A 72,089-nucleotide genomic window follows, 5' to 3' on the forward strand; every position below is an offset into this window, starting at 1 on the left:
AAACGCGCTGCAATTACAGAAACGCGCTGCAAAAGTTCACAACAAAACCAAATACAGAAACGCGCTGCAAATAGAACAGAACACAACGGAAATGTTTCCGGGGAACCCAATAAGTGACGGACGGACGGCTAGGACATGCTTACAGCTGTCTACTTTTATTTATTTATTTTTATTATTTTTTTGCAAAACATACAAAGATGACACGTTTATGACATACAACTTTGTAACGTTATACAATATACAAAATGTATTTGCGATATGTTCAATGTCATAAGAATACTAAAAAGAACAATGAGCTGAAGACTAAAATAAATAAATAAATAAAAAAGATAGAGAAAAAGAACGAGGAAAAGACATTAATCTATACATCAGTTACATTGAACACATTTTGAAATTTTTCATAAGTTTCATGAGAAATGTTAGAATGTAGCTATAGGTCCAAATATGAGACGGCAAGTTTTAAAGTTGAGACACTCACACAAAGATATAACACATATTTTAAAAACTTTGTTGTATAAAATGTATATTTATTTGCAACAGTTATGTTAACAGCATTAATACTATATTTCCGGTAAGAACAGCTATTCAGCTGATGGACACGCGCTGCGTTGTCATGGGAACATCCCAGGTGAAAATAATGAGGAAATTACGTTGTCTTTCGTTGCTCCCTTCATCAACATAATGGCACACAAGTGCCCCGCTCACTCCAAAGTGCCCAATTCAAGGGCTCTGCCCTTTTAAGAGAGTAACGTTAGAGCATAGGTAAAGCCAGAGCCCGCGTCTCTCTGGTAAAGCTTGCGAGCCGTCCGTCCGTCACTTATTAGGTTCCCCGGAAACATTTCCGTTGTGTTCTGTTCTATTTGCAGCGCGTTTCTATATTTGGTTTTGTTGTGAACTTTTGCAGCGCGTTTCTGTAATTGCAGCGCGTTGTGTTGTGAGTATTGGGACGCACGTGAGTTGTAAAACTGATGAAGATGTTTTCTTATTCGCTGGTGTTTTTTTTCTATTTGCATGTGTTTTTTTCTGTTTGCATGCGTTTTTTTCTGTTTGCATGTGTTTTATTCATTTGCAGCGCGTTGAGCTCTCTCGGCCACCGTACAAAATAGATGTAATTACAAAGGAGCCAAGAGAGTTGATTTGATCAGATGGTGAGGGCTTATAAACACTGCAGGATTTGCGTACTAATCAAGTCTCGAGCATGCCAGGATTTGTTGAAATGTTTCTCCCAATTTCACCCTCTAAGGACAATGAATTAAACACACAATACCTTTCAAAAGTTTGGTGTCTGTATGTTTTTTAAATGTTTTTGAAAGAAGTAGCTTATGCTCACCAAGGCTGCATTTATTAATCAAAATACTGTAAAAAAAAGAAAAGAAAATATAACTATTTAGGGAAAAAAAATCTATTTGAATTTACTGTATGTTAAAATGTAACTTATTCCTGTGATGGCAAAGCTGAATTTTCAGCAGTGATTACTCCAGTCCAATCATGCTGAAAACAGACATGCTGCTCAATATTTTTGTGGAAACTGTAATTTTGTTATATTTGTTATTTTTGAATCTTTAAATATAAATTTCTAAAGCATTTATTTGAAAAAGAAATCTCTTGTGACATTATAAATGTCTTTACTGTCACTTTTGATCAATTCAATGCATCCTTGCTGATTAAAAGTATGATTTTTTTTATTTATCTTAAAGGTGCATTGCGCAACATTTCATGTTAAAAATTCCCGTTTTTCTAACCCATACATGCTTAAACAATTGCCTGATGGGCTGAATGAGCCCTTCTCTGATCACTGCGATTGCCTCTATAATCCTGTACAGTAAAATAAATAAGAGGGATTCGGGTCGGAATTTGAGACTGGGCGTGACGTCATGCGGTTTCGCTTGTCGCCAGAGGGGGCATAGTTCTGCAAAAACTCAGAGACTTGTGCAATGCACCTTTAAAGGAGAACTCCGGTCAATTTTAACATTGAGCTCATTTTATTGTACATTTAGAGTGCTGTCAATACAGAGAACAACTACAAAAATCAGTGTTGCCTACACCGAGTTATTCTATTTTTTAAATTTGCACCCTGTTGACTTCAATAGGGCAAGTACTAAACCTGCATGTATAAAAATTATGTTATTTAAGCCAGCGCAAATACCTGTTTACATCCTGTTTTTCGGTTGAAGTCCAAAGTAGTCGATTGCCGAGTTCACGCGCATAGGTTTAGTTACCTATGATCACGCGCGTGAACTCGGCAATCGACTACTTTGGACTTCAACCGAAAAACAGGATGTAAACAGGTATTTGCGCTGGCTTAAATAACATAATTTTTATACATATCTTTCACTTCTACTGCAGTCAGATCCACTCGTGTTCACTCAGAAGGAATCACTCACATTTTCTGTGCACTTGTAATGACACATCAAGGATGTTAAGAGCCTAAAAGCAGGTTTAGTACTTGCCCTATTGAAGTCAACAGGGTGCAAATTTTAAAAATAGAATAACTCGGTGTAGGCAACACCGATTTTTGTAGTTGTTCTCTGTATTGACAGCACTCTAAATGTACAATAAAATGAGCTCAATGTTAAAATTGACCGGAGTTCTCCTTTAAAGCAACACTAAAGAACTTTTTTTACCTTACAATAATGTTTCCAAAATCGTTTCAGTGGTTAATCAAGTCGTAACAGGGTGAAAGGCACTTCTGCATTCGCTTTGCGGCTCTATATCTGCTATAACCGCACTATGCAAGTTTGCCAGATCGGGTCGCGGTAATGGACAATTCCGCTTCCAACCTGTAGGGCGACCGAAGAGGAAAAGATATTAGTGTTGCTTTAATGACCACAAATTTTTGAACCACACTATAGAAAAAGCGACCTGACATTTCAATAATGAAACCATGCACCTGTTTCACTGCATTTTGCAATAGTCGTGGGTGCGAAGAGAAATATGACTGTAAGACTCCTGAGTTTTACTCGGTAGCATAACTGAACGTTCACACCCTGAGGCAATCAGGAAACAATGAGATGTGTGGAGAATTTCCTTATTGTATTCATCAGTGCCAATTAGTTATCTCAATTCCGCAGCATTGCTTTGCAAATTTACATTTAATCAAAATGTGTTCCGTAATCCCGTCTAATTTACAAAGTACCATGTTACGACAAAGCCCGCAATTAAAAGATGCTAAGAACAATCATGCCCTCGTTTTAATGTGTTTTGGGACACACTGTTTTTGTGATGAAAGAATGTGTCACCATTTGAATGAAGACTTCACACTCCAAACATAAGGGTTTTGAAGTGTGACTTTAAAGTTGCATAGAGCTGAGAGACCCATAAAAGTAAATATGATGAAACAGGCAGTTCCCTTGGCCGTTCTGTGGTCCTAACTAAAACACAGCATACACCCCACTTAGATCAATTCATACCACATAGTCGCTTTCAGCAGTCATCTGGCCTCTCATCTCGCCGCAGACATCTAAGTATATGCATGAAACTGGAAAAAAAGTATGTCTCCGCTGAAATGCTAGTCAGATCTAGCACAAAGAGACTGGAATGACAGGAAGATGCTTTTAGCCTCAGAGTAACCTGAGTGTAGAGTTTGAGCTGTCAGCTTCAGTCAAGGGATTCGTAAGAGTTCAAGACATCTTTATTTCATTCTTATTTCACATCTCTCGTAACTAGCTTCTTCAGCGGAAAACGTGCGCCGTCCCAATTTTAAACATCTCCTTTGATCTTTTCTCTGCAGACTGTTCCAAGCCCAGTGTCTCCAAGGGCTCCTCAGCTATGAACATGCCCCAGTCATTTGGCACTGCGATGGGTTTCTCTCTGTCAGAGACCCTGCCTGCAGCCAGCCTGCCTAACGTGCCCCAGAACGGTTCTGATCGAGGATCTCTTTTGAACGCTGAAGACAGCATCACTTACTTAGCACCCATAGCCGACACAAATAAATGCTGGCCCATCCGGCCAACGCTGCGAAATGAACTGGACACATTTTCAGTTCATTTTTACATCTTCTTTGGACCCAACATCTCCATTCCTCCAGACCGGGCAGCGATATTTGCCATCAACCTAATGCCAGTGCTGGATAGTGGAGGTGTCCTCAACATGGAGCTCAAACTCAATGTGGTAAGTTGAAATGGTTTAAATCTTCCCAAAGGAGTTGATGCTATCTAGTAAAAAAATGTAAATGATAAAAATGATAAACAAATATATATATATATATATATATATATATATATATATATATATATATATTCAGATTTGTTTATCATTTACACTTTTAGATAGCATATATATATATATATATATATATATATATATATATATATTTTTTTTTTTTTTTTTTTTTGTAAATGTATGACACAAATTTTAATTGTAAAATATCATCCAATAGATATTCTTTAAAACTGGAAACAAAAAGCGGTGTAAGACTCTTACGTGATGTTAGATAGTATTAGCTAGTAATTTTACATTTATGCATCTGGAAGATGATTTTATCCAACATTAATTAGTTCATGCATTTCCTCGGAATCGAACCAATTACCTTGGCGTTGTTAGCGCCATTTGAGCAACAGGAATACTGTGCATTTCACTCTTTTACATTCTTACTCTGTTTTTTTTTTTTTTTTTTTTTTTACCTGGATATAAAAATTCAAAGCATTCAGAGCATTATTATTATTACTATTCTTTTTTATTTTACCTTCTGAAATGTTTACTTCATGTTATAATGGATTACCTTGTACCAGCCACCATGATTCTTGGCAGAGCGAATGCATTCGTAAATCTGTAATATCCTTTAATCTGTGAGCGTATTACACATGCTAGCCTTAAATCCATCAAAAAAGCATGATAAGTCTACTCAAATTGGCAGAATAGCAGAGCTTTTGCTTTATTTATTATTTATTGTCCTGAATCTATCTTTTTTATAAACATAAATTTCTACAACTATCACTAGCATCCTACCAAAACATCTTTGGTACTTTCAGCTTCAGCAATTTCAGTGCCATTAATAATACTATGGAACCCAGTCTACATTCTGTATGTGTGTATATATATATATATATATATATATATATATATATATATATATATATATATGTGTGTGTGTATATATATATATATATACACATATTGATTTTGCTGTTGAAATGAATATCTTTAATATTATGTTCTTCCATCTGCTGGAAAGATCAGACGGTCGGTGCCCAAATACCCATTGGGACTCTGGTGCCCAATACCTTTGATGGAGTCACTCAGGAACTTCTAAGGTGTTTGAAGGATTATGAATAATTCAGATCTTTACATTTCTTCTAAAACTCAGAGCCCATATGGCATTTAACTGACTTGGGGTTACGACTCAGAAGCTCTTCAGCTAAATTCTTATGGGTGGCAGAGACTCATTTCACCATAGCCTGATTAATATCAAATGTTAGCAAGTGTCAGCCTGTTCTCACAGCATGAGAAGTTTAAAACTAAAAGGGGGTTGGTTGCAAATGTCACCATGCTTTTTCGTCTCAGGTGCCTGGTGTAAAGTGTTGGCTTCTAGTGGTTGATATTGTGCATTTGCCTTCATTTGTGTATCATTAAAAACTCCTTGTAAGTTTATATGCCAAGTCCACACTTCTATACAAACAGACGACGAACATGGACCTATTCATTAGTTGATATGTCATGCCTCCAGTGAAACATTACAGTGTGTTGAAGGCCACATATCTCTCAACAGCCTCCATCTCTCTTAGATTTTATTGCTGCATTTAATGGATGTTTACTTGAATGGCACCGAGCAGGAAAAGGAGAAAAGAATGAGCTCTCGTGGCAAAGGTTACTTTAAAAAGCCACATATGAGGCTTTCAGTAGCTGAAAGGTGTGATGTTTGGCAGTGAGAGTGAATGCTGTGAGATGGCTGAGCGGTTATATGACTGTATTGCTGAGGAGGGAGGGGATGATCGCTGGTGATGAAGCTTGGAAACAGGTTTCTTGACAGCTTAAATGCCTGCGAATGCATTGGTGTGAAGAGTCGTCACATAATGGCCCTATTTCTGTTTCCTAGAGTAGGTGATTCTTATAAAAAAATCAGTGTCTGAGAGCATTATACGACTTTGACTTAAACCAAAGTATGATATTGTATATCTTTACTGTCTTGAAGTAATATTCTGGATTCAATACAAGGTAAGCTCTGTTGACAGAATTTGTTCATTACCACAAAAACATTTTCTTCTTTTTTTATATATACTGCCCCCATTTACTTCCATTGTAAGTGCCGCTCATAACCTCCATTTTTACTTTTTTAGAGGATTTAAAAGCCGAAATGTGAAGCTTATAATTTTATAAAAGCATTAATTCTCTCTTAATAATTTTTGCTGTTGGTTTAGGTTTCATGACATTACGTTGTCATAATAACGAAGTTGTAAAATTGGACCAGGGCGTGCTGTTCATCTAAGCTACAAATGCTCTCCATAGCGAATGAGTTTGTGGACTCTCTAATTAATATTAATACTATAAATTACTATAAATTCCCTTGTCATTTGATGTGTAATATAAAGCTTGTGTTATAAAATGTTGGTAAAACTTATGTAACTGTCCGTCATTTATTTATTTATTTGCCAAACGACTGTAATTTTCTTCAAATCTGTGCCAGTTACGGAGGGCTAACTGAATCCAAAACAGCTTTGGCGCCTACGCTCTGTTGTTATGCATCGTCATCATTGTTCTGCGTTCTCGTTGGTTTGTTGACATATAGGGGATTCCATGTGCAAAGAAATTTCATGCGCGAATTGCTTGTGTAACAATGTAAAAGTCTTTAGTGTCACTTAGATCAATTTAATGGATCCTTGCTGAATACAAGTTTTAATTTCTTTAAAAAAAAAATCACATTGAAATCATTTTGACATACATATTGTTTATGTCTTATGGCTAACATTATTTGCCGTAAAGTAAACATTTTACAAACAGTAATGTAGCGAATACGACTTTGGGTAAATTTGAATTAGCTCAAGAATATAGGGAATTTTGGAAATATTAATAATTATGACTCATGGTCATAATTCATAAGTCGCATGTACATTTATTTTATCAATTATAGAGATTAACTGGTTCTGTAACTGATCTAATCGTTATTCGTCCAGCGAGTAAAGGTGAGATTATCACAGTTAAGAAGGGTTATCTCTTTACAAACTCCAAGAAAGTTTGATCTCCTGGCCACGGACATCAAACCTTCTGAGTTTATTAATTAAAACTACTGAATGTAGTCTAATATCGAGCTTGTAGCTTAAGATCTTTCGTTTCATTGACTTTAGAATGGTGGGTTTTCAAACACAGAGACAGTGAAAAGTATAAATGGATTTTAATAAATGTGACTAAAGATTATATGAGCTACGAATAGAAACGTACGTAAAAATGCAAACAATAAACACAAACAAACATTTAAACAATAATAACATACGTGATAAGAATAAAATGAAATGAAAGAAAGAAAGAGAGAAAAAGAGAGAAGGGAAAAGCTAGTAATTGTTACATACAGAAACCTAAACAGTTGGACCCCAGAAAAGCAGCTTTTATCAGATAAATATACTTGCAAGTCTGTTCTCTGTTTGGTTGATGCTGAAAGCGCGGACGAGGTCCTGTTTCGACTGCGACTTCCGGTGTCGCGGGAAGCTTGAAAAGGCTCACTGAAATGTAACGTTACCGAGAAAGTTCGTCTTCATCTTCCGTGAAGGAAGAGGCAAATATAACTTAGTTGCAAAGGAACGGCTGCTACGACTCGAACATGTGTTTGTCCGAGGCCTTCCGGGATGTTCCTCGGGGAAGCGTCGCGCCGGTAGAAGAGGAGGAAGGATGAGAGCGAGGTGAGAGAGAGAGGTGAGAGAGCCCGCTGTGTTTTGAAGGAGCTAAAGTCACGCCCCCTTGCGTGCGTGACCCAATCGCCTGGGAGGACGTATTGTGGTCATGTCCTTTCATTTGGAAAGGTACACGCCTCTTCTAACTAATGCTGGCGGAATAAACTTCGTTCATAAACATTTATAAAACTGGTATTAATCAAATAATGCATCCTCTAATATTCTGTGCTAAATATTCAACACCGTTGTGTTCTTCTGAACAAAACAATACCGCGAATGACAATTCTGTTAGTCAACAACACAAAGAAACAGGATTTCTCGTGATTACATGCATATTAAACTGATTACATATCAATAAAGCTTATAGATATCGGATTTCGGGTATAAGGATCATAAGCACAGCAAGAAATACATTTTAAACATTTTAAAAAGGTAATTTTGACCACAAGTGGTCGGGCATGATAAGGAGTCTGTGTTTTGTGTGTGTGTATGCAGAGTCGTGCACACGTGGAACCGCGTGGCGAACTTTGTCCTTCCTTTTCAGTGTGAATATCTTCTTGAGTTGATGAGATTAACTCAGGGGACCTGACCGAGCATCTGCTAACACTGTTGTTTTGTTTTGAGGGGTTAATCAGTACCTTTTGTTTGTTGATTAGATTTGATTAATCAACAAAAAGGCAGACCTGATCATCTGCTTTCCGTTACAGTATATTTTAACATTTACTGTATGTATTGGACCCATCCACTTCCATTTATAAGCCACAAATGCTGTCGACTGATCTTAACTGAATCCAGAAAATTCCTTTAACTCTCAGGTCAGGAACTTAACATCAGAAAGTTCCCTCTATTTTTGATTGTTAAGATCCAGTTACGTGCTTTAAATGCTCCACCATTTCAACTAAAATGATCTGGGTTATGGAGGAGAAGATTCAATTTCTCCAACCAGCGCTTTGGAAGGTAGATGAAGATGGTGGTATTTTTGTCTTTTACTGGCCGGCCAGGGTATGTTAAAGGTTATTATTTTTTTTATTTTTTTTCAAAGGTAGACTACAGACTAGCCCCATGAGTGGGTGCCATGGTCGTAAAGTAAATGATTTCCGTTTTCTAGCCATATGCTGTCATCAGGGAAATATCTTGGTAAGACAGCTAGATGATGGATGTCTGCTCCATTGCTGTAACTCAGTTTTATGAGCACCAGGCTTAATAGGAGCCATTCCTGTTTCTACCGGCAGGCACCTGGCCTCTCCAGGACTCAGGGCAAGTCATCAGAAAGTTGGACTGAGCAGACAATTTGAAACTGAATTCTAGCATAAAGTATATTATGGAGGAATAGTTCCCGGCTGAGTTTTCCAAGAATCTTCTAAAGCAGAACGCAGTAGGGGGGAAATAACATGACTGCACTGTCAGAAAGGCACACAACGGGCAAATGTCCTCAGGTTTGCATTATTTATCTTGGTTTGTTAGAAAGGGTCCATCTGATCAGTCCTCGATTCACCTTGATGCCCTACACATTCCTGAGTTTCCACTCCCGACTGCATCATTAAGAAAAAACATGCACTCACCACGACACATAACTGAAAGGGAAGAACGAAACAAGACTGCTTCAAGAGTCACCACATGTGGGATTTCAACTAACAGCCTCCTGACCTCCAGCACAGATCTTTAACAACCTCATCACACTGCCCAAAGAGACATAGAACATCGAGTCAGCACAGCCCAGTATAGCTGTTGCTGTGACAGCATGGTTTTGAATTAAAAATAAAGATTCCATTATATTTCATTATAGTGGTCTTAATTTCATGAGCCAAATTTGAGAATTTCTAGAAGGAGTAGCTCCTAGACTATGGAGCGTAGGATCTCTGCAACACTTCATTTTAGTAGGAATTGCCGCAATGCATTGGCTGAAAATTATAAATGAGGTATTGTAGGAATTCTCATAACCCAAAACACATAAAATGGCTTTTGAATAGTTAAACCTGGGTTAACAATGAATCATGGGTATTCATTAGTTGGCATTTCACACTGAACACTCTTATCCTAAATTAAAAGCAGAATTGAAAGCGGAATTTAGAATGCAGATAACCCAAGGTTAAGTGCAGTGTGAAAGCCCTGAAGAGACCAAAAGAATGAATTTTTAATGAAAAATGATTAAATCAATAAAAGCATATATCTATCATTTATTAAAATTTCTTTTTACCACTAGACACAAAATTGCACAGGTCAGATACCTTCTGGACATGGGAGACCATGATAGCGCAAGGACAGACCAAATCATGCTGAGATACATGTGCAGCATGGTCTAAATTCTGATCTTTATGAGTTTCAGTTAAAATTGGACAGTTTATGTGAAGAATTATACTTTTTTATTACTTTAAGGAGTTCATTAAAATCAGCATGGAAAGAGAAAAAAATGGGTTTGAATGATAAATAAAAATAGAAAAAAAATAGTGGCACTACAGAGTAACAGTGGAAGACCCTAAATTTGCTTTGGAGATTATTCTAGAGCACTCCAGTGAGCCAAATATCACAACAGCTCTCTAAACAGTTCTAGTGGCTCCCATTGGGCAGGAGAACAATAATAAGAGTACTAGCGAATACAAGAAATGTCATAGCAGCTTTGGTGCTCGACCCCTAATGATGAAGTAATGGTTTGTCCTCATGTCAGGATCCACCAGCTTTGAAAAAAATCTCAAAAATAGGAATGGCCTTTTAATGAAATGAGAGTGACAATTACTCAGAGGGCCAAAGAAATCTGCAGCAGCACAAGTTGCATTACAGGCTTGTTTGATGAAATGTCTCAATTTAAAAAAACTGATATAATAGCACCGATGCCCTGTACTACCGAGATAATGATTTTAGATATGATGTGCCTGAAGGCACTGCATGGAGATTTCCCAAGTCACAGTGTGTCTGCTGATAGTATGGAAAGCCTCTAGTCAATAAGATGTTGAATATATGGTCATTCAAATGCTATATGAATCACATACCACATTCAGACTTTCATTTCATTTACTCAGAACAGCAAGATCTGCTAGAACTGTTATTACATTTCCACATGATAAACAGGAATATGATGGAACAAGGCCGTGTTGTTATTAGGTGGTATTTAATATATGTGATAAATGACATAACATATAACTTAGAATTTTTACATTTGATCACATTGCTAGAGAGGGAGTTTTCTAGCCTACCTTTTCTTTTCACAACATGTTGGAGTCGGTATGAAGTATCTTATGCTCACAAAGGCTGCAGTTATTTGATTAAAAATACATATTATGAAATATTATTACAATTTAAAATAACTATTTTCTATTTGCGTATATATTAAAATAGAATGTGGTGGCAAAGCTGAATTTTCAGCGTCATTACTCCAGTCTTCAGCGTCACATGACCCTTTAGAAATTGAAAACAGTTGTGCTGCTTAATATGTTTATGGAAACCATGATACATTTTTTAGTATTCTTTGATAAGTAGAAAGTAAAAAAAACAAAAAACAGATTTTATTTAAAATAGAATTCTTTTGTAACAATGTGAAATGTGAATTTTTAGACCTGCTTAATTGTAAATGGTTGAACCCGCTGCTTTGGCAGATTCTCTGACATACACATGCACACAGAGTCCCTTCATCTCATGAGTTTGTCCTCAAGCAGACATGTACTCCTGACAGAAAGCCAAGAGAGGAGAGTTGAGCCAGGCTGTTGAGCTAATGAGCTGCAGTACAGGCCAGAGGAAGGGTGTGTGTGTGTGTGTGTGTGCGTGCGTGCGTGTGTGTGTGCTGAATTGTTCCCCTCTCCGGCTGCTCTGAGTGGCTCTCCTGGACAGTTTGAGGTCAAGTCAGACTCAGGCCTGCCGTCAGGTCTTAAGTGATTTCTGCTGGAACCAAGTGCTTGTTGCTCATGAGGTAATTATGCCCTTCAAGTCTGAAGGCAGCTAGTGAATGTACCGGGTCCCTCGGAAGACATTTTAAAAACAAAGGTTTAATAACAAAAAATGTCAGCCTCAGGAGGACAAACAAAATAACATATTTGTAATTAGTTGGCAGGGTTAAAAATATTTCAAATAGAATTTAAGTATTCACTACAGGAAATATTGATTGCTGCTAGACATGCATATAATGTTGCAAATCACATTTTGAATGTTATTTCAGCTTGTGTCGTTTGTTATTGTACAATGGAATGGCAACCAATATGTAAACACGTTGAAGGGTTAGTTTACCCCAAAATGAAAATTCTGTCATTAATTACTCACGCTCATGTCGTTCCAAACCCATCCTTCGTTCATCTTCAGAACACAAATGAAGATATTTTTGATGAAATCCAAGAGCTTTCTGACCCCCAATAGACTGCAACGTTATTACCACTTTCAATGTCCAGAAAGATAGTAAAGACACCTTTAAAGTAGTCCATGTGACTACAGTGGTTCAACCTTAATGTTATGAAGCGATGAAAATAGGGCTGCACAATATATCGAAATTAACGAAATATCGCAAATGTATATATCGTGATATGCATATCGCAACGGCTTGCAATAATTAGGGTCATGATCAAAAGACAGAGAGAAAATCACTCACTGCTCTTGTCTGATTGACTTTTGTAGCTTTAATAAGAATCAGTATATATATTTAATTCACACAGTGAAAACTAAGCAGTGTTTTATTTTTACATTTGATTATTCAGTTTCTGTTGTTAAATAACCCTAATGTAGGATAACCTGAACCCCGTGGTTTACACTGATGTTAAAATAACACTTCTTACGCTACAGTAAAACACTGCAGCAAAAAGAATGTGAATCAAGTATGTAGGTTATATAATTTTAAATATATTTTAAAGATAATTTAAGTTTATTTTACACACTTTTAGCAGTATCGTATCGCATATCGAATATCGCATTATTTAATGAGTTATCGTATATAGCAAGTTTCTTCAATATCGTGCAGCCCTAGATGAAAATACTTTTTGTATTTTTTTGTTTGTCACTAACTTTGCCAGGGACTGACACAGAAGAGAAGAAATTGTTAAATAAAGTTGTAAAAGTATTCTCGTCACTGTTGTCACGTGTAGTCCCTATTTTAACAATGTCTTTACCTTTCTGGGCCTTGATAGTGATAGTAACGTTGAAGTCTATGTGGGGTCAGTCAGTAAGCTCTCAGATTTCATCAAAAATATCTTAATTTGTGTTCCGAAGATGAACGAAGGTCTTATGGGTTTGGAACGACATGAGGGTGAGTAATTAATGACAGAATTTTCATTGTTGGGTGAACTAACCCTTTAAGTAGAAGTTATTGTATGTTGTGTAATTATACAAAGTATGACTGTTCTTTTGAAGGTTTACTGTACGTGTTCTCATTTAGGAGACACTCACTCAAATGTCATTGTTATTTATTTATGTATGCATGAGAACTGTTGCAGGGTTTCATATTCCTTGTATAATAATAATAGTAATAATGATAAATAAGAAGAATATTAATAACAATAAAATGAATATTAATAGTATTATTGTTATTATAGATCATTTATCATCCCTCTATTTTGAATAGGTTAGTTATGCTTATCAGATTAGGCTTTTACAAAGTTATACCCTGTTACCTTTATGCAAATTGATACCTCTTGTGTTATATGCGTATGACTGTAAAATATTGTTTTTAAATTTTAATTTTTTTACTCTTGAATATAGTATACAGTAACTTTGCAATAATAAAGATGCATTTCTGTCCCTTTTCCCCAATAAACTGCTAAAGTAAGTGGAAAGTTCTCAACTTCAAGTAATAGTTACGAGTGGTCAGAGGCTCTTTTTCACTCTTTTTCAAAGATTTTCACTAACTGCTTAGGAAACAACGCTTTTGGGATACTTGCCGTAGATATTAAGCACTTATGTGCGACTAATGTCTTATAGTGCTTTGGGAACCTAGCCTGATTCTAATGGCACTGCAGTTGAAAGACTTTGCAGTTAAATTACGTTTTTTTTCTTTTTATACTCCATTGACTGAAGATGAAAAGCTGAAAAAAGTTCAGAGTACTGTCACATGAAAAGAGCTGAAACAGATCTAAATAACTGGACCCCATCAGCTTTGGAGAGCAGAGACAGAATGAATTTTTAAATCTGATTTTCCTCAATTTTCCTCCCATCTGGGTGTCATTCTTCCTTCCTTGTTCTTCAGCTTATTAAGCTCTCTGTGCTTCCCTTAATTAGATGTAATTCAGCCATTTTACTCTGACAGCATATAATGCTTTCAGTTTGGCTAACATTTAAACACAGTCAGTAGAATAAAAGGTCCTACTTAATTTAGTTGTGTTGTTGTACTAGTTTAATTGATATTTAAGCATTATCACAAGGAAAGCAACATGATTGCATGTGTCATACTTTCTTTATACAGCAGTTCAATAAATAAGAATTGAAATTTTGAGTCATTTTAGATACAATATTGCTAGTTATTTTGTCTGTGTTTTCTCTGCCAGCAAAAATAGTCCCAAACAAAGTCTGCACATTTACAAGCAAAAAGCAGTAGTGGCGTTTCATTGCTCAATGGATCAGCATTTTTGAACGAATCAGTGTGTATGATTCACTCAAGAGTCAAATGTTCCATTTCTAATTAGCATTTTTGAACAAATCTGTTGAGTGAATGACTCGCTCATACAGAAAATCACTTTTTTTACCTCGTAATTTGTAATCAAAATGTCGTAACTTGATCTTCTGATAAAACTGTTTCTCTGGTGACGTATGCCGGACTTCTTCAATCATTATGTCAGCTTAAAACCCCATCCTTTCTTACAATCGACTGCAAGCTCGCATTCAGATCTGCCTCCATCTAATCAACAACCAATGAACTGAAACAAGTTTCCATCCTACTGTTCTTTTCTTTTTCGGTAATCTGTTTCACTATGTGTAACAGAAGGAACGATCTGTCGCTACTTCCATTTCATCACAAATGTAATAGTAGTCCGGTAGCATTCTGGGTAAAAATAAAGAGGCATTGAAGTTGTCTTTCATTGCTCCCTTTGCCAAGTATGTTTCAAAACATCCACAAACATTATACTGAACAAAACTAGTCCATTTTATCCTAGTTATTGGCGGAATATTCATTCTTAACAGCAAATGCTGCTCATCATTGCTTCTTCTACAATCAATTCTTTCCACTCATCAGGTGTTGCCCTGTCTAATGAATGCCAATACTGCGGTAGATGTAACATTTGACGGCAGATCTGTCAACCATCTTGTGGTCAGGACAGTTTTGAAATGCATGAAGGAAACTTTTTTTGTGGGCTGTTAATTTTTAAACCGTCTTGAATGACAGCCAAGAGCTAGCCTGAGTGAACTCAGCTGGTCATCCGTCATTGTTAAAAACGTACATCCCTGATTGGGGTCTGGTCTGAGGCCAGCTCGACACAGGTGCTTGGCACAGCATTGACATTAAAGCACTCCACGCTGAATATCGAGCAAAAGAGAAGCCAGGAAATTCCAGTTGCTGTTGTACTGATTATTAAAAACACTGGCTCGAAAAAAGCCTGTGTTTGAGACACTCTTGGTTCATTCAGATTACATGGTTGCAGATATTTATATGTCACAGACAACGGCTCTTGTTTTTCATTGTCTATTGTGTAAAGCTGTCAGGCCTTATACAGGAAGAGACAATGCCATAGATTTGCTGTTATGGATGACTAAAGCTTGCAAAATATTAATAGTATAGAATATCTCAGCACGTGGTTATTTTTATATTATAATATCTATGCATTTATTTTTTATACATTTTATATAGACATGATTATAAATTTAACCAGTAGAAAAACATTTAAAGAATAAATATAAAACAAATATAACTAAGCCTTATATATATATATATATATATATATATATATATATATATATATATATATATATATATATATATATATATATTATATATTATATATATATTACTAGTGCTGTCAAATCGATTAATCACATCTAACATAAACGTTTTTGTTTATATAATATATGTGTGTATATTACGTGTATATTATATATATGTGTGTGTGTATATTACGTGTATATTATATATGTGTGTGTGTGTGTGTGTGTATATATATAATATACACAGGTGGTTTTTTAGGTCCAGATGATTTACTTTTTGGAGCCCTCCCAGAGGACATACAATATATGCCTTCTTTGGCATTGAAATGGCACCAAGAACAAGACATGCCATTGAATTATTAACCAATAACATAGGCTGTCTGACTGATTTCTATCGTAAAATGTAATGAACAACTCTGATTAGTCAGGGAACATGATACTTTGCTTCAGAGTGTTATTTTTCCTCTCTCTCCTCCAAAGTTTGTGTAAGAGTGATCACTAATTTGCCTCATGTCCTGGATTCGCTTATTCATCAAGCCATTCATCATGTATTATTTATGAACAGGGTGAAAGGCAAGGGCGAACGTCTTTATTTTCAGACGTCTGTGGATAGGAGGCTCGCGGTGGGAGATGATTGGCCTTTCGTTCAGCTACAAAGAATCTTTTTCCCTTTGATATTCCTATGAAATTATCACATCTCGAACGATTATATCACAGCCTTCTCCTTTACCCGCCAAACCCTCCTTTGACCTGCTTTGTGTCACCGGCTTGTTAATTAACCATGATGTTCACTTATCTTCAACAGGATTCAAACTGGATTACTTTATCTCTTTTTTCCCCCTCCAGTCTTCAGTAAGAGGAGAGAATATTACGATCTTTGGCTGCCTGAATCATGGGATGCCGCTGTCTCTTCATGACAACACGTCAGTCTCATGTGAATCTGGTAAGACAGTCTATGATCATATCTGAGACTTTTTAAGCAATGTTGTAGTCATCCTCACCCTCCCATTCTGTGAAAAAGTTTGGAATATGAATAAAAAGAGTGCTAAAATATTATGGTAAAATCTTGTTAACTGTAAATTACCTTACAGTAGGCTTTACAGTTGAAAAAAATCAATTGGTAAATTTACTGGAAAGATTTACTGTAAAATATATATTATTATTTATGATTATTTATGAAGAGCCAAACAAGCCAAAATTCATTCTTCTACTCTCATACTCATACATTCTCCTTTCACATACATACATTTCAACTCTCACACACATACATTCTCATTTTATACATTTTACTCTTATGCAAATGCTTTCAAAGTATGCATTTAATATTATAAATAATAAATGTATGTAAGAAGAAAATGTATGTATGTCTGAAAAAAATATGTGTATGTAAGAGAATAATGCATATGTGTGAAAGAGAGTATAGTGGAAACGGAAGGCGTATAATGAAAATGGAGGGCAGGTCTGGCGCGATCGGGGTCACTGGACTGCGGTCAAGCCAGCCGGGGTTTGAAAATACACGGTCAAGTCAGCCGCCAAAAAAATGGGTGTGCATCTGCGCCTATTACTGTGATTACGATAAATTCAGGAACAGCAGCGAGATAACTTTTTTCATCCGACTAGCTACTTAGCCATATATCCGCTTGCCGCGCTGTCGGATGTCGTGTGGGAGATCACTTCTTGACAATGTTTAAAGTCCGCGTGAACCGGAAGTTGCAAACGACTTTTCTTCAGTGTTGTGATGTATTTCCAAGTGAAACGGAATATTGAACAGAGGGCAGGGTTTTACTTTAGCACTCCTCCTCTCCATCTCTCGCTCTTAGCAGACTGACTATGAGGTTTGAGGGGAGTGGTTAAGCGTTTTCACCCCAAGCCGTCAAACTGACGTCATCAAAGAAGGAACGCCATTCCAGACCGGAAGAAACTTTTCAGATTTTGATCAAAGATTACCACGGCAAACAATTTTATTCTGTGTATTAACTTGCACGGATTAATTGTTCACCACAAGACTAGTAATATGCGCTAACCAAGTAAATAGGGTCAATTTTGATTTCAGGTGGACTTTAAAAGAGATTCATTTTCAGTGCACTCAATGTGTTTGTAAAGAGAGTTTACAGTTATAAAGTTAAATAGCTACGTAGAGTGCTTGTATAGAGTTGGTGTATGTTAATTGAGCTTTATCTGATTATTGAAATGTTAATGTCAGTATTGTTTTATTTGGTGGAATACACTGTTTGACTTTCTATGACCATATACAGTATCAGATAAATGTGTAATGTGAGTTTATTGAAAGAGCGTTTCACTTTTTGACACGAAGAAGTCACACTGCCAGCTATTTCAACACTGTGAAACACAAACTAATTTATTGTTGTCTTTGTTGAATTTGCAGATTGTAGCCTACAGTGTGTGACAGAAATAAAAATTAGATGTGCCACCAGAAAAACAGCCTCTTCTGTGTGTGCAACATGATATAACTGTACTCAGACCTGATTCTTTGTCTGGATTCATAAGCAGTCCACACTACATTTAGACGTCCATATAAGGACTCCAATGTATTTAGTGCTGCTCTATTTCTTGAATCCTCAACAAATCTTGAGACTGACCGAAATCCACATAGGGTTTGAATGTGATCACAGAGTTCTCAATGCAGCCTATCATGCACAAAATAATCTGTTTCTCTTTGCATTTGGTCAGTACATTCTAGCATATTATTTTTGTCTAATTTCGGGCCCTATTTTAACGATCTGAAACGCAAGTATCAAACGCGAAACGCAAGTAACTTTGCGGGCGGATCTCGGGTGCTGTTGCTATTATACCGGCGGGATAAATGACTCTTGCGCCCGACGCAAATCTAAAATGGGTTGGTCTGAAGTAGCTTCATAGGTATGGTTTGGGCGTAACGTGAAATAAACCAATCAAAACATCATCTCACATTCCCTTTAAGAGCAGACGCGCTTGTTCCATGGCGGATTGCTATTATAACGGTGGATTTGCCAGGTGCACACCAGGAGCGGTTCACAGCCGAGTTCTCGTCAGGGCCGTAAAAGACAGAGAAGTGACATTGTAGGGGGATGGGAGAAACCCACCCAAATTAGCTTCGGTTAAACAGGTGTATAATAATTTTGGTAAATGTGTAAGCTAGATTTATGCCTATTTTTTCCCACCTTCAAGGACACCACAATGATTTCCCTCATGTGGAATATTTTTCCTTGTAATTATGTATGGTTTGCAAAAATGGCAATTGCTGCGTCTGTGTGTAGATGAGAGAAGCAAAGTGTATGTGCATTGTGCGCACGCTGCATTATGGCCAAGAATGCTTCCTTAAAATAACAACTGAATGCACCACTGAAAACGCGCCACTGACTTTAGACTAGGTTTTTCCTGGTCTGTGGCGGAATTGTTTTCTGGAACTGCAAAATAGCACCATGGAACGTTTGCGCTGGAACGCGCCTCCTCTTTGCGCTGAACCGCCCCGGGGAGCGCAAGTTCATTCCCTAATTTACCGACGTGCGTCTGTCGAGGGAAAAGTCCGCTGTGCGTCGGGTGCAAAATAGGAATGATACATGCGTCGGTGTACAAAGTCAATTGCGCTGGGTGCAAGATAGGGCCCTTCATGTTCATTGCTACTTAGGCCTACTCCAAAAAGTAAAAACTGTACTTGAAAAGAAAACAGGATTACTATGTGAAAGGAGAATGTATGTGTGTGTGAGAGCAGAAATGTATGAATTTGAAAGGAGAATGTATGTGTGTGTGCGTATAAATGTATGTATGTGAAAGGAGAACGTAAGTGTGTGTGAGAGAAATGTATGTACAGTATGTGAAAGGAGAATGAATGTGAATGTGAGAGTAGAAATGTATGAATGTGAAAGGAGTATGTACGTATGTGAAAGGAGAATGTATGAGTGTGACAGAAGAAGAATGGATTTTGGCTTGTACGGCCCCTCACACACGCACACACACACACGCACACGCACACACACACACACACACACACACACACACACACACACACACACACACACACACACACACACACACACACACACACACACACACACACACACACACACACACACACACACACACACACACACACACATATATATACAGTATATATACATACATACATATATATATATATACACTAATAATAATTGATGGCATTATTTTAGTGTCATTTATTTTTGATTTACACTAATTGATGTGGCCTTTCTTTTGTACCATATTATGGTGGTTGTCAGCATGATTTAAGGTAAAAGCAGATTTTAGTAGTTTAAATATGTATTAGCATGTATTAATATGTATTCATATAAATTAGCAATATGCTAGTTGAATGAATATGAATTGAATATACATTATAGTTATGAACTGTAAAACATCTCATAATGCCTAAAAAACTGTTGGTGCATTTTTTGCTGTGAACGTTTTGGTAGCCACAGGCTGCCAGTTTGATGTATTTATTATCTATTTATTCATGTACTTTTAACTGAATTTTGGGAAGAAAAAAGTGTAGGGAATGTTTAAATTTATTTCTGGTTGTCTTTTAAATTACTTTGGGCCAATGCCCTTTGCTTTAATGTTCATGAAGACATCTGTCAATGTATACCATTGCATGAAGTTCCCTATTGGCTTTGATCCAAAATCACGGCACTAAAAATAATGTAGTGCCTTTTTAGGAAACAATTTAGGTGAAACAAAGGAAGATGTCGCCATTTATATGCAAATGCCACATAAATGGCATCTCATAGTTGCAGGCGGGATGTGGTAAACTTGCTTCTACCACGTTAATTTTATTTTATGGTACATAACCAAGTTTTAAGCACATCACTCATCTGTGCAGTTTTCTTTAGAACTCTCACAATAATAACTGTGAGTTCAGTCATAACCAATGGTGGAATTTGATAGCATTTGTCTTGTCCTTTACCTGTTTGTGCTCTTTCCTCTTCAGAATCAGTTTCAGGATTTCATCTCTCCATTAACACCACCACAAATATCACCAAGCTGAGGATACCCTACCCACAGACGGGAACGTGGTATCTGAGCCTGCGCTCTCTGTGTGCCACTGAACACGGGTGAGGACATTTGAATCTCATCAAATCTAGAATCAGTGTTTTTACACTAAATTATCAGACCTCAGTTTAGCAGTCTACATTTTTTCGAAGCTGAGAAAAGGATGTAGAATATTCATATCACTCCATGGGCCCTATTTTAACGATCTAAGCACATGATCTAAAGCGCACGGCACAAGTTCACTTAGGGCGTGTCCGAATACACTTTTGCTAGTTTAACGACAGGAAAAATGGTCGGCGCGCCAGGCGCACAGTCTAAAAGGGTTGTCCCTATTCTCTTAATGAGTAATGGTTGTGTTTTGGGATTTATGTGCGTTAAACCAATCAGAGTCTCATCTCCCATTCCCTTTAAATGCCAGTTGCGCCATGGCAGATTCGCTATTTTCATGACGGAATTTGATAGTGGAAAGACCGAACACGTCTCCAGAGCGCAAACGGAACTGCTCGTGCGCAAGGTAAAAGTGCGCAAGCAGACCATCTATGGGACAAGCCAAATTCCACCATATCTTTATGTACACAATAATAATCTTTTACATTTTAATCCTTTTATTTGAATTATTTGGCATGTTTGTGTGCTGATGTACGTGCGTCCCTGTGTGTTTAATAAGCAGAGTGTATGTGCATTGTGGACCCGCCTATAGGCGCACATTTTTCAAGCGCTCTTTAAATCAAATATTCTGCCATTGACTTTAGACCAGGTTTCAGTTGGTCAATGGCGCAGTCTATTTCTGTTGCCTCAAAATAGCAACGTGCCAACAATACGCCAGAACACACCTCATTTTCACACCAGCACGCCCATGGGCGCACAAATTGGCGCAAATGCATTTGCTATTTAAACAACGTGGCGCAGGACGTGAAAATGATAACTGAGTCGGGCTGAAACTAGCAAAAAAACACTTGCATTGCGCTTGGCGCTGCATTGCGCCGGGTGTAAAATAGGGCCCCACATATTTCCCCTCATCCACATTTAGCACATTCAGTAGTAGCAGCATGTGAACTGAGGGGTGTATCCTTTGCTTTGAAATACTTAAAACAATTCATATATTCTCTTTTATGTTGACATAGCTTCTCATAACCATACTTTATCTCATTCAAAATGAAAATTAGCTCTGACAGGGAGAGTTCAGGTAAAGTTTGACATCTTCATTTGAAATTGCACGCAGAGGCTACTACCTTCCCACTAGAGATTATAGCATGTCTCCTCACCTTTGAATGTGAGGTAATTTTGAATTAGTTTTAACTTCCATCCCAGGGACTGTTCACCTTACAAATGAAGGTTCTATCATCATTTACTTACCCTCAAGTTGATCCAAACCTGTGTGACTTTTTTTTTCCATCCATGGAACACAAAATAATTTATTTATAAGGCTGTGCTGCTCTCTATTTTCTAAGAAAGTACAATGAATGTGACTGAGTTCAACCTAAAAAAAAACTCTTCTGTAGGTTTGAGCTGTGTACTAATGTAACAGCTGAGGTGTACCTTCGCTCTTACCTGACCCCCTGCATCAATGACTGCGGCACCTATGGCCAGTGCAAACTCCTGCGCACCAACAACTACCTGTATGCTGCATGCGAGTGTAAAGCAGGTGAGCACTCATAGACTTGCTTATGTGTTCTCTTATATCAAATGAGTGGGGTAAATTAGTCATAACATTGAGAAAAACAATTAAATGCATTGTCTTTGAATTTCTTGGTGTGTGTCCTAAATTGAAGTTTCAGGTAAGAAAATGTTTATGGCTTGGAATCAGCAAAGACCTGGTGATATCTTTGTCAAGAAATATATTGGATTTTATTTTCATTTGTTTCTCTTTGTCTGCATTGCATACTTACACAAATGCTCAAAAGTGTGGGGTCGTTAAGGTTTTTTTTAATGATTTTTTAAGTCTCTAAATGCTCACCAAGGCTGATATTTACATTGTGAACTATTACAATTTAAAATAAATTGTATATTTTTTTTATGAATTCCTGTGATGGCACAGCTGAATTTTCAGCATAATTACTCCAGTCATGATCCTTCAGAAATAATTATAATATGCTGATTTAGTGTTCAAAAAGATACATTTCTTATTATTATCAATGTTGAAAACAGTTGTGCTGAATATTTTTGTTAGCCTGGGTAAAACCAGACCATTCTCAGTAGTAACTGAGTTATGGTCTGGCAAAGCTTCATTAATAACTAATTTCCAAAGGGGCGTCACCACGGACGTCGCTCAAATGCCTCTGGACGCAATTGGATAGACCTAAAAGCAATCAGAGCGATCGTCATCGTGTAAAGCCATATGCTGCGTCCCAATTCGCCTAAGTTACACTACGCCATAAAAGTATGTACTCTTTTTGTGAAGAAAAGGTATTTACTTTTGAATGTGTAGCAAAAAAGTAGGCAAGCTTTGGGACATACTACTTCGTCATCTTTATCGGATGGATCTGTCGCTTTCATCCTGTCACGTAAACTGTCCTGTCAATCATCTTGTTACAGTTAAAATCCTCTATTAAATCTAATTTAATTTCCTACCGTTTCGGAGAGAAATGTAGTAGCACGTTCATCTGCCAGTGGGTCTTTCATGGAGACTGTCCTCATGTGTTTGCAATTTGAATATAATAATGCATTTAAAAGTTGAACGGACGACCCTCAAATGCCTCTGGGCGCAATTGGATAGACCTAAAACCAATCAGAGCGACCGTCATTGTGTAAAGCCCGCCCCAACGTTTCTGATTGGTGCCGCGATTTCGACGAATTTGAAATGGGCTTGAATGAGCTCTTTGCCAGACTACTTGCAGAGCAAATCTAAATTTGCCGGAAGTTGTCTGGGTTTTACCAGGCTATATTTTTGTGGAAACCTTGATACATTTTTTTTTTTCAGGATTATTTGTTGAATAGAAAGTTTAAAAGAACAGCATTTATTTGAAATAAAAAAAAAATCTTTAAAGAAAGTAGAAAGTGTGTTTACTGTCACTTTTGTCAATCTACTGTGTCCTTGCTGAATAAAATGATCAATTTCGTTCATCAGCAACAACAGCAACACAAATCTTACAGGCCATAAACTTTTGAAACTGTAGTGTACATTATGGTCACACTTTAGATTAGGGTCCAATTCTCACTATTAACAAACAATTAACTACGACTTTTGCCTCAATAAACTCCTAATTACTGCTTATTAATAGTTAGTAAGGTAGTTGTTAAATTTAGATTGGGCAGGATTAGGGATGTAGAATATGGTCATCCAGAATAAGGCATTAATATGTGCTTTATACGTACTAATAAACAGTTAATATCCTAGTAATATGCATGCTAATAAGCAAAGTTAGTGATAACTGGACCCTACACTAATGTGTTGCCTATGGGTACGTTTACACGACAATGCTGTACTAAAAACTAAAAGGTTTTTTCTTTGTACAGATGACAGCGTTATCAAAACGATCCTCGTTCTCATGGATCCGCGACATCGACTAATAACGCTGTATTATGCATGCCAGACAAGTAGTTGGCGATGTCATTTTGTAAAGAAAGACTACGTGCCTGCACACATACTCATTCACATGCCTATAGACATTTTGCCCGATTTTCATTCTAAGGATGTTAATCTTGATAATACTATATTATTACTTTGTCTTCTGGCTAAATTTCATCTTTACAAAGCTTACATTCACTGTAATCCCAATTTTAGAATGTTCTCCTCTGATATAATGTCAAATCCTTTGAACACAAAGGCTTTAAAACGTATCATCCTTGAGTCTGTTGTAAGGAATATAATTTTTTTCATGATGACAATATGTTACAATTTGTGTTGATTTGTGTAATTCTTATAACCACTTGTGATGATGTCCATATTCCCATACGCATAACAATTCTTCCGTTTCTTTGTTGAAAACAGTGTCGTGTAAACGGCCCCTATTTTATTAACTTATTCTGGATTTTGGTTGTATTTTGGTTGAAATAATTTAGTGCACATTTAGCTAATGCCACAGTATGTTTGACCTTCTCATAGATTTTTTCAGTCTGGCTTGGTTGTATAGCTTTTTGTTCTTTACAAAGATAGATTTGCATTTTTTTGTAGTAGTAGTAGTAGAAACCGGCAATAAAATAAAACAACAAACAACTCATACAAGCCATCATAAACATAGGAATTGTTTCACAAATTAAAAGAAAATCCCCTAGTAATCTCTAGAGGTGACTTGCAGGGCAATTTTAGGTTGTTACACATGTAATGTGACACATGTGCTTGAAAACTCCTTGACACTTCAGCTTTTAGGAAAATAAAGGAGTAGAAATTCTGTGTCATTTAACAAAGTGAACAAGTCTACCCCTTTCCCCAGGGAAAGATCACCCGAGCAGTTAATATGATGATAATCACTGTAATATTTTATAATTCCATTTAATATCTTTCTCCTCTACTGTCAGATGCCAATCAGAGTTAATTGGCATGTTAAATGGTTCAATTACACATGTGCCAATCATGTCGCTCTACAACGATGAGATCACAAATCAAGTGTTTTTTTTTAATTAGAGGACATTTGATGATCCTGAGAAATTTGCTAATCACAACCTCTCAATTACAGCGCCATTATGAAGCTCTGGTGCCTCGTTTTTCCTTTCCCTCTGGATTCCTACACATAGTTTCTTTTGTCATTAGCATAGACAAATTTACCCTTTTAATTAATGTTTTCTGGCAAACAGCTTAGTGCTGTGATACAGCACGCACGCAAAGTCTCATCTGTTCTCGAGTGTCTGGTAAAGCTCAATTGACCGTCTTTGTCGACACTCAGTGAGACTTCAATCACTACATGCCTTTGAGGATTTTTGTTTGTGGTATGTCTAATTAAGGCTTCGTAATCAGAGAGATTTGTGATATGTTTTCTGGCATTTTCTATGAGAGGTTAGAGGTGCAGTGCATCTATTTCCTTCATGGTGTTTATATAACAGTAGGCTGCCCGAATCCAATCTATATTTATGAAGCTGTTTACAACAGCTGACAGATGAGGAACAGAATGTGTGTGCGAACCAGGGAGAAAGTACATGTGTATTTCTGTGATGTTTTTCTCCCTTCCTTTGTTAGTTTTACATGCGTTGCCTATGTGTGTTGTTTTGTTTGTTTATTTATTTATAATTTTTTTGTACCTTAGTTTGCTTTGAAGACATGGACAATAGTATATTTTACACACAGTACCGTTCAAAAGTTTTTTAATGTTCAGGAAAGAAGTCTTTTATGCTCACCAAGGCTGCATTTATTTGATCATGAATATAGTAATCTTGTGAAATATTATTACATTTTAAAATGACTGTTTTCTATTTGAATATATTGTAAAATGTAATTTATTTCTGTGATGCAAAGAATTTTCAGCATCATTACTGCAGTCTTCAGTGTCACATGATCCTTCAGAAAAAAACATTTCTTATTATTAATGTTGAAAACAAAATTCAAATGCTTGATATTTAAAGTGCATTACATTCATTACATTCTTTGATGAATAGAAAGAACAGTATTTATTTGAATAAAAATAGTTTGTAACAGATTTAATGAATCTTTGCTGAATAAAAGTATTCATTTCTTCCTTTAATTAAAAAAAAAGTCTTACTAACCCCAAACTTTTAAACAGTATTGTACTTAATTTTAAAGGGATAGCACATCCATTAATGAAAATGATGTCTTCATTTACTCACTTTCATGTCATTCCAAACCTGTATGACTTTCTTTCTTCTGCTGAACATAAAATAATATTTGAGGATGAATGTTTTCCACATTTTTTCCAGTTAGAGTGAGCAGGGACTGAAGCTTTCAAGATTTACGCTTAAAACTGTCACTTTTGCTGTATCTTGCAGTGTGAAGGACCATGTTAAGTCCAGTTTCGAGTGGTCTGTAACACATGTGTGCTTCTCTAGGTTGGGATGGCTGGGGTTGCACAGACAACACTGAGGCGTACTCGTATGGGTTCCAGCTGCTCTCCACTCTCCTTCTGTGCCTCAGCAACCTGATGTTCGTCCCACCTGTGACCATCGCCATCCGCAGCCATTACCTGCTGGAGGCATCTGTCTATATTTTCACCATGTTCTTTTCCACTGTGAGTTTGAAGATCTGCTTTAAACCAATCAAAAATGCCCATTTCAATTGTTATCTTCATGTTGTGACATGAATTATCTAAAATAAAACAAAGATATACAGCTTCAAGAATATTTTTTATAAAAGGATTAATCCCAACTCTTAATTCTGAGTGGATGGCTTATGGTTGAAATCATTGTAACTTGTAAATGAACTTAACTGACCAGTCATGATTACAGAACTGGAACTAACTGTTGTATAATTTACATTTTATGCTAGATTTGCATTCTGTTTTGCTCAGGCTTTGGACAAACATGCCTAAATAATGTAATAAGTGCTTGAAGAAGTGCTGTATTATTTACAGACCCATCATGAGTCTTAGTTCAGCATATCAGTGGCAGCTGAAGTATGGAGATTATAGTTAAGAACCAGTGACATGTCAGAGTGTCATATTTTATTCATGGTTCCTCTGACCTTTTGTTTTCATCTTTCACCCCTGAACAGTTTTATCATGCCTGTGACCAGCCAGGCATTGTGGTCTTCTGCATCATGGAGTATGACGTGCTTCAGTTCTGTGACTTCCTCGGCTCGCTCATGTCTGTATGGGTCACTGTCATCGCCATGGCCAGACTCAAATCCATTATCAAACAGGTACACATCATATTCAATTACCATAAACCTTGTGGTCTGTAACTCTGTGCTCATAAACGTTTTTTAGTTGTTGCTAAAATTCAGTTAGATCAAATATTTTTGTGTGTACAGTTTCTGCATTAAATATAACAGACACTTTAAAAGTTTGCCCTCAGTATTTTTTTTTTTAAAGAAATATTTTTTTTAATTAAATTAATACTTTTATTCAGCAAGGATGCATTAAATAGATTTAATGCATCCTTTCTATTCAACTTTGATAAAAACAAGAAATGTTTCTTGAGCAGCAAATCAGCATATTATAATGATTTCTGAAGGATCATGTGACACTGAAGACTGGAGTAATGATGCTGAAAATTCAGCTTTGACATCACAGATATAAATTACATTTTAAAATAGAAAACAATTATTTTAATTTGTAATAGTAGTTCATTGTATTACTGTTTTTGTTGTAATTGTGATCAAATAAATTCAAAAACATTAAAAATCTTACTAGCCTCAAACTTTTAAAAGATAGTCTAAGTATTCAAAACGGGCCACTGTATAATAACCACAATCTGATGGTTAAAATTACATATGAAGACCCTGGGGCCCAGAAATGCTGGTTATTTCTTGTGTCATCAATTTCTATAAATTCATTTTGTGTGATTCACAGAGGCCAGTAGTTTTTCATGGACTTTATTGCCAGGAAAAGAGCTTTCCAAGATGTGCAAGAGAGCAGAATTTTCGTCCACCTCAGTAAACAGCGTACACAGAGTGTAAATATACGAATGTCAGCAGTCTGTCATGTGCTGTCATAATGATGGTGACATTTCGCTGTGGAGCAGAGTAAATATAGGTGGACACTTTTCAGGTTCACTTTCTCTTTAGTTCAGTCTTCAGCTGCTCAACTGCAGAGGGAAAGAGTAAGGATTAAGGAAAGAGAGCACAGGGAGAAAAACAGTAAGAATGTGATTAACAGTGTGTTTGAGTTATTTAGAATAAGAGATATGAAGTGAGGGAGCTTCTGCTTGTGAAGGAAGTATCTAATGGAAAGAATAAGAAAAAATAGCTCCCCTCCAGGGATAATGGTTCTATATATGTTGGGTGATTGTGTGTGCTCGCCTGTGAATGTGTTTTGCTGAGTGCTGAAGTTTGCAGACACTAATCAAATCACCCTTGTCACAACAGTTCTGAACTTCAAGGACATTTTTAGCAGCACCTCTCTTTACTTACAGTCTGCCTGACAGAGGGCTGACTGGGAATTCACTATCGCCTCTATGCATGATGAGTTGTTGATGTTGATGTTCTCCCTCTTTGTCGCTCTCCTACCAGGTGCTGTACTTGCTGGGGGCGATGGCTCTGTCCATGGCCTTACAGCTGGACCGTCATGGTCTGTGGAACCTGCTGGGGCCCAGCCTTTTCGCTTTAGGCATCATGGCCATCGCCTGGGTAAGTAGTATTGTGCACATGCATAGATTCCGTGTGTTTAGGACTGTAAAGCGTCTTATGTATAATACATTAATAAAACGTGCTAGAAAGCATGTCCGTTTTACTAGACCTGACTCGGAGCATAAAAATTAACAGATGTTGGAGATGTTTGCAAGATAAAGGCATTGTTGTTTGTCATGGATGATAATATTACCATAGTTTGCAAGTTTTTGTCTTCTAAAAAATCTGCTTAAACCAGCACATGGTGGGGTCTGGTTTAAGTTGGTCAGCTAGTCTCCCAGCCTGCCCAAGCAGGTATTTAGCTGGTTTAGCTGGAATACCAATTTCTCTCCCTGCTGGACTGCCAGTTTGTCTCCCAGCTGGTTTTCGCTTGTTTTCAGCTGGTCTAGTTGGTCTCCCAGTTTGGCCAAGCAGGTATTTAGCTGGTTTAGCTGGAATACCAATTTCTCTCCCTGCTGGACTGCCAGTTTGTCTCCCAGCTGGTTTTCGCTTGTTTTCAGCTGGTCTAGTTGGTCTCCCAGTTTGGCCAAGCAGGTATTTAGCTGGTTTAGCTGGAATACCAGTTTGTCTCCCAGCGCATTTAAGCAGGTCTTAGCTAGTTTAAGCTTGTCTTCAGCGGGTCTAGTTGGTTTTCCACCGTCAAGCAGGTATTTATAGCTGGTTTAGCTGGCCTGCCAGTTTGTCTCTCAGCTGGTTTATGCTTGTCTTCAGCTGGTCTAGTTGGGTTTCCTGGCTGATAAAGCAGGTATTTAGCTGGTGTAGCTGGACTCCCAGTTTGTCTCCCTCTCCCAGCTGGTTTTGCTTGTTTTCAGCTGATCTAGTTGGTGTCCCAGCTTGGCCAAGCAAGTATGTTTCTGGTTTTAGCTGGAATACCAGTTGTTCTTCCAGTCCAATTAGCTAAAAAGCAAACCAGTCTACGTTTCAAAATTTTTTTTTTCCAACAGGGAAAACAAAGCTTTTCAGCTTTGTAAATGGATAAAATATATTTATTTGCAAATATACTGTAGTAAATACATCATATTAAAAGGCAACATGCCTATGTGTCCAAAAATAACCATGTTCTTTCACTATAATGGATCTGGCAGTTAAATGCCAACGCTAGTTTTTTCTTTGAATGTTGAGTGACAAGAAGCACCTTTTCAATATCTATAATTTATGAAGGCATTTTGAGCTACCTAGGGCTGCATTTATCTGTGCATTAGCATGGTGTGGCATTAAAAGTTTCTCTGTTCTGTCAGTATTAGAGACGCACTCACTGTTCCATTACCAGGCAGCTTGTACTTTATGCAAATTCCTTTAGCGACCACACTGTTTTTTCTGAAGTGAGAAGATAAAAAAAAAATGGGTGTTGGACAAGGAAAAGTCTTTGCCAGAGCCTCTGGCAAATTACAGTTGAGTGAGAGAAGCACTTCCTCCCTTGAGTCAAATGTGCTGGTGGACATTCTGTACATGCAGAGAGAAGAGGAGCCAGTGAACTTCTTCTGCAGCTACAAAGATACATTGTATGAGAGGGAAATAATGAGAGAGAATAGCAAATGTTCAACAAAACTATGACTAGCAAAGGTAATTTGACTCTGACATCCTTTGACTCTGAACTCACCACTAATAAAGCTTCTAGAGCATTATGAGGAAAAACAAATTGGGACAGAATTAAAGACATTTAGATGTTGTAATTTTGGTTTTGAGGTACATCGTTGCTTGCTACACTCTATACCTGTGTTTTTGATGCAAGTTACTGTAACACTTTTTTTGACAACTAAAACATTAGTAATTGCAGAACTTTACCATAAAAATGGTAAAATGTCATGAATAACTAGAATTTGCAAGGCAGCAAAAAAATGGTGTTACACATTTGTCGTGGAAATTCTTAATACGAATACAACCTACTTAATCTGACTTCTTCACCACGGACAATTTAAACAACTTCCAGTTGTTAAAAATAATAACTACAGTATCTCGAGGTAATTCCCTGAATTACCTGAATACTTACAATACAATACAATACTTCCCTGAAGTAAGGTGACGGCGTCCCATCAAGAAGCTACTATCACTACCTCAATCACACATGAGCACATAGGTCTTTAGCATCTGTACACTCTCACCGTCCTTCTTAGGTTTACGCTGGTCCATCACATTAATACTAACTCAGAGTATCACAGCCTCACCCCGAGGTCGGCTCTATAGTCTTCCAACACTATCACTGTCTCTGCTGTGGTCTTTTGACCGTAGAATCTTTAATACTTCTATCAATCACACATAGATGTTCTGCTGTTGTCTTTTGAGTGTAGAATCTATTTCTCAGCTGCGCAGCATATACCTGACACGACTCCCAAGTTGTTCTTTGTGGAAATCAAGTTTTATTCACGGCCGAGAGATCACTGGCCACAACAACCAAGTGAGTCTCCTGAATAGAAAGATACATGTCATACAGTTGAGTAAAAATCAATGTCACTTAAGTCTTCTTCACTGTGATTTGTTCTGGTGATTGGTTTGTAATGATCTGAGCTAGTCATATGACTGTTAGTTCTACTGTGTTAAGCACTTTTTGGTTAAGTATATATGGCCTTTGACCTGAGCATCCTTAGTCTGCGTTTCTCTGTACATTTAATGTTGAAAATACCCATTACAAAAAATATTTCTATCACACATTCAGTCAATCTTATTTACTAAATAACTTTATTATTAATAGAACACTAGAATTACCATAGTTTGCATGTTTTTGTCTTCTAAAAAATCTGCTTAAACCAGCACATGGTGGGGTCTGGTTTAAGTTGGTTTTAGCTGGTTTAAGCAGGTCAGCTAGTCTCCCAGCCTGCCCAAGCAGGTATTTAGCTGGTTTAGCTGGAATACCAATTTCTCTCCCAGCTGATTTAAGCAGGTCTTAGCTAGTTTAAGCTTGTCTTCAGCGGGTCTAGTTGGTTTTCCACCGTCAAGCAGGTATTTATAGCTGGTTTAGCTGGCCTGCCAGTTTGTCTCTCAGCTGGTTTATGCTTGTCTTCAGCTGGTCTAGTTGGGTTTCCTGGCTGATAAAGCAGGTATTTAGCTGGTGTAGCTGGACTCCCAGTTTGTCTCCCTCTTCCAGCTGGTTTTGCTTGTTTTCAGCTGATCTAGTTGGTGTCCCAGCTTGGCAGAGCAGGTATGTTGCTGGTTTTAGCTGGAATACCAGTTGTTCTTCCAGTCCAGTCCAATCTTATTTACTAAATAACTTTATTATTAATAGAACACTACAAACACTTTAAACATTAAGCACTATGTACTAGGAATACATGAATAATGTAGGCTGAAATGTCCTTGCATTTCTGGATGTCAGACAGAAAGACCAGTGTTCAGATTACTCTAATTCTGTCTAAAATTCATTGAATGTGACATTGACTGTCAAATACACACGTCTATCATCTCCATGGCACATAATGGCTCTTTGTAGTTAAAACATGTCAGTTGACACCTCCATTTCAATGCTTCCCGAGCCTACGCAAACACAGTACAAAGCGTCCCACTGTGTGATTCTCTGGGAGTGTGATTTTTTAACTGAGGAAAAAAGCTATAATTTATCAAGCTTGTGACATGCTCCACATCATTTTTTACAATGCAGTTTATCATTATCTTCTGTGATCCTCTTGTTTTTGGGCTCTGCTTTCTGAGTATACACAGATGAGCTTAAATTAGATGACAAAATATTTTTTTTAGTTATTCAAAAATTCTTTAGTGAAGAGTTTTAAGCCTGAACTAAACTAACTACCAACATTATATCATAATATTGTTGTTACCAAAAATGTATTAGAAAAAAATACTATTTGCTTACTGTTCATCAGTTAATTATTATATAAAAAAAAAAAGATACATTTTTTTATAAAATCTTTGAGATCAAAAAGAAAAACTCTGAGATGGAGAAAAAAAAATCTATTCATGGTTAATAAATCTAGAAAGTTTAATGTTATTGTTTAAAATTAATTTCTTTGGAAAATGAATGGGGTTTTTACTTCCAGAACACTACTTTTTTGCTCTATGGAGAAAAATATATATATTAATAGACATAGAGAGAGAGAGAGAGAGAGACATTATCTCTCACCCTTACATTGACTGCATTGGCTGAAGTTTGAGTTTCATTCCTTATGTCCAATAACAACCTCTGTTTGAATTCTAACACTTAAAATCAAATCACACCTGCTAGCTAGAGGAATACACATTTTATTTTTTATTGTAGAATAATGCTTGAGTAGCACCTACAAACCAAATAAAGGCACATGTTTAAAACATAGTGTTTTGAGGGGAAGGATGAGAGCCCTTTGGAATTCTGAATGTGATTTATTTGTGTAGAAATGTTTATGTTGTGCCTGATCAGTCCTTCAGTTAGATATTTTGACTGGTGTTTCAATTCAGAATTGGTTCTTGAACATATTTGGGATGTTTTGCTAAAATGGCACAACAGTTTATAGGAGGTCAAATTCTGACTAAGCCATTACAAAGTCTCTTTAAAGGAAAGTGTTCACTCGGTGGACATATTTGCAAAACAGCCATTTTGGGCAGCAAGCCTACTTGAATGGGGGAATGCTCAAATCTCAAAAACTGCTTGCCACAAATTTCAAATCAGCAACAAAATCTGACATGAACTGTCCATTAAATATTGTTTCCAATGGTCAAATAGCGTTAAAAAACCTTACCAGCCAATGCGTCTCATGACTTCGCTAGTTCGGAGTTCGGACTTATGCTCTCTCCAGAAGCTTGCGTTCTTCAAGTGAACGACGTCTCGTGGTGCCATCCCAAAGAGGCATGAAATCACTCTCACGGACCTTTTCCTAGACTGTTCCCAGCTGGTGGAATGACCTGCCTATCTCAATTCGACCATTTTCAAAAAAATGTCAGCACTTGACCAATAAATACTAGCACTTACCTTTTCTATTCTATTTTTTTTGATTTACAAAATAAATAAAAAAAACTTGCTACAGTATGTGTCCTGTGCTAGACTAACTGAGACTTGTTACAACACTTGTATACTGTTGCCCTCTTGTTGGTCTGATTACTTCTATTGTTCTCCTCATTTGGATAAAAGCGTCTGCTAAATGATTAAATGTAAATGACATTGACTGTTTCTGCGATAACCAGAACTTCTAAAGGCAGCTGCAGTGATGCGATGACTTTACCAATGGGTGATTGGCTCTTTTATTTGAAGGTGGGACTTATTCCTCCATAATGTGCATTGAAGTTTCTCCCATTCATAGTAATATGAGTACCCCTTCTTGGTATATCTAAAGTCTTTGGGCATTATAAGAATACACTCAATGTGGATATACAACTACTTTTGGACTAATGTCATGTTGCATGACCTCTTTAAGTTTCAGAATCAGATTCAGAGTCAAACACTGATTTTCCTGATACAACTAAGTTCAGACTGCAGGCAAAAGTGTCCCTAATCAGATTGTTTTTGCTCATAATGTGATCTGATTTTTTTTTATAACCGTGTGAACAGCACAAACCACATGGAATCTTATCTTTTCGATTCCTTCAATATGTGGTCCTAAATCCGATGCAGGTCAGATCATGTTTGCAATGCAACCTCAGTCTGAACAGTCATCAGAATTCTTGCTATTTACGCCACTGTAGATCAACATTTGTCATAATACTGCGCTGATGGACATCACTCCAAAGATTTTACATACCAGTGGTAGTTCTTTGAATATGGAAGACAGCAGGGAAGTTAGTCAGTTGGAGAGACTGTGAGCTGTTATACTCATAAGTATTGCGGTGACTGCAAGCAAAGCTTGTTGCTCTCTTTCTCCTCTTCCTTGTCTGCGTCTTCCTTATTGCCTGCGCACAAATTCACTGGCTTCCGTGGCACATAAACTTGTGTGTAAATGCCATAGACTGTAAAAAATATGGACAAAGCGTCTGTGACGTCACCCATAGACTTTCTGAAGAACGGGTTTGAAGCCGTTTATGGGGGGTATGGGCGGCGCCATCTTGGAAAATCTCGGGAAATCCTAACCCCGCCCACCTTCTGGCCAATCCATATATGGGTAAAAGGGCGGGCTTTGTGTGAGACTGGAGCGATGTCATTTTCGCGTGAAGAAAGCAACATAAACAACAATGGATGACATACAGCAGATCTTGTTCTTGCTTCTCGGCGTGTTTGTCACAAGAAGCCAAGCGCCGACATTAGACGTTTCTCGATAGCAAGTACGCAAAGTTCGGACTTAATTGCCAAGTCCGACTCAGGAGAATGACTCCCGAGGACGCGAGTCAGGTTATTCTGCGTCACTCCGCTCGCTCTGCTACTCCGGTTATCTCTGTATGTATATTTTAGGCAACAATAAAACGAAATATGTTATAAAAAACCATACTGCCTCTTTTCGTTTTAATTTAAAGAAATCTTAAACATTATAGCCACACAAATGTGGTTCAGGCAACACGTATTGATTATATTCACTGCATATAACATTAGCCTATTTATAACAAAACGAAATATAAAACACAACCCTGCCTCTTTTCGATTTATATAATATAAAAATATTAAACATTTTAATATGGTCCAGGCAATATGTGCATTTGTACTAAACAACAGATGTTGCAGTAAACAACATTACAGACCATCTTCTTGTATTAAAATTTAAAATGACAAAACTCAACCCAGTCTCTTTTTGTTAAATTTCAGTTTTATCAATATTAGCCATTATAAAAGTATAATAAGTAAAAGGTACAAGAAGCTATACAAATAAAGCAAACAATTCAATCAAACATACAAAGTCAGCGCTCTCTAACCATACAACGGTAAAGTTAAATAGCTTATAAAGTTATGAAACTTCCCCTCAGCCAAAACGATTGGCCAGGGAACAAATTATAGATTCACGAGACCAAAAATCGCCCGTTAGATATACACAAGACGAATTATATCTCATGTTTAACCACTACAGAGACGCCAGAGTCAGCGGCAAACGTCAGAACGACTAGCCGAGGAAAGGCTGTTCCAGGCGGGGTACATGAGCGCCGAGCGCCCGGTGATCGCCTGCACCTCACAACCTGGATAAAATTTTCAGAAATCTTTATAAATAAACCACAGATTTGAGCTTTAAACAACTACATTCTCGCCTGAAAAACTCTTAAAACTACATTTCATGATACAAAAACAGTATTATTATATTTCAACTGTAAATTAAAAAATGGCGCTTCTTATGTTGTCATTCTCCTTGGCGCAGCCTATGCTCGTTATCAGCTGTCAATCAAGCTGTCAATCAAAGTTAACCACGCCCTTATTTGTCATACATTTTATATCTAAATACGATCTAAACTAACGAGTTAGAAAAAAATTCACAGCCCTCATGGTTGTCAGGCACTCGGAACCTATCGAAAAATACAATAAAAGTCCATGGGACCAACCTGTAAAAACATGAATTTATGCTGTGAAAACGGACATTTTAACATGGGATGGACATTTGCTCCCTTTTGGGACCTCACCCTAGCGGATTTTCGATGTATTGCAGTTTTTCGCACTTCCGGGTAGGCTTCATTTTTCAGATTAGAATGTTGCCCCTTGGTAAATGCTGACTTCAATAACCTATGTGTTTACTTCCGTATGACAGCGTGCTGCATGCCATCATTGTTAATTCTTTTGCGCATGCGGGTCAGTTCAGAACTGTAACCAGTTCACACTCGAATTTGATAATGGCTACATTTAAAAGATAATGTGAAGAGCCAAACAACAACAACAAAAATTGTCGGATCTGAGCAATGAATCAGAATTGAGCATCACAACATACTGTAGTCTTAGTGCAATTAGGGCCTGATGCAGCAAAGCTGACCAATTTCTTTACATGTCCCCATGCCTCACATTGTTTTTTTCTCCTCAAATATAAAACATTTTGTTGTTTTAGTGGTGCTATGGAACTTGGAGGAGGTCTTTGCAAACTTTTTCTGTTCATCAGCAGTAATGCTTCCAAAGCGGTGATTTGCTCTTATGGCTCTGTTCCATGCACGGTGATCCTTGACTCATGCGGTTTATTGTTATGAGCTTCAGGAACTCCACTTAATAGATCCTCTTACGCAGATAATGAAATAGTACATGCTATGCTATATATACTGGAATCCTATGAAATATGCTACTCATTGAATATCTGAGAAGTATTATTATTATTTTTTTTTACCAATTTTAAACAGAAATGTTATGACATAAAATGAATAGGAAATATTTATGATTTGCCCCACTAATTGAAGGAATTTATCTGGGAGGCCCGTAATACAAAGTATCAAATGGCATACAAATGTATTTTTGGATACTGAGAGAAAATTCAGGATATATATATATATATATATATATATATATATATATATATATATATATATATATATATATATATATATATATATATATATATATATATATATTATATATTATATTATATATAGTTTTCATCTATTTCATCCCTTTACCTTTCATCTACTTTTAAGTAATAAAGTATTAGTGTGTAATATTATTTATATGCTTATATATGATTTAGTTTTGTTAATTCACTTATTGTATTTTTTTCAGTTTTCTTTTTAATTTGAGTTTTAGTAATTTTGATGTTTTTTTTTAGCTTTAATTTACTTTTATTTCAAATTTAGTAATTTTAGTTCTTTAGCTTTAACTTATTTTATTTCAATTAGTTGACAAGACATTTTTAACTTTCACCTAATATTGATATTCATTTTATATCAGCTTTATTTCAATAATAATAATAATAATAAGAAGAAGAAAACTTTTTAATAGTTTTAATGTTATAGTTAACAATAAAACAGTAATGATTTGTTTCTGATATAAATTGTATTTCATCAGAATACATGCATATTTGTAATGGCATCAATGGAGAAAGATGCTCTTTGTGGCCAGATGATGTAATTACAGCGTCTATCAGCAGGGGCTAACTGAGCCATGTTAACCAGTTGCTAGTTAACAAGCTTCTGTTGTGATGTGAATACATTCACTGAGCTTCATATATGATGCAACATCTCAAAGACAGAATGATAAATAACTCCTGAAAAACAAACAATTATGTTGAGCAGCTTGTGGGCTAATACATTTCGCTCTCATAAATTGCAGCATTTCTCTCAAAACGATGCTCCAAGAGCATGCTAACTAGATTTGAGGTGTGAAGCACATATGTTTCCGCTTCTGTCCAGGCATCATTGATTAATGCGTCATCCAATCAATATCTGAAGGCATATCTTGTTTGACTGATGAATTCTTTGTAATATATTAGTGCATAACTCTCAGAGATGGTTAAAGGACAAGTTCAGTATTTTACACTTAAAGCCCTGTTTACAGATCGTTTCTGATGAAATAGAACGGTTAAGATTAAAATTTGGACACATGCTGCTGTCCCGAGAATTTTAGGTTTATTTCGCTTTCCCCCCCACCTACACAATGGCAGCCTATGGGCACTGGAACAATCCTTCATAAAACGCATTAAACTTTCGTTTACAAAGAGATGAAACTCACCGAGTGGTCAGGGGTGTTCACTGATATGCTCACACAAAAATCGCTGCAAAAGATGCTTTCCAACAGGTGTTTTACTATTCGTTGTAAAAATGTGGATCTAATTTTCCAAACGTCTCACACCCGTAGATTCTTCCGTTGAGAGCTTGAATAATAGACACTCCAGCCCAGTTGGTGGCGATGATGCACCTTTGCCAATTGCAAGCAAACCACTGGCATTTAATTGAATACACAGAAGAAGCAGAAGAAGCAGAAGAAGCGGCGGAGTAATACCATACCTCACACAGCTCGTCCAATACAAGTCAATGGAGTTGGACAAAAACTACGATAAAACCTGTTGGAAAGCATCTTTTGCAGCGATTTTTGTGTGAGCATATCAGTGGACACCCCTGACCACTCGGTGAGTTTCACGTCTTTGTAAACGAAAGTTTAATGCGTTTTGTGAAGGATTGTTCCAGTGCCCATAGGCTGCCATTGTGTAGGTGGGGGGGAAAGCGAAATAAACCTAAAATTCTCGGGACAGCAGCATGTGTCCAAATTTTCCCAAATTGCCCACCATATCTTTCTGAGTTGTTGTCGGTATATATTCCGTCTAGGTCATTGAGATCGGAAAATTTAAATCTCCTTGTGACTGTCAGAACAAACTCTAAACGGAAAGGTGACAGAGCGTTTTCTCGAGTCGGTCCTACACTGTGGAATAACCTCCCGTTCTCTGTCAGATCAGCAAAGTCGTTGGCTGTCTTTAAGACGTTGTTAAAAACCCATTTATTAGATGTTGCATGGGGTGCAGGCTGAAGTGTCCTGGCACTTTTGTGCGTGTTATAGTACAGCTGTCTCTTGTCATATGTTTTTACTTTCAATTGTTTGTTTCTATGTATAGTTTTTTAATACGTGTTTTATTATATTGTCTGTAAAGCACCTTGGGCAACTTCTGTTGTATAATGTGTGCTATATAAATAAATAATAAAAAAAAAAAAATTTTAATCTTAACCGTTCTATTTCATCAGAAACGATCTGTAAACAGGGCTTTAAGTGTAAAATACCGAACTTGTCCTTTAAATAAGTGTGAATCATCTCAGGAGAAGCCTGTAGTGTTTGAGGATGTGGTCAGAACCATGGGTGTTGGATTCCAACCCTTCTGTCAAAACAGCTGCCTTATAATGTGAAATATAAATGAGAATCAATTTCAATGAAAGTCAAAGGGAACATTTGGGAGTCACACACATTTTGAGAACAATCCTCATTAATAAACAGTATGCGGCATGAAGATGTGGACATCTGGGTTTTGCTGTGATCTACACCAATATGAAGCTGTGTTTTGCCATTGTGTGGGTATAGTTTAGGTTGGGTTGGTACAGATTAGGCCCATCGGTTAAATGTCACATTTAGAGCTCGTCCATTTTACTTTCTCTCCTTTTGCGACATGCACCTGTTATGTGCCTGAAGATTAATGAGTGGAGAAATGTTGACAGAGGGCAGGATGTTTCTTTCTCATAATGGTTTATGCTGTGGGACTCATTATAAGCTCACAATGATACTGATAGGGGAGCGTGGGGCACAACCTAATGCGGGGTTAAATGTAACACGGACCTTTTACATAGCTAGTCAGGCTCAAGCAGGTTGTGTTTCTGCTTATTTTCTCTCGCTGCTTTGTGGAAAGTTTTGATAAGATTTCGTGAAGATACTGGACAAAGAGTGTTTTGACACCATGCAAGTACATTTTTTCATCATACGTTGGGTGTGTGTACGCCACCAAATCTAACTTTATATTACTGTCATATGTATATATTATAAAGTGATATAAATATACTTTATATTACTGATACTGTTATATCACTGTCTTGTTGGCTAAAACATTCCACCATTTTGAAACATGTTAGCAACTCTAAGCGACTGTTAGCTATAGCTTAAAATATTTTTTAGCAGACCGAACTAGAAGTTGTAGAGAGTTGAAACTTTGAGGGATGGGTAGTACCCATCCCGTCTACAACGTCACCAAGGCTCGCCCCAATCGGTCTGATGGTGGCGCTACAGCAATCAAAAGTACGTAATGGCTCATAACTACTAAACCGTTCGTTTCAAGCTCAAGTGTCTTACTGTATATCCTTGGTTCAAAATGAACAAAACACACAAAATGGCTTTTTAGATTTATCGCGTTTTTCGCGATTTATCGCACACACCCACGACATTCAGACCACATGGTAGAACTCCTAATTCACAGCAATTTTGCCAAGAAGATCACCGCTGTCAATCGAACCGTTCATTAAATATTGGAGATTTGGATATTGGATATTTTCAAAAACCTATTTTCGCGAACTAGTCCTAGGTTTTTTGACTCAACCTCGTTAACTGTTAAAAAGCTTTAAAACTAGCTATTATATTTCCTTAGTAAATTGCTTGTATTGGCTATAAATGGTCTTTTCCATCTATGATCTATGACGAATGTGCTTAAAGGCCTTAAAGTGCTTGAACCTGATAATTGCTGCTTGCAGCTGTTATCACTATTATTATTATTATTTTATCTTTTTTTTATTAGATCAAAATATTTTTTTAAATGACTGAATCAACATGACTGCATTAGGTTACACCAAAGAAAGTAATAGTTAAGGGTCAAAAAATAAAAGGCCCCTTAAGCATGTAAGTTACATTAAGGGACTGTTTCTACCTGCACTGACCCTTAAGTAGTAGTAGTAGTAGTAGTAGTAGTAGTAGTAGTAATTCTTTTTATTTAGGTGTATGTATATGAATTTATTCTGGTGAATAAATTATATTCTCATTTAGAGTAAAACAGAGGTAAATTGTAGCAAAATAACAGATAATCTGAGGAATGTTTCTACCAATGTCTTTAAAGACAATTCTTTAGTAAAATGAATAGCTCTTGGCATAAACAGTGGTCTAATCACATCAGAAAAAAAAAACATAAAATGCACTTTTGACAGAGAATTGCTTGTATAATAACCGTCAAAGCTGCTTGTGCAGTTCATTCAATAAACTTGCACAATCGGCGTGAGAAAGGATTCACTGAGAGTTCTTTCCATTGTTTGGAAATGACAAAATAAATATAATGGCTTTTCGGATCTTATTTTTTTTCTTATATATTTTATAGATAAGGATCTTTTGAAGTATGTGACTGTAATTTGACAGAGGACAAGAAATTAAATTCCTCAGCTGTTAAAAAGTTTCACAAACTTGCAGAACTTCAGTTTTGAAATTACACAGGAAGTCAACTAATGCTGGAGTTCAATCAGTAATCAGAGGAAATAAGATATTTTCAATGTCTCTGAGGTCCTGCACCTTCCTATAGTATATGCAGCACAAATGGGATTGAGTTGTCAGCAGTCACCTGTGTGTGTTTGATTGGCTGCTGCACATGCTTGACAGCGGTAACAATGTAGAATCATGAGATTTAAAGTGCCTCGTCCATTTCAGACCCTTGCTTTCAATCCTGTACTTGTTATACTGTCATAGGATATTGAACCTCAGCTTTGAGTGTGTGCTAGCGCTCACGTTGTATATTCCCATAGCTGCACAGGGCAGTTAAAACTCATGCCATGGCTATAAAATTGTAACCTGTGGCAAAGTTCTAGTCATGTTGTCAACTAGTGGAACATTTTAACTGAAATATCATGACAGACAGGGAGAAAAGTTCTCCCTTCTCTCATTCTTTCTGCACTGTCAGGAGGAGTGTTAATAATGATTTGGAGAACAACTATAGATGGGAGAGCAAGTCTGATGAACACATATTAGATGCTGCTTGGTGCCAACTAGGGCTGGGCGTCAGCGATATGGCCAAAAATTCATATCTCTGTATTTTTTGGTTAAATGGCGATATACAATATATATCTCGGTACTTTCTACATTTTTCTATTTGGATAAAGAAAATCTGTATTTATTTAAAAAAAAAATGTATTTCACATTCTGCCCAATGATATCCTACAAACAATGTTGATATTGAAGTATATGGAAACAATTATAATGTAATGTAGGCTATGCAATATATTATGTGCAAAAAGGTGGTTAAAAATCACATTACATTCTAACATAACATTACAATCTAAAAACAAAAATAATGCTTTTGTTTTTAAATTGACTAAAGGCTAAACTAAAAATGAAAATAAAAGCAAAAGCATAAACTAATTATATTAGCCTGCATTTGGTTACCCAATTATAATGGTCACTTTCATAAAAATATACTTGTAGGCTTAAAATTCCACATAATAGCACATTTATTGTTTCCAACAACAAATATTTATATTTTAGCAATATGTATATTTTAGTCAGAATTATTGTGAAACTATTCTATTGGGCTAAAAATTCCCTCTTCAGTTCTAGCTGTAGAGTTTACATATGTTATACACATCTGTTGAGCTGTTTCTCTGTGCACAGCTGATGGATTAAAACCATGTAATTGCATTAGTAGGAGCATGAGCGGTGTGAAGAGTGTGTGGTGCAGAGTGTGGGAGGACAGCCTGCTTTACGGTGGTCATAAATATCAGGACCCCTACAGGCTAGAGAATTGAATTTCGATGAAGTCTGTAAATTGTATGTCCAACTTTAAGTGTGTGCGTTTGGATCCAACTCTAATAGCAGTGGCTGGAGGACATCAGATCTTTGTTGGTCTGAAAGAAGCATCATGGGCATTAAATCTGATGGGACAGGTGCAAGGCCCAGCACAGATTTTTGTATTTTGAATACAACTTCCACAACAAAAATGTGTCTGATTATGTTGCACAATTATTGTACGTAAAAATGGCGTTTTAAATGCTGTGAACAGTCATACTGTATATGTCTTATTTTGGTCACTCCACTCAAGTCGTTGTTTTTTTCCATACAATGAAAATTCATATCGGCTGTCAAGTTCAGTTGCAACTGTGTTTGAATTGTTACATAAAAATTATATAATAGGTCAGGATTCATGGTGAATGCCAACAGCAGTGTGAAATTACACATTTGTTGACTTAATCTTAAGTTTTAAGATGCAGTTATTACACTGAGTTAAATCAAGTTACGTAACTTTGGAAGCCTGTTTCTGCCACATGGATAAAATGCTTTGGTAAATTATAATTTTAAAAAAAGTTATTATTACGAGATAGTCCAAATCAGGTCAAGACTTTTTCTCTTATCTTTCACTTAATTTCTCAAAATAAAAGGTCAAATTATCACATAGTATCTCATAATTCTGACTTTAGTATCTTTCAGTTTCGACTGAGTAATAATTTTGAAATAAAAAGACAAAATAGTTGAAATTGAGATAAGTCAGCTATGACAAAATAATTGACATTTGACATTTTGTTTTTATGTTTTTATGTCATATTTTTGCCTTTGTAGCTTATAATTATAAAGTTTTAGCTAATAATTTACACTTTTTTGTCATAATTAATTATGATTTAGGCTACCAAAGCAGTGACAAAAATGGGCTTCCACAATTATGTTCAGTGACTGATCTAGAATAACAATTTGACATAATCCACACTTGGTGAACTCGATGGTGGCTGAGGGCCTTGTTGGCCCTTGTGCCTGATTAATTCATGTGTCTTTCTCATTTTCATGCGTTTTAGACCACGCTTATTCATGATGAAATGTGTCTCCTGCTTTGTGTCCTTCAGACCGTGCGCACCATCCGCCGGCGCCGCTGTTACCCGCCGACCTGGAAGCGCTGGGTCTTCTTCCTGTTCCCCGGCACCACCATTGCCACATCAGCGGTGGCCTTATACGCCTTCGTGGAGACTGAGGAGAATTACTTCTACATCCACAGCATCTGGCACATGCTCATCGCCGGGAGCGTCGGCTTCCTTCTTCCGCCACGTGCCAAACCAGACGTGAAAGTCACTCCCCTGAAGCGGCGGCGAGGCTGCGGCTACCAGCTCTGTGTGAACGAGCACGAGGAGATGGGACTGGTGGACCCAGCGATCATTACCATCAACAGCATATGCACCAGCTGATGATGTTCGATGGAGTTTAGCGACGTGGACTTTTATTTGCCTTTCCTCTCCTTTACTTTGGAATATAAAAACACGGAAAACAAAGCCAGAGAACTTACTGATGCACTGTAAATAACTTTTGACTTTCGACACAGAAACGCGCATATATGTACAAGTTTTTTGTCATCGTTATTTGGACTACTATTATCGTTAATATCGTTTGCATTGTTAGTATCTGGGAATGGTTTGTGTCAGTACAGCGATGCACTGTTATTAGTGCATTATTTAAAACTTCTGAGCTGATTTTGCTGCTACATGACAGTGACTGTAAAAAAAAAAAAAAAAAAAAAAATGTGTCAGGTAATTTATTCGTTGTTTTCTGGCACTCTGATGACCAAATGTTTTATTGTGTTTAGAGGATGCAAAGGAAGAACATTTTGTGGATGTATTAAGGGCACTGCTTTTTTAGTTTTCTTTCTAAACATCTTTTGCACTGAGACACAAAAATGTGATACTGTACATTTTTAAAATATATAAGTATAGTTATGATCCAGTCACAATGTATACATGTACATGTATAGTATAGTTGTTTTCAGTGGAATGTCTGATTGTACTTTGGATTGCGTTGTATTGCCATTGCAGCATAATTGATTGTCGATTTATAGAGGGTTTAGAAAAGTATCCATTGCCAAGACCAGGTTTTAATATGAAACCTCAAATAAGTAACCTCATATTTCCGGTTGTATAGTGAGGATCAAAGGGAGACATTTTAAAGCAAAAGCAACTGATAAAACAAATAAACGTTTTATTTTTTTGGTATCAAACCGGATTCATATGTAGCCCTGTGAAAGAGTAATGTGTTACTTCTTGAAAAATGACACCATATTTTGATGTCTAATGGATGTGCATAGATTGTCATCATCATACCCAAGTATACTGGAGAGATGAGAAACCGCAAGCAGAGGCCTCTGGGATTCACAACTCCATTTCTTTTTAAATAAATCGTTTATCCCCAACTTCATATTATGACATCATCCTCTGTATGTCAGTTACTATGTTGATGCTTATGAGGACAGTTTCCTTTGGCCTGTAGGATATGCCCATCTGCATCAATGTAATCACTGCACTAGTTCTCTTAAAGTGCTCTCATATCACACATCAATTTCAGTTTCAGCTTCAGGACTGCTTTTCTGTCTTGAGATCACACAATGATACAATATATCCTACCATAACTGCCTTTGACTAGGGAAGAATCATCATGCGTCATGCTACTTGTTAATGAATAATTATCATCGTACTCCAGGCTGAACATTTCTACAACGTTTTAAACAAAAGACACCAATTTTAGTTACACATCCATTGACTTCTGAAATCAAATCCTTGTTATAACTGCACAGAAACAGTGTTGAACATTATGACCTTAACTACATAATGCCTATTACCAGTAATTCATTTCATTATTTAATCTTGATTTACAAGTAAAAATGTCACAATTCCAGCCTTACTGAGCAATGCTGCAAACTCTCCCTTTGCGCCACCTGGTGATGATTTCTCAAATAAGCGTTGAATTTAACCATGGCTTCGCTTCCAACTGTGAATGTTTTGGGCAATATACTACCAATTCAAAAGTTTGGGTTTAGTAAGATGTTTTTTTTTTTTTTAAAGACGATTCTTATTCTCAGCAAGGCTGCATTTATTAAATCAAAAATTCATCAACTAACCATTCAGAAATGTCCTGATGCATTCTACATGTTGTCACTTCTTCTTGAGTCTCTCCATAACTGTCTGACTCTGGTTTGAACATAAACATTGAAATTTTCAGTGCATGTCTGTGTGAGGAACAAGGACACAAACTGTTGCAGCTTCGCCCCCTGTGCAGGGAGCAGCAGCTCATTTGCATTTAAAGGGACAGACACAAAAACGGTGCGTTTTTGCTCACCCTCAAAAAGTGACAATTGTAACATGCTATATAAAAATATCTGTGGGGTATTTTGAGCTAAATCTTCACATACACACTCTTCAAAGACTTATTTTACATCCTGTGAAAAGGGCATTATACCACCCCTTTAAAATGTTTGTGGAAGCTTAATACATTTTTATCAGGATTCTTTGATAAATAGAAAGTTCAAAAGAACAGCATTTATTTTTAATTTGTTAAAACAATGGGAAGTCTTTGTTGTTACTTTTGATCAATTTAATTCAACTGTACTTGATGAATAAACATTCATTGAATCTTACAGACCCCACACTTTTACAAAGTGAATGAAGCGATTTTATGATAATAATCAACATATAAAGAATCTTAATTTAGTGAACCCTGTCCTCCCACATCCACATACAAATCAAGCCCTCCTCAGATTTTCTGTGATCCAGCATTTTGTGTTTGATATGCAGCTTTTTGCCAATGGGCATTTATGCTCATTTCTCCTCACACAACACATTCTCTAAGGCTCTGTCATGTGTCGAAGCAATCTTTTGCAATTTTCCTAGTCAAAATGGTAATGGATGAGAGATGTCACGCTGAGATTGGGGACACGGTGAGATTGGCTGCGGTTAGATGGCGAGTAGGTAAACGAGGTAGGCTTCTAAGCTAATGAAAGCCATTTATTTCACTCATTTAAAATCATTTTCAATTCACAAAATGTCCTTTAACTGTGCCTCAGTTTGCAGTGTAATTAGGACATGGTATTAAAATCTTTATCTAATCCATGTGCTTTCAGTAAATGTCTGGGTGTCTGTATTGCAAAGGAAGTGGCTCAGCAGGAGTCTAAACTGACGGCAGCCTGGGCGCAGTGTCACAAATGGGAGGAGCGGCATAACATGTTTTAATTAAGATATGCATGTGTTTGCAGCCACTGAGAACAGAGTGACAGCACATGAATTATACAAGTCCAAAGAATGAACAACACTTAAGCCTGACACCCACTCTAAAACATGAAGTAGTGGTTGAGCAGGAAACGTGACTAACACTCAGGAAAAACTGGAAAGAAGCATTATGCTTTAAGAACAAAGACGTTTTAAACAGTTCACTATTGAAATGCATACAGTGTTCCATGTTTCATTAAATCATGTGTTTTTATTCATAATTTACATTTTAATAGACAAACATTGTTACTCAAGTCTTGCTCTGTGTCATCAGTGCATTGTATAGTATGAATGGACAAATCATCAAAACATGCGGTTTCTGTCATAGTTTGTGCGTTCCTGCAATATTTCAGTATTAAGTGGTGGTGTTATAAGACATTTAAAGGGATAATTCACCCAAAAATGAAAATTCTGTCAGTAATTACTCACCCTCATGTTGTTCCAACCCCGTAAGACCTTCGTTCATCTTCGGAACACAAATTAAGATATTTTTGATTAAATCTGAGTGCTGGATCACTCCTCCATAGGCTTCTAAGGAACTGAAACTTGCTGGCCCAGAAAAGTTACTAAAGAGATCGTTAATATAGTCCAAGTGACTACAGTGGCTTAATCTTAAGTTTATCAAGCGACGAGAATACTTTTTGTGCGCTAAAAACAAACAAAAATAACGACTTTATTCCACTATTCATTTCCTTCTCTCTGGGCCTCGAGAGTTAACGTTTTTGCGCAGCGCGTCAGTGTTGCACGTCACCACGTAGGCTCACTATTGGCCGACGCTGGTCATGTGTGTGAAGCGCTGCGCAAAAACACTACGTTAACTCACTCGAGGCCCAGAGAGAAGGAAATGAATAGTGGAATAAAGTCGTTATTTTTGTTTGTTTTTAGCATGCAAAAAGTATTCTCGTCGCTTGATAAACTTAAGATTAAGCCACTGTAGTCACTTGGACTATATTAACGATCTCTTTAATAACTTTTCTGGGCCAGCAAGTTTCAGTCCCTTAGAAGTCTATGGAGGAGTGAGACAGCGCTCAGATTTAATCAAAAATATTGTAATTTGTGTTCCGAAGATGAACAAAGGTCTTACGGGGGTTGGAACAACATGAGGGTGAGTAATTACTGACAGAATTTTCAATTTTGGGTGAACTAACCCTTTAAATCTATTGTCTGTATTTCCCCCCACTGTTATCAAATGTAGCTTATTGCAAAAATAATGACCTGTTTCCTTAAAACACTACTTGTCTTCTATTGGTTAAATAATCTGATCATCCCGCCCCAATCTCATGCCATTCCTTGAGCTAACGTTGCTGTTGTTGGGCAGTTTTGGATGATCAAACAAAGAGTTTAAAAGCAGTACAAAGTCAGCATTTAACTTTTTTGGCAGGGATCAACTTATTAATGTTTTACAGTTGTCTCTGCATAAAAAGCTGGTCTAGGAAAAAGCATTTTAATATCAAAAAAGTACACACTTCAGCTTTAAGCAATAACGACAGATTCTGCAACAAAAATGGAATAGTCTTGAATGTATAATTCCTGGCTTTATAACCGAGACGATGAGGGAAACAGCAAAGAACTAAAATCAAAACTGACAGTGCAGCCAATCGGCACAATAAAGATAGACCACCTCATTTTTTTACAATCACGAAATCTGCTTCAGCTTTTTTTTTTTTTTTTTCATTGGCACAAAATGTTAAACTATCTTCACAAAACTTTATCAATCTATCAAAAGCAACACACTCTCATGGCAATTCGTAACTCAAGGCAACTTTTTTTTGGCGAATTGGTGTCTAAGTTGAATACATTTGTACAATCTCATTTATATGTTTTTGTAAGATCTGTGAGACCTTGAAGCTTTTTTCCCCTAAACAATTTCCATAACAATCACACGGTACAATCGCTAACTGTAGTTATTACTCGCGTTTTCGTTTTTTCCAAACAACAAAATAACAAAAAATAACCCGGTTTAGTAATAAAACTAAAATATGCATCTTTCCGTCCTATACAAATCATAAACATCCTGCATTAATTCATCTGCGCAAACACAATTCTGACATCAGCAACTCCAGAAGCAAAAAACCTTCACTTTGCTTTCTCATGCAGTCAAACACTGAAAAAAGTGATTAAAACTTCATAAAAACATCTGTAGGTGTTTATCAAAACAACGTTATAAAGCAGCAGTCCTTCACTCGTCAGGTTCATCAAAATCGATTCACTGTGCGATGCATAGTCACTGCATGATTCACAGGATCAAACAAAACAAAAAAATCAATATGAAGACATCTCAGGAAGGCATTTGAAAAGGAGAGAGCATTAAGGATATAACAGGGGAACTATTACATTTTTTAAAAAGAATTGCTGAAAGTCTGTCTCTTAAAACACTAGTAAACTTTTTTTTACCAAAAACAAAAATTACATTCACATACAGAACATTCCCTGTAATGTGAGGCTGGACATAACAACAGTCATGGGGAGTGTGCGTGCAATGCTCTTAAAGTGAATATCGTGTTTGTTTGTTTTTGCCTTAGTATCCATCAGCATTGACCTTAGTGGCTCCATAGGCTCCTACGTGTTCTGCTTTCAGCTGCAGATGCATGGACAGAAAGCCACCTGAACATTCCCCCAGCTCCTTTACCCACCTGTCTCGCTCTGAAAGCATACGGAAGACAACAGTGTTGTTTGTGGCGACAGACATACAGCCAGACAGAGACCCAGGACCTCCCTGCTCTATATGTAGCAGAGGACTGCTCACAGTCTCAGGAACAGACAGCCCAACGTCAACCAGGTTTCTCAGCATAACCACAGAATGAATCAGAGCAGAAAGCCCTCCAGTCACAGCAACAAACAGCGTCTCGTCGTCCTGCTCCTCTTCATTTTCATATATCTTGAGCACTAGAGGAAAACTAAAATAAGGAACCTGAGTGATGTCTGAGGTAAAGTCATTGAGAATGACTCCGCTACTTGGTAAGCATTGCCCGGATCCCCATGTGCTGTTGAGCGAGGTGGAGATTACTATGAAATTGCCGTGACTATCAAGGACTCCTACATGACTGCTTGTGGTATTTAATGTGAATATCTCTCTCTGACTTGTGTTGAAGAATTCATTCACCAAATGCAAGAGAGCATTATAAGAGGCAGAGGCATTACCGAGATCTCCGTGGCTCAGAAAAGTAAGGTTTTGCTCTCGCACTCTATCTAATAAATTGGATACCATTGCACCTGTGAGATTTAAGGGGGCTGAAAGAATCATGTATTTCTCCTTTTCCAAGATAAGGGGCTCATTGATTTCTCCGCTGCCGGCTTGAACGGCAGCAAGGAATGCCGGCCTCTCAGCTTCAGAAATATCTTGAGCCAATTTTACGGCTAGCTTTTCTGAGAAATTGAAGCCATTTAGGCTGACGCTCAGCAAAAGTTCTGATAGATTCCTATTGGCAACAGTGTCGCCCTCTGATTTCACACGGCCGTCCGTATCACAGAACAGATCGGACAATCCTGGCTGGAGTATTTTGTCCTTGTGGGCTTCTAAAGCATTGGAGAGGATTCCATCGATAAGGAAACCGTCTTTAGCGAGTTTCGTGGCGCCCTCAAAAAGCCGACTCCATTCTAAATGCCCGTATTTGGAGTGCAGCAGATGAAGGCCCTGCAATAATGAGGGAGCTCTGTATGTAGGCAGCTTCTGAAAGGTGTCATGTATTGCTTTAAATGATTTTGTAGAGTGATTGTACAAAATTGCAGAAAACACTCCACCTTGAAGAAAAGGGAAGCACAAATGAATCATTCAACAGCCACAAAAAAAAAAAACCTTCATGCTTTTAGTAACCTCATGAAAGGCAAATTCAGCGGTAATTAGTTGTAGACATTAACAACATTATGTATTTGAGAGTCTAAACTGCTCAGATATTCATGTAGAAGGGATTTTTTTCATAAACATTATTTTACATCTAAAGAGACAGTCTTTAAAACTACTTGTTTAAACCATTTGAAATGCATAACACTTCAACAAAACTTTCTCATTGTATTTTTAGAGAATTACACTGAATACTGGAAGTTAAACATTAAAACTTTGAATTCAGGAAATTACATCACTCTTCGAAAAGAGATAAAAATCAATCACATATCTTAAAATCAGTAATGAATGTTAATAGCATTGGCTGTGCTGTTGTCGAGACCAACTCCTTTGAGTCCAAGACCAAAAGAGGATTGTGTATATTCAAGACCATAATTTCGTTTTATATTTTCAACAAAACCTGTCTCCATACTGGCGTGATAAATGCGATCTTCAACCAGATGGAGCTGGATTAAATATTTTGAATGTCCCAATCCCAATCTAACTTCTGACCTGTGACTTCGTTTGTTGGCCAGACAAGGTTTTTTCTCCATTCTGTCACCTGATGGAGTTTGAGTTCCTTACCACTGGTTTCGCCTCTGGTTTGCTTTGTTGGGGACACTTAATATTCAACAATATTATTGATCTGCCTGCACTGACACCATTGTATGAGAACTAAACTGAAATGGACGAGGACATACTGTTTTCTCCAGAGCTGCTGTATAGAAAAATTAACTAAATTAATAACTAATGACTTTTACAACGGAACTGAATCAGCGCTGAACTTACTTAAGCTGGACAACAACACTATTTTCTTTCAGAGCTGCTGCATTATTTTCCTGTTATCACTGTAAAAGTGATACTGCTTTGAAACAATCTGTATTGTAAAAAGCATTGTATAAATAAATGTGACTTGATTTGACTTGATCTTGTAATGGGCTTAGGAGCATGAAGACTAATTGTTGACTCAGATTCAACCCTTTTCTGCTCTTTGTCTTGACTCAGATTCCAATGAGCTCGTCTTGACTACAACACTGAGAAATTGACTTTTTGTTCTGACCAGCCGAAACTGTGCCCCTGAAATATCTGATTTGTGAAGGAAGGTGAAGTGATAAAAAGTACACATTACTGACCTAATCCAGCAGTGTGTGGATGAACAACTCCTAGGCAGAGTAAAGCAGCAATCCCGGCATCAACCACATTCCCTTGCTCCTGGAGAAGCTTCTTAGCAATACTGGAGCAGTTTGCTATAAAGAAAAAGTCACACTGAATACATCAAGATATGTTTTGAAACATATTTATGGATTTTCTGTCATAACACACATTTTTATTATAATTGTTAATGAAAGGAGTCATGCCTGAGTCTGTGATGACAGCAGCATTGTGGTACAGTGGTTGACTGTGCTCATGAGTGTGATCATGATTATGGTCATGGTCGTGATTATGATCTTTGTGGTCGTGGTCCTTATCGTGATCATCATCTTCTCCATGCTCGTGGTGTTCGTGGTCTTCATCCTCAGAGGTCTTGTGTGTCTTGTTAGGCTCCTGATGATTTGACAGTTCCTGACGCTCTTCAACTCCAGGCCAATAGCAATTCCATTCATACAACATAAATCCAAAAACAATTCCCAGAAGGATCACAGCCACCATGACCCTGATACAGGTGTCTCTTTTCCTTATCTGTCTTTGCTGATTGATGAAGGGCCTGTCGAGAGTAAGAACAATAAGAGTCTGGAAGGACTGTATTCATAAAGCACAAATATAAAGTAGTTTTTATTTTATTTTATATGCTGCTTTAAATCAGTATTTTAGTGGCTGGCCCATCACTTTGATCTGCTGGCTGATAGCTGGAATACAATGCAAAGTTGGACAGTGAATAGTTTAAACAAAAATGAAAATTCTGTCATTACTTACTCATGGTCTTATTGTTTACATCTGTATGATAGTGACTAGAACCAGTGGCTTTAACTGCCATTTAATGCGAATGCTAATTGAAATGATCAGCTTCAATTGGTCGAGTTTTAGCAATTCCAGTCTGTTGTGTTTCTCACAAAGTTTTTGTATGACTTCACAAGACTTATGGGCTAATTTTATAATACGTTTATCATGTTTCCCAGCTTGTTGACCAAAAAATCCTTCTTAAAAAAATCTTTCAGACCATTTTGTGAACTGGTTTGACTGATTTATTGAAACCATTTTTGTTGTTGTTGTTGTTGTTGTTGTTGTTGTTTTTAAATTGAAGAACACAGCATGATTGGCAAGATAAAAAAAAAAAGAATTATTGAATTTTAGATGATTAGCCTACTGATTAAATGTATAGTTGAAGAAAATTAATTACAACTATTACCTGGCAGGAGTAACTATGAACGACATAATATTGAGAACATTTACACTGGACACCCTGCCGCTGCTAGCGACGCGACGCGGCCAAACTTGAAAGATGATCCGATTACAGTCAATGCAGGTGTTCTTCTGGTTCTCGTCGCGTCGCGTCTCTAGCAGGGTAGTGCACCTGTTGTCGCACACTCGTAGGCTACTAACATCAATGAAAGCAGCCACGACATGAGAGAAAATGCAATTCACAATAAAGCAGATTCATTTGAAATTAACGTGCACAACAGACGTCAAGCTCATTTTACTTTCATTTTGTCACTTACGAATGGAAATCTATCGTAATTTCTTCATTGTCTTCTTCTTCGGTACAATCGTTGTCGTTTTCATCTTGCACATCGCTTGCAAGTACTTTATATTTAACAGTGCTCTGTACCATTTTCCCCGTGTGCATTTTGGCTGTTAAGTTAAAACATTGAATCCGGTAGCCTAACCTGTAATCCACTTCCTGTTCGTCCTGTCAGGCCAGGTACTACACAAACCCTAGCCTACTGATGGGCGTGCACGCCAGTTTCAAGACATTTGTTTATATAATATATAAAATATCAGTAATCTTAATATATAAAAATAATTTTATAATTTATTGGGTACTTTCAATTGGTAGGTGGCTGTCACAAAACCTAACCCCTAAATTTCAACTTTTAATTTTAGCATTTTATTCCATTGCATATATATATATATATATATATATATATATATATATATATATATATATATATATATATATATATATATATATATATATATATATACTTTTATGGTTTGGTTTTTAAAGTAATGCTATGCTATGAGAAATTGTAGCCTTGAAATGAAATACGCACAAGTGACTGGTTTCTCTCTAGCAGTGATTTTTTTTTTTTTTCTAAAGGCCAATACTGTATGTGTCTACAGAAAATGACTTTCAGAAATAAACTCACCCTGAGAAATATTCAACATATGACAACACTATAGTTTCCCCTATTTCTGCTGAAACACTATAGTTAGAATTAGTGTTATATAAGCTAAACATTGTAAATGTTTTTTTTTTTTTTTTTTTTTTTATCCTCTATGGAAGTCAGATCTGTCCACAAAGGCTCGGGCTCAAGGTGAGGCAGTTGGGCTGGTCTGTGCTGATTCTCGATGTTCCAGTGACCTGGAAGCGAGCTGAGACCATAAGCCTCAATATTCCTTTCAAAGTACATGTGACTCCAAATCTCCATCTTCAAGGGAATCATGGTGCACGGCTTCCCATCTTATTTACTTTTTGACATTTACTGGAAGGTTTTCAAACATGCAGAATGTAATTGAATATAAAATTCCCCGCAGAGATGGTGAGAAGCACTGTCATATCGACATACAGCGAGAGATTGAGAATCTCAGCAATACTGACCAGCTTAAATGTCACTCATGTGGTTATGACTTTATTTGTTTATACTCTCTGTTCTCAGGGCATCACTTGCCCCCTATTCCACATGTGGCTCTACAGCGGTATTCAAATACACCTTTATACAGCCCTGAATGTCAGCACATTAGAAGAATGCACAAAAAAAAAAAAAAAAAAAGAGGTTTCCATGGAGTCCTATCTCTTTGATCAGTTTTATGTGTGTTTGAATAGACTTTGAAGCAATAGGTGATTCGTAAGATACTGTCTGACACTTGCTCCTTTGTGACGGTTGCCTCTTTTTGTTTTGCCTGGTGCTTTTTGAAAGAAACATGCCATTATTATCCCTGTGGCGGGGATTTAGAAGATATGCATTTTTATGCATCAGACTATTTATAATGAAAAACAAAAAGGTGGTTCTCAGAAGGTACAATTCACTGGCAAAGATATTGTCAACAGATTCAGTCAAACCTTTCATCCGTATTTGTGCCAATATTGTGAACATGCATATCATTATTTTTGTGCAAAGCATAAACATTTCAAAAGAAAACAGATAATGTCCTTTATAGGACACTGCGATGCTTACAAACACTGAGGCACCAACAAAAGGATTTACAAGGCATTGTAATATACAGTATATATAAAACACACACACAATTTATACATATTACGCTTACTAATTTAATGTAGAGAACAAAAACAGAAACCCAAAATGCCTAAAACATGAAAAAAACAATACCAAAAAAACAGCTAACCCTTGACAGCAGCATGGATTCCAAACTTACAACAGAAATATAGATAAAGATAGCTTAGCATGAGGGGATGGATGTAGATAAAATAATATATAGGCTACTGTCAGAATTTGTAATTGCTTCTGGTCCTTGAAGACATGATTCTGTATCCTCTCTTAATTGGATAGACCTGAAGGCCTCCTCAGCAGTTTATCATAACCCATGGACAGCCCAAAACGGCCTGTTTAAAGCCTGGTGATTCAACCTGTTGTTGCTTCTTAAAGCCTTGTGTGGATGTGTATGGTAAGTCAAAAAGAACAAGCACATGTCCTTGGTACTGGTTCAAATGGGGAATAAGGATTTGAAAATTATTGATGGGAAAGGTTTTGCAGTTAGCCACTAAAACAGTCTTCTACTACTTATTTGAATAGCACTCACGTTTTAAAGGTTATTATGCTCCTCTGTGATAAGGTATGTGTTATTTGATAAGACTAATAATTTGGTGGCAGGCAGGCACTTTTCAACTACTAGAGTGATGCCACTAAACTGTGAGTTCTAGCTGTATCTGTGAGAAATCTGTGAGAGTCTCCATAAACCTAGTAATTACTCTATAGATTAAGAAAGACAGTCTAATAGTCTGATGCAGTGGCAGTAGCATGTGAACATAACTGGTTGTTATTGTACAAATATATTTAATCATCTTTAACTGAAATTTGATTAAATACTTAAACTATATATATATATGAAGAGTTCAGATGCAAAAGCCTCTAAGTGCCATCTGAATTTTTCTTCTAGAATGATCATTTTTATCAAGCTTGTACATTTAATTTAAGTAATTTCACTTAAATGGCAATTAATAGATAATGCTCATTGGCATTTAAGTGAAATTACTGAACTTAAATATACGAGCTTGATATAAATGATCATTCTAGAAGAAAATTTCAGATGGCACTTAGAGGCTTTTGCATCTGAACTCTTCATATATATATATATATATATATATATATATATATATATATATATATATATATATATATATATATATATATATATATAGTGATGGTGGCAATCATAACACTGCCTTATTTGAGATTAAAAGATAATTATGGAGAATATGGTACACTGATGACAAAGCACTAGGAAAACATGTTCTAGTCTAAGGAAAATTTTCCTTAGATGGTAGATAAAAATAATAATAGAAATTAAAAACTAAAATGGTGGCAACCCTTTTTAGTTCATATGTATATTTGTTCCTCTTATCAGCAGTGGCCAAAATATAGTGGGCCATATTGAGCTGGGGTGGAGTATATATACCTAGATATATGTTTTATTTTTTTCATTTTCTTTTTTCATTCGGCACCTGTGTTCTCAGTTTAAAAACATTTGTTAAATGCTGATATAGTCCAACCTTGTTTTGTAGAGTAAATTTTATTCTGAAACCAACTTTATCGTAGAGTCGATAAGAAAATGTCATGCCTCCCTGTAGAATAGCAAAAGAACACTGACCCATTAAGGTCAGACATTTATTATATTCCTTCACAAGCAACAAAACAACTCTCCCCACACTGCATTATACACAGAACTCTCAGTTCACAGATTGACATTGTCTTTGAAGCAACTCACATAAAGAAAACAATTTTTAATGGCATTGTATTGTGGGTTGTCGTCCTATTTGTGGTTTGGATTGGACAGAAATATCTTCTCCACCTCCTCATTCTTCCTCTGTATGATCTGGCTGTCCATATGTGCCACTAATCCAATCTCTTCAGTTAAATTTGCTGTAGTGAAGTTACATCAAGTTAAGCTGCAGGTGAATCTCTGTTTTCACTGCAGTTGTGTGAGCTGGAATTAAGAGAGAGAGGGAAAAAAAAGTGATTAATGAGATTCTGGTGTCCATGTACATCATAATGAACTTAGTCAGAGAAGAAATAATCAAGTATCTGTTTGGATATTTCCATATTTTATGAAGAATCCCTGATCGCAAATGTATTTCATCCCACCTGACCACTACACCTACATGTCACAAAGCTTAGTTTTTCTGTAATCGCAGCCCAGAACTAATTTAAGCCTTAACATCAGAGTGTGTAGACGCCTAACTAGTAGTTAATCACCTTTCATTCTGCAACTATTGAAATTTCCTGAGAGAGTCGTTCAGTTTCAGTTCAAGTTTTATTTGGGGAGAGTTCTTTGTCTCAAAGCAATTACTAAATCACACAGACTTGTCTATCAAACGGTTACTTAGCAATTCAAATTTTAAGTGGTTTCCCTTAAGGATAAACAATCCTTAATAATCCTTTATTGTTGTTTGGATGTTTATGAGTGTTTTTCAATTGAAAGAGAAAGTTTTCGTACCATTTCACTGAGAAATGAAACACCATGGGTTAGAGAACAGCAGGAAGGTGATTTTACTGGATGAGAAATATGTTGAAAGATATTGATAATGTCACCTTGCCCCACACCCCAGCAAAAGAGCCTCATAATTGACTTCATGACACACCATGACTGTTGTGCATGCCTCATAGCTGTATGCAATGAAATCAATATTTCTATTCCGGTCTTCACTGCACTTATTTTCGTACTTCATTGACCTTCCTATTGATTGTTAAACTATTTACCTCCACAAGCAACAAATGTGTCTTCCCCAGAAGAACAAACAGTGCCATCTAAACTAGATTTAACTAAAAAATGTCAAATAGAAAATGGGAATACAATATTGAGAGTGGGCACAAACCTCTGAGACTGCCCACTGAAACAATTTGTAATGATTCTCCAAGCGAACAGACTACTAACAATTAATATGTAATCAGTGTGGATGGTACACTGGATATAGGTTTTATAATATCACACAAGCAAGATGAATGTTGTTCCAAATTACCTGCAAATTACTTATCGGAATCACAGCCGTGATTTTCAGACCAGCAGCTTATATGTGATATTGCTTTTATAGAACAGTAACTTAAATTTTAGACACAATTGGCAGTTACTTTTGTTTGTTTTTGCCGATGGAAATAGCCAATGCAGTATCAACAGCAGAGTATGTCCGTACAACTCACTACAGCTCATAACTTATTTTGTTCTTGAATTTATCAGTGTATTTCAACAAATCGGTTGAGTGAATGAATCAATGACTCACTCATAACTGTAATTCTAGAATAAATCAGTGTATTGGAACATATTAGCTGAGTGAATGAATCAATGACTCACTCATAATTTATTTGTTCTTGAATGTATCAGTGTTTTTGAGCGAATAAAGTGATAAAAACAGTAATAGCGTAATGATGCAACCTGCAAAAAAGATACACTGAAAATTCCCAATACTAATGCACAGAGTCTACCTGGAGCGTGCGAACACTGCAGTGTATAATACTTTTGGTCAAAAAAGAATCATACCATATTTCATATAAGATTATTTAACTAAAATAATAGACGCTTTCTTGCAGCTTACTGAATTATACAATGTATCTTCTTTTTACAAACAAAATCTGAACGAAATGCTTTTTATGGAGGCCTTTTATTTTCTTGCTTCATACCAGATGACAATGAATAAACAATCAGCATGTACAAACAAACATTTTTTTCTCCATAAATCATTTTCACATTATCAGAGAGGACAGTAAGACCTTGTGTTCCAGGAGAGAGGGGGAGATTATAACACATTTCTCATGCTCTTATTCAGGTAGCTGCACTAAACAAATGATTGTCCAGTTCTTATCTGGCAGTTCAGTCTGTCAAACACACTTGCTGGGGTGGAGCCAAATGATTTGAGCCTCAGAACCTGACGCCATGATATCTTTACAAAGTAACATGAAGGCTGGTTCAGATTTGCCTCTGGGTTAATAGGATTAGACTCCTGTCCCATTGCCCGCACTGGGGGAACTACGTCACCTATTGTCATGCCAAGGCATTTTGTATAACGTTTAGGTCAATGAAATTATGTTTACCACTATTTGAAAGAACATTGTAACATTATTAAAAAAAAAATGTTTCACTACAAACAAACCGAGATGCGAAATGCCACCAGTTGCATTTGAAATGAGAGCATGAATTTGCGGTGTGATCCCAGATAAAAGGAATGTTCTCAGAGCTCTGGCTATAGGTTATCTTAAGGTTATGAACATATGTTCCTCCAGAAAGTTATGTGGTCTTTATAATGTTCTCAAAACGTTAGCACAAAAACGTCTAGGTTACATATGGTAACCCTCGTTCCCTGAAGGAGGGAATGGAGACGCCACGTCGAGACCGACGAATGGGAATCTCGCTAGAGAGGCCAATCTACTTAGAGTGAAACTAAATGATTGAAATGATGAATTTTTGCTGAGGAGCCAAGCGGGCCACAGCAGATGTGGCGATGGGACGCTCCACCCCTTGCTGCAGGTAGGAAAGCATGGACCCTATCGAACATCTTCGGGGGTCCTCTCGGCAAGAAGAACACCACTCAATGAACAGGTTCCACTTCAAGGCGTACGCACGTCTCGTAGAAGGCGCCCACGCTGAAGTGATGGTGTTAAGAACCTCTGGGGGTAAGTCACCTAGAACCTCCGCGGTTAGGGTTAGGGAGGAAACATGGAGTTTCCCGTTGTACGCTGCAGAGGTATCTGTGAACACCACAGCATGCCTGGACACCTGTTCCAATCCAAGCATGAGCTCCTGTCACTCAAACAGCAAAGCAGGACGCTACCTATTAGCTTCCTCTCACCCTGTTCCTGGCCCCTGTAGGTAGCATCATGACCTCACCCTACCAGGAAGATTTTTGTGCTGAAATAGCTCTGTTAACGCAGTGCATGTACGAGTCTGACAAATGCATTTATCAGCTCTGCAGCAGTGCTCATTTTTCACAGCTTTGCTAATTAGAGCACAAAGGGCATCCATGTCTGCCGCACTGGACACTCAATCAATACAAACTCGCAGTTCACGCTGGTGTAAGAATCCTGGAAGAACTGCAAGTGGAAAGGTTATCGTGCTCCAGTTTAACTCAGTGTGTCAAAACAGTGTAGCCTTGCTATCATGGGGGAAAACATTTTTAGTAATAATAATAATAAAAATGAAATTTATGAAATCATTTATCAGTCTCCACATTTCAACATCAAAGTACTTGAGACATAAAAGGTACTGCACAAATATTATTCCTGATGGTTTGCTTCAACAGGTAATATCAATGCATCAAATGAAGAGGGCTTGTTTGGTTTGTGGAACATGACCTTCAACAAAACAGGCATCTGTTGAGTGTTAATTTCGTTCCACCAGACTGCTTGGCTCATTGATAAGATGCTACAATTTCAGAGGCTTGTGATATGTGATGTTCATTAAGGGCCTTACAGGTCAATTATGTTTTGAGTCACGATCAGGAGGGGGAGAAAAGCTTTTAACGGCACTGGGCCATTAAAAGGAAAGTGATCCATGGCACCCTGTGGCATTTCTTCTCTGCTAGCCACTTCCCATTTTCTCAAATTCCTCTAATGGTTAATCTTTCAGAGCCAAGGAGAGCACAGATTTCCCCTTGCTAATAAAACCCTCAATGTCTTTCCTCACTAAAAACGCTTTGGCGAGAGCAACAATGGAGGAAAGTGCATGCTATATGGAGGAAGAATGCAAGGCTTTTCGCCGCATTTGCAGAGCATTGAATATGTGTTGATGATGAAAGACTTCTTTGCCTTAAAGGAAATGGAGTTGTATTGGGGTAAACTTGAACTGATGTGTTGCTGATGAAGCATTCCCGCACACAGCCGGCCCGGCGGCTGAGGATTGTAATGCATTAGGTTTGTATAATAGAAAATGTGTTTCAGTCATATTACCAAGAATATTCATGGCTGAATTTCATGCATGTCAACTAAAACAATTTACAACCGCAAATGAGCGTGCCTGAAACTGTAACCTTTATTTATGGCTGCAGCAAACAGGAAACTCAAAATACATTTTTTGACTTTGAAATAAATGTAATGCTGACTGATGCTAAACATTAAAACATCTATGGGGAATAAAGGGGTTTGTTTTATTTATTATTTTATTATTTATTAGTAACCCTATTGTATATTCATATAAGGTTCAGATTATTAAGTGTGCTTGCTGAAAGCGCACACTTATTGTTCTTCTTAAGTTTTCTTATTATTATTATTATTATTATTATTATTATTATTCCCGGGAGAAAAATTTTGGCCAGCTCCTGCGCCTAGGCCCTTTGAGACAGAGACACCGTTCCAACTTTAAAACGTTCGGTCAGTACCGGTGTAAGTTGCTCGCGAAGATGACATCACAAGTCCATGTCGTTTGTCCGCCATAGTGGATTGAACAGAAAGCGAAACTAAAGTTTCACAGGTCACAAATTTGGTCCGAACTTCACGAAACTAGACGTACATGATCCTTGGAGCAAGCCTTACAAAAGTTACTAGAAGGATTTTTTATTTTTGGAAGCGTTTGCCCGTCACAGCCAAACGAAATCGGCGGCGTAGTCGCCAAAACAGGAAGTAGTTCATATTTCAGGAACGCTGTCACGTATCGAAACCAAACTTTGTACATTAACTCAAGACTCCAAGGTGAGGATGTACAAGATCTGAATTGTTTAATTTATTTTTTTATTTCAGGCTAATTGACAAACCCATTTACCTATGTCTAGGTTTCAACTCAGACTTTTAATGTTAATGCATTTAGACAGTAGGTGGCACTGTTGTATTACATTTCACAGAGCTGCCAAGTCAGTGTATAGACTGCATTAGTTTTTACTAGGTTTGCCTTAATAAATGCAGGGCCTGAATTTCGTTTTTTAAACTGGGAGGGAATTCCACCGCTTACATGGGTCACATGGGGAGGGGGGGGAGGGGGGGGGGGCTAATAAGTCTAAAGTCTATATAATAACATAGGCTAATAAGTCTAAAGATTATTAGCCTATGCATCATACATTCGGTCTTCTTCGCTAACCGAACAATTAATTGTCTGTGGCTGTGTTTGTGCGCGCGGGAAATATGCTGCGCATAACAACAGAAAACAAGGAGAAACGTGCAGTCACATGCTCAAACAATCAACAACGTCTCTCTAGATGTGTAAAAACAAGTGGAAAGCGCGAGCGCGCCGCTCTCTCCTTTCCACAAGCGCTTGCTGTCCCGTGGCGTCTGTCGTTGCTATGCAACCGTGAACTCCGATCGCCATGATGACAAGGAAGTATCATCAAAAGATTAATAGATTTCTAGCCCTTGCATTAGCTTTACTCGTGGCCGTAGCCAGCTATGATTTCACCGAGGTCCGGACCTCGGTAATTTTTTTGTATTCAAAAATAAAATTTCAAGCTCTCTGAATGATTAATTAGCCGTTTAAACCACGTCACATGTGTGTTTGCAATTCATGTTGCTGCGAGAAGGTAGAACAGTGAACGGGGCTTGAGAGCGTGCATGAGGTGCTTAAAACAAAGTAGTTTTTGACGCGTTCGACTCGAGTTCGAATCCGCCTTTTGCCGAACTCGCTCTTCTCCCTTTTCCCAATACACATGAGATGTAAAATGTATAGCTAACATAAAGGTCTCTAGCGTTATATTTTGCCAACGAACTAAAATCGAAACCGTGATATGGTTTTGTGCTTTATAAAACAGCACAAGACTTTAAGTATCCTATATAGGCATTATGTTTGTGCTGCGTGATTTAAAGAAAAGTGCGCACTTTGCTCACGCGATCAAAGAGTTTATTTCTTGCAAGTGAAGAAGACATTAGGACAAAAGTATTGTAATTTTCCTTTAGTGTAATGTAAAATATACTTTTGAAATATTCATTTTCATTTAATACAGTACGTTTATAGGCTATTTTATGTCATAGGAATAATTATATAAATCATTATTATATTATTATACTAATTGTTTGGCGTCCTAAAACACCAGTGATAATTTAATGTAGACTGAGACTCTATATCATAACTAAAAAATATGTTTGAGCCCTCTTTAATGTCCAGGTACAAGTCAATGCTTTTTCTTTGTGCACAGTTCATGGGTTGAAGCCATTTTTTTACAGTCTATGGTTGAAGCCCGTTGAAGCTCTTAATTTTGAGCTCTCAAAGTGCACCAGACTGATGCATTTAACTTTAAAATGTACAAAATTTTCTTGCGGGGGAGCATGTCCCCGAACCCCCCTAGAGGGACAGAGGTTTACCCAACATAGTTTTAAAAATCCTATGGGAAAGAACGATAATTTATTAACTTTACTCCAGCATAGTACAACAAAGTTCCTTTTAATGTCCTAAAATGTACTTGGACAAACTATACATTTGGCCTGCCTTGGGGGGGCCTACAAGACATTGTGCCCAGGGGCCTCTGAATTCTTAATCCGGCCCTGCACCTCACCCCAGACCTCACTAATTTTCAAACCCTGGTTACGGCCTTGGCTTTACTACTATATATATTTATGGAGATGAAAAATAATAAGGCGCCCTGTACAGCTATGATCAGCCAGGGTTTCTGCGGGGCATTAAAAAGCATTTTGCTTATTCATGTAAATGCGCAATCCCCACATTCCCGCACCGAAATTCAAGCCCTGAAATGGCAGCGGGATGTGTAACTCTAGCATATGGCACATATGTCATATAAAGTTAGGCAAGGCCAAACAGCGTTATCCATGTTTTGCGATTGCATCGCTAGAGTAAGCTAGTGAAACTGATAGCGTTCTTCATTTAATTACAATATGAGGACTGACGGTAGGCTATAAAAATCAGCGTTTCTGTGTAGGTGATGACAACCATCTTGACAGCAGCAATCAAAGCATCGCTAATTACGGTTGACCTTAATTTGAGATAGTAAATTTGTTCCTAATCAAAGGGAACACTCAACCACAGAACAGCTGGGTAAGTTTTGTATTGGCTTATTGGATACAGTAAATGAAGACTGTCATCACCTACACAGAAACGCTGTTTTTTATAGCCTACCGTCAGTCCTCATATTGTAATTAAATGAAGAACGCTATCAGTTTCACTATTAGCTTACTCTAGCGATGCAATCGCAACAACATGGATAACGCTGTTTGGCCTTGCCTAACTTTATATGCACAATCTTGAAAAAAGTACTATTGTTGAAATTCTCACATCAAGCAAACTTCAACGCACCCTTATCCACTACCTGCTAACGTTAGTGCACTGCACCCGAGCAAGCACACTTTGCAGTTCCTCCGGAAATGCACTTTTCTAGTTATGATTTGTGATTGTATTGTGACAATGCAGTTATGTAGATATATAAACTTTTTGTACTTGGAATAACAACACATAGTATAATTTATTTTTCAAAGAAAAAAGTAAAAAAAAAAGATAGTCCAAGGCACACTTCAGATTCAAATAATTAAAAAGCCTTAAATCAACTGGCTATAAATTATTTTTAGTTCAGTCTTCTTTCTTTTTTCATTAATGCACAGTGTAGGTAATGGGAGAAAAGAGTAATACGAAAAAGCACCAAAAAAAAAAAATATATATATATATATATATATATAAAATTTAACCAAGGTATATTAGGACATCTGGGTGTTTGCTGTGAGCTGATCTGATCTGATGTGCTGTTAGTAACAGTCTCCATCACTCATCTGTAAAAGACACAAGGGGTTTGACACTTGACAAAGGAGCTTGTGCCAAATTCATTGTCCTGTCAGCTCGTCTCCCTTTAGTCCTCATTTACTGAAACTTGGGCTATGATGCAGAAGTGTTTTTCACACTTTTTCCCCTCCTTCAACATTTTTATAAAATCTATATGACATAACAAGGCAAGTCTTTGTATTTTGCCTTGTAAATTCAATACCAAGTTAAGGGTGTCATGATACTTGGAAAGTTAATCAGGCTATTGTCACGGGTGGTTGCAGGAAGGCAGACGGAGACAAGATATTTCCAAGAACGAAGGTTTAATATAATAAATCACAAGACAGCAGAACAGGTAGCAACACACACTAAAATGTAATGGAGATCAGACAAAGACTGACTGAGCAGACGTAACTTAAATACAAACACAGATGACACTGATTAATGGAACACAGGTGATATAGATTATGATGATGACGAACTAAACACAGGTGATAGAGGTGAACTAAATGACAGTAACCATAGAAACAAAGGAGTGGCGGAAAAGAACACAGGAAAACCGGAACCAATCAAAACACAAACTTAAAGTCCAAACAAGCACTGACACGTGACAGTACTCCCCCCTCCCGGTAGGCGCGTCCTCGCGCCGTAGATAGACCAACTGCGGAGGGAGGGGGCTCAGGAGGACAAAGAGCAGGTGAAGAGCAGACAGAAGGCAGGACGGACCAGGGTGGAGCAGGCTGTGCAGGCGGCCAGGGCGGAGCCATGGTGGAGGCAGGGCAGGCGACTCCAGGGGGCCGACTGACGGAGGCGGAGCAGGTGGAAGAGGATACTCGGATGGAGCAGGAGAGCCGACGAGCCAAGGTGATGCAGAGGATCTGGAGGGACATGGCAATGCCGACGGCTCTGGCGACTGAGGTGCAGGCGGGGATCCAGAAGGCCACGGTAGAGCCGGAGCCACAGAGGATCAAGGTGGAGCTGGAAGGAGTGAAGAGCCCAACGGAGCCAGAGGGACGAAGGGACGAGGCGAAGCCAGAGGAGTGTAGCCCCGAGGTGAGGGCAAGCCGACGGCCAAATACCTGATGATGGCTTCCCAGGAAGTTGGTTGCAGGAAGGCAGACGGAGACAAGATATATTTCCAAGAACAAAGGTTTAATATAATAAATCACAAGACAGCAGAACAGGTATCAACACACACTAAAATGTAAAAGAGGTCAGGCAAAGACTGACTGAGCAGACGTAACTTAAATACAAACACAGATGACACTGATTAACGGAACACAGGCGATACAGATGACGATGATTAACTAAACACAGGTGATACAGCTGACCTAAATGATAGTAACCATAGAAACGAAGGAGTGGTGGGAAAAGAACAAAGGAAAACAGGAACCAATCAAAACACAAACTTAAGTCCAAACAAGCACTGACAGGTGACAGCCATTTCATATCCTTCTTTTACAGGTGATCACTCTGTTTGCATCAGCAGTCTGAGAAAACACATTGTATAATCTGTCTGTCTGTCTGTCTGTTTGGTCAATAACACAACTCTGTTTTAAATTGTGTCTAATTTGACATGCTGTCAGCCTTGAGAACATTGATTGGCTAATAGTAGCTTTGCATATAGTGCAGAAAAATGTAACTTAATTTTAATATTTTTCTTTTTTAAACTATACATTCTAATTTTCTATTAGATTTACTGCCGTATAAACATGACTAAATATGTCTGTGCTAAACACATTGGATTACATTTTTAGTCGACTGCTTCTGTAATTTAAAAAAAAATGTCTCACTCTTTACCTAATGTGATATAGAGGCCACTGGACCAGCCAGAAAATCAATTAACAAAATCTAATTCATCACTGTGTGTTAAGGGCAAATGTACATTTCTAACACATCAACTGCGCCAGTCTGCATCCATCAGCACTGATGGCAAATAAAGAATATGGATGGTCTGCTCACATGAGTGATAATGTCGATTCTTAAATAATTACTGATGTGTGACAATCACAGTCATCTTAACTTGGTACATTCTGTTTTTCAGTTCATCAACCTTCCCTGTACAGAATATAATATGTATCCCATTGTACGTACAGTGACACTTTGAAGGGTATAAATACCACTCCGTTAGAAAATATCAGACCAGGCCAAACATTTATTTAAATTTAAAGGATAAATATAGTAAATATAGCTGCGAGCAGCAATTATCGGGGCAAAGCACAACATGGCAGAATGAGGAGAAAAACAAAGCATGGCACATTAAGGCCGTGTGTCCACCAAAGCGTTTTTTTCACACGGCTGGCATGTTTTTTTCAATTGTTTTCAATGGGAGCGCCGCGTTTTTAAAACGCCATGAGCGTAACGAGGCACTGAGCGTTTTTTTCACGCTGAAGCGTTGTGCGCTCGGCATTTTTTCCCGAGAGTTGAAGAATGTTCAACTTTGGGTAAAACGCAGCGCTCATCACTGTCACTTTTTACCCAACCGTCCAATCACAGTGGAGGAGGGGCGGGACAAATACCACACCGACCAAGTGTCACAACATTCTTTCTGTACAACGACATTAATCAGCAGAGCTAACCGAACAAAATGGATGAAAAATACATTTTTAGTATGAAACAAATTATCTGCATACAAGTAAACTGTTCTGAGAATATTCTGTATCATAGCAACGAAGCGTCTCAACTGAGAAAAAAAAGGGGGAAGCAATCGAACTCGGGTTCGGAACAAGCAATCGAACCAAGTGTGAAAGCGCCCTAAAGAGTTAGCTATAAACATCACACCAACAGTAATACAATAGCAAGCATATTTTGAACCAGTCTGGGGTGCGTTTCCCGAAAGCAGGGCTGGACTGGTAATCTGGCATACCGGGCAAATGCCCGGTGGGCCGACGTGCTTTTGGGCCGATACATCTCATACTTTTTTTTTTTTTTTAACGGCCAATAAAACTCGTACATCGGCGGCCCATTCGTTTTGTTTTGTTTAATTGACGGCGCTGGGTTAGTGCCGGTGTAATGCATTGGTCAAAAAAAAGTAAGCGTTAGTTTTTTTTCCACTGACAGACCGGCCCATGAAACGCGTAGATCAGCGGCCCATTGGTTGTTTTCTTGATTGACACTGGGCTGGCCCAATCACATCTTTAAACACCTCCCCCTTTGGGCTTTGAGTGAGCGTGCAGTGTCAAGTGTGTATCTGTCAAAATAGTCTGAGAGATGGAGAAGAAACGCAAGGAATGTGCAGAGAAATAGCGTGAAAAATAGATACAGGCCCTTCAAGCAGACGCTGTAAAATGTGTCAAGATATAGCCTATATGTTTTCTGCAGCAGCAGGACCTTCATCAGCTCCAGTGGCTGATGATGAGGATAGTGAGGAGGATAAGGACAGAGATGAGAAAGTGTAGAGTCCGCGGTAAGCAGAACTACTTTCAAAACACTTTGGCTATGAGTGTAGGAACCCATAACCCAGTTACAGATTATTTCCATATCTGCATAGTTGACGATTACAGAAATTTACTAGAAGTTTAATGCGTTTTTATCCAAGTTTTCCGCCAAAATAAAAGCTCGATGCAGTTTCCGTCAAAATAAAAGATCATGTGCTCATCTCTTTCAAGTATAGAAATTAGTACAAAACTAATTATGAAAGTTTTCTTTATTTTTCAGTGCATTTGTTTTACAATATATGGCTATTAGGCTACTATCATTAGATTAATATTATAACTATTATTATGTAGTAGTGTAATATAGACAGGCACTGTTACTAAAAGAGGTTTGATTTTTTTCTTTGTTATATTTGCACACTGAATATGGTTGGTTGGAGCTTTTAATTTTGAACCCTCAAACTGCACCAGATTGATGAATTTAACATTAAAATGCACAAAATTTTCTTAGGGGGACCATGCCCCCAAACCCCCCTAGAAGGACTGAGGTCCACCCACCATAGTTTTACCAAAGTTCCTGTGAGAAACACTGGTATTGCTATGCCAATGCAGCTTATAGCTTGTTTTTTTGATTCACCACTGTGGAGTATAGTTCAATTGTATTAATAAATTACAATTTTGTACTTATTTCATCTGTTAACTCTCACTCGTTTATACTCACTCATTACATATTAGTGGTTTTAATGAATAGGAGTTGAACAAAAACATATTCAAAGGCGTGCAAAGATGGGTGGTGTTTATGATCATATGTAGTGGGCCAGTCTGGGCCAAAATGCCAGGGCCGATTTTCTGTCCCAGTCCAGCCCTGCCCGAAAGCATCGTTGGCCAACTATGGTCGCAAGTTCATCGCAATGTCCATTGAACTCTATTGGTAACGACGGAACTTGCGACCATAGTTAGCCAACGATGCTTTCGGGAAACGCACCCCTGATTGGTGATATGAAAAGCATGACAGATGCACCAGATGTAGGCCTCTTTGACGCATTGTACCACATCAATGCAAAACCATCAAAGTGGCTGTAAGTGGAAAGTTATTCATCTGTCCAGAGAATGCAAAATGGGAAATTCAATGACACCCGTTTTGAGCACAAAAGCAGGGAATGTTGGTGCATACCATGGCCGTAGCCAGCTATGAGGTCACCGAGGTCTGGACCTCGGTCATTTTTTTATATTCAAAAATAAAATGTCAAGCTCTCTGAATGATTAATTAGCCGTTTAAACCGCGTCATATGTGTGTTTGCAATTTATGTCGCTGCGAGAAGGTAGATCAGTGAACGGGGCTTGAGAGCGTGTTGTAAGCATAGACTATAAAAAATGCGGCAGAGCGCTTTATGTCACTTTATTATAATTTGTAAATAAAGCGCAAAAGAAACTACAAGCATGATGCAACAACATATAGTTGATGTCAATTTGTAATTCATGAAATGACCAAAAAGTGCCAATGAACTTTTTTTTTCTTTTACATTTCCGATAATGGAGCAAAAAAAAGACACCTTCTACTAAATAGCTACAGTGGCATGGGTCGTTGGGCGTGCGTGAGGTGCTTGAAACTCAGTAGCTTTTGAAGCGTTCGACTCGAGTTCGAATCCGCCTTTTGCCGAACTCGCTCTTCTCCCTTTTCCCAATACACATGAGATGTAAAATGTATAGCCTAACATAAAGGTCTCTAGCGTTATATTTTGCCAACGAACTAATATCGAAACCGTGATATGGTTTTGTGCTTTTATAAAACAGCACAAGAATTTAAGTATCCTATAGGCATTATGTTTGTGCTGCGTGATTTAAAGAAAAGTGCGCACTTTGCTCACGCGATCAAAGAGTTTATTTCTTGCAAGTGAAGACATTAGGACAAAAGTATTGTAATTTTCCTATAGTGTAATGTAAAGTATACTTTTGAAATATTCATTTTCATTATAGGCTATATGGATTTTAAGTCATAGGAATAATTATCTAAATCATTATTATATTATTATTATACTAATTGTTTGGCATACTAAAACACCAGTTATAATGTAATGTAGACTGAAACTCCATATCATAACTAAAAAATATGTTTGAGCCCCCTTTAATGTCCAGGTACAAGTCAATGTTTTTTCTTTGTGCACAGTTCATGGGTTGAAGCCCGTTGAAGCTCTTAATTTTGAGCTCTCAAAGAGCACCAGATTGATGCATTTAACCTTAAAATGTACAAAATTTTCTTACGGGGGAGCATGCCCCCGAACCCCCCTAGAGGGACAGAGGTTTACCCAACATAGTTTTACAAAATCCTATGGGAAAGATCGATCATTTATGAACTTTACTCCAGCATAGTACAACAAAGTTCCTTTTAAGTCAGTAAACTAAAACTCTTAATGCAAAATTAAAATGTCCTTGGACAAACTATACATTTGGCCTACCTAAGGGGGCATAAGACATTGATTGTGGCCAGGGGCCTCTGAATTCTTAATCCGGCCCTGCACCTCACCCCGGACCTCACTAATTTTCAAACCCTGGTTACGGCCTTGGTGCATACACAAGTTGATTTAAAGACTACCGACCAAAGAAATCCGAAGTTGAGAAAGAAGTAATTGTGTTTTTGACAGGTTCTTCTGCTTGACATATTGATGGCAGCTATTAAGGGGTGATACACTTAGACCCTCAACACAATACAGCCAATTAGTGCAATTCAGCTTTTGAACAACAAATTCTGAACTGAAGAATGAAGGGCTCTAAAGTAATCAATATTTCTGCAATATACCTGAATGGCTTTTGAATTGTAGATTGATTGTTGTTTCAAGCAAACTATTGCCCTCCATATACCAGACTAAACAATTTCAGAAACAAATAATGAAGACAGGGATCAGTGGTCAGAATGCACTATGACCAGGAGATGCCCTCCTGCCTGATTTTTACATTACTTAGGATTATATAGCAAACTACCTTTGTTTATTTCCCAGAAAGTTTTAACAATTTGAAGAAGAGCTGTGGTTTATGTTTATCAGGCAGTCCGTTTCCTGCATCTGAATGAGGTCTGAATAATTAAGACCCATCAAAATGTTGGCTCTGTATTATTAATCTCTGACACAAAGCTGTCAAGAAACTATAATCTGAACTGCACACTTGAGCCAAAGGAATTTCTTTATCAAAAAGGCCTGATAAGAGGTGCAACACACACAATCTGACTAAAAAGTCATTTTTTAAGAGACTGACATATACATTTACTTATTCTTTGCTTTTTGGGAACTGATTGAGGTGTCTGGAACATTGAATTGGAAAGGATTTAAAAAAAATTTGGTGCTATTTTTCATTTGCCCTCTAACAAAATAACCCAATACATTTAATATAATGTACGTTTTTTAATATTAAATGTGTAACAGCAATTACTTGAGATTATTTTGTATAATTTCACGTAGATTTTAATTATTTTATTGTGCTTCTGTGCAGCATCATGACATGGTGTTTTACTATTTCAGAATCTATTAAATCTAATTAAATCTACAATAAATTATGTAAAAAAAAAAAACATCTGCAAGATTTGTGAAAAATATAAAAAATGAAATGGCTTTCATTTAATTAAATTGCCACACATTAATCCATTACTAATACAAATTGCATACTCACAAACATAGCTGACTAATTTTTTTGTGACGCATATTTGGCCATATTTGTTTCTCACATCTTGAAATAAATATATACTGTAATTGTTAAAAATCTCCAGCATGTTTTCTTTGACTGACTCGCTGTATTTCTCTTTGTATCCCCAAGGT

General features: G+C 37.3%; 2 protein-coding genes across 2 annotated transcripts; one reads left to right on the top strand and one right to left on the bottom strand.

Annotated features, from left to right (window-relative positions):
* Window positions 1-3,736: 3,736 nt before the first annotated feature.
* On the top strand, window positions 3,737-45,030 carry LOC308690958 (transmembrane protein 8B-like). Its single transcript, XM_081365763.1, has 8 exons — window positions 3,737-4,110; window positions 16,494-16,590; window positions 20,593-20,716; window positions 22,157-22,299; window positions 26,592-26,770; window positions 27,253-27,399; window positions 28,711-28,827; window positions 43,900-45,030. Exons 1-8 carry the CDS (start codon window positions 3,769-3,771, stop codon window positions 44,233-44,235), a joined length of 1,485 nt encoding a protein of 494 aa, XP_081221889.1. The 5' UTR covers window positions 3,737-3,768; the 3' UTR covers window positions 44,236-45,030.
* A 3,486-nt stretch (window positions 45,031-48,516) lies between these two features.
* On the bottom strand, window positions 48,517-53,780 carry ggt6 (gamma-glutamyltransferase 6). Its single transcript, XM_081366943.1, has 4 exons — window positions 53,557-53,780; window positions 52,258-52,604; window positions 52,033-52,146; window positions 48,517-50,820 (listed from the first exon to the last, which is right to left on the bottom strand). The coding sequence occupies exons 1-4, from the start codon at window positions 53,682-53,684 to the stop codon at window positions 49,598-49,600; spliced, it is 1,812 nt and encodes a 603-aa protein (XP_081223069.1). The 5' UTR covers window positions 53,685-53,780; the 3' UTR covers window positions 48,517-49,597.
* Between the last annotated feature and the right edge of the window lie 18,309 nt (window positions 53,781-72,089).

Source organism: Scardinius erythrophthalmus, assembly GCF_964197995.2.
Source record: "Scardinius erythrophthalmus genome assembly, chromosome: 5".
In the NCBI taxonomy this organism is placed as follows: Eukaryota; Metazoa; Chordata; class Actinopteri; order Cypriniformes; family Leuciscidae; genus Scardinius; species Scardinius erythrophthalmus.

Excerpts from the sequence above, each read along its gene's own strand:
- LOC308690958 (XM_081365763.1), top strand. The coding sequence starts at position 3,769 with ATGAACATGCCCCAGTCATTTGGCACTGCGATGGGTTTCTCTCTGTCA. Across the intron at positions 20,717-22,156 it reads CTGTGTGCCACTGAACACGG|GTTTGAGCTGTGTACTAATG; the intron begins GTGAGGACATTT and ends ACTCTTCTGTAG. Across the intron at positions 28,828-43,899 it reads GCATCATGGCCATCGCCTGG|ACCGTGCGCACCATCCGCCG; the intron begins GTAAGTAGTATT and ends TGTGTCCTTCAG.
- ggt6 (XM_081366943.1), bottom strand. The coding sequence starts at position 53,684 with ATGCACACGGGGAAAATGGTACAGAGCACTGTTAAATATAAAGTACTT. Across the intron at positions 52,605-53,556 it reads ATTACGATAGATTTCCATTC|GCCCTTCATCAATCAGCAAA; the intron begins GTAAGTGACAAA and ends TACTCTCGACAG. Across the intron at positions 52,147-52,257 it reads TGCTGTCATCACAGACTCAG|CAAACTGCTCCAGTATTGCT; the intron begins GCATGACTCCTT and ends TTTTCTTTATAG.